The sequence below is a fragment of the Urocitellus parryii genome, chromosome 14 (genome assembly GCF_045843805.1).
Source record: "Urocitellus parryii isolate mUroPar1 chromosome 14, mUroPar1.hap1, whole genome shotgun sequence".
Taxonomy (NCBI): domain Eukaryota; kingdom Metazoa; phylum Chordata; class Mammalia; order Rodentia; family Sciuridae; genus Urocitellus; species Urocitellus parryii.
Window position 1 is genome coordinate 66772046 of NC_135544.1, and position 60948 is coordinate 66832993.

General features: G+C 45.5%; 1 non-coding gene across 1 annotated transcript; it reads right to left on the minus strand.

The window, feature by feature from the left end:
• Window positions 1-47837: 47837 nt before the first annotated feature.
• Window positions 47838-47943, minus strand: LOC113175887 (U6 spliceosomal RNA). The gene has a single exon (XR_003300012.1). It is a non-coding gene; the product is annotated as a U6 spliceosomal RNA (small nuclear RNA).
• Window positions 47944-60948: the final 13005 nt, after the last annotated feature.

Sequence of the window (60948 nt, forward strand, 5' to 3'; positions counted from 1 at the left end):
CTGCTGGTACTGGAGCCCTCTGTGTTCCCAGGAGCACCCAGGACTTGGGTACGCTCAGATGAGCAGGGCCTGCTGGTACTGGAGCCCTCTGTGTTCCCAGGAGCACCCAGGACTTGGGTACGCTCAGATGAGCAGGGCCTGCTGGTGCTGCAGCCCCCTGTCCTCCCAGGAGCACCCAGGACTTGGGTACACTCAGATGAGCAGGGCCTGCTGGTGCTGCAGCCCCCTGTGTTCCCAGGAGCACCCAGGACTTGGGTACACTCAGATGAGCAGGGCCTGCTGGTGCTGCAGCCCCCTGTCCTCCCAGGAGCACCCAGGACTTGGGTACACTCAGATGAGCTGGGCCTGCTGGTGCTGCAGCCCCCTGTGTTCCCAGGAGGGCCTGAGGATTTGGATGCTTCCATGGTGGTATCAGGGAAGAGAACGGGGAAAGGTCTGCACAGTGAAGCTTGTATCCTACTCACCATATCTCACCAGGTCTCAGCTCTGTGGGTGCATATTTCCCCCCCTGCACCTAACAGTGGAGCCACAGCATCCAGATTCCACGAGACAGCTTTGATATCACATCAACAGCCAGCCCACCACCAGGAAAGCTCAGCTGTGAGGCTGGGCACTTAGCTCAGTCACATCCTCATGCCTGGGTGGGCTCCGCTGGGCACACTCCACAGCCAGCCAACACCTCAGGTGGACCTCAATCACCATGATGCCTTCATTGCTTCTCAGCTACATAGAAAAACAGACGCCGCATTTCCAAGTTTATACCCGCCTCTATCTGACTGGAAAAGTATCTGCCTACAGCCCTGGATGGCCTTCATGCATGGGTGGCCTGCTCATTAGAGCAGTTGCCTCCTCACATCAACGTTCAGCCCACTGACCCCTCTCCAGCCACCCATGGGCCCTCTGGCGGCTGAACTGTGGGCATTGTCCCAGTACCCCCACCTGGGGCAGAGAGCCCCATCACATGAGGAAATGCTTGAGCATGAGCACCCCAAAGAACAAATACAGGGAGCAAGAGCAGCTGGATCACACAGTACCTGAGCCGTCCCCATCGTGCTGGGCTGGGTGCAGCAGAGGGAGTCACCGTTGGAATGGGATGCGCAGTGCTACGGCTGAGCCTCGGGTGGCAGGAAAGCCTATGGTGAGGATGGATAGAAATGGGGAAAATGTGATAAAAAGGGTCAACAACCTCCCCCATGGAGAAAAAACATGGATTGTACAAAGAACACATGAGACTAAGCAATAGTTAGATCACCTGAGAACAGCAATATAGCAGGAACTAGACAGGCACAGAGAACCCCGCATAAAAGTAACATCAGGCATTTTTAAGTACAACCTCAGAATTGTGCACTAAGTGCTTATAATATGCATATTATGAAAAGTACTATCTCAATTTTAAAGCGGGGTTTGACACAATGATAAACAGGGTTAGCAACTCCAAAATTTTAAATCAGAGAGAAACAGTGAAACCATACTTTAAATCAGGAGTTATAATTCCTTACACAACCCGATGATAAAACAGTGTTTGTGTGCGTAGGCTGGCTCAGCAAAGAAACAGGCCAACTCTGAAAAACAGGAGCCAAGGAATAATGGCTGATTATTTTCTTTACAGGAAAAAGTTGTGGGGAATAGAGTTATAGACCTAGAGTACACTGAGGGTAGCACCGATTTCAAGAGGTGCTAATGCATATCTTTCAATAATTATCAAATTCTCTGCTTAGATTTTCATTTAAGGCTAATATATGAAATTATTATTACTCCAAAACCTGATTAGATAAAATAGGAACACTGGTTCCATGAGGAGATCAGCATGTTGACAACAGCATACTGGAGACACACTGCCCCAGTTCCAAGTTCAGCTCCTATGATCACAAACACTCTCCCACACAGACTTCATGTGGCCCTGAAAAACCACTACCACCCTGTACCAATTTTTACAGAAGTTCATGAGTGCTGGATAGTATACTGTAGCGTGTAATGTCTTATGAAAGTTGTGTTCTGTCACCAAATTCTTTGAACAAGCATCAGTTGGATGTCAGGTTGCCGAATGCTGAGGAGTTACTTTCAAATGTGCAACCACATTTGAAAGAATGCTAGCTTTTTATCTTAGCAAGCACATTTGTGAAGTAATCATCATAAAGTGATATACAAATTAAGAGTCCACCACTTGCTTCTTATAACCAGTCAGCCAGTCTGCTGTAGTCTCCCATCTAAATCACAGACTCAAATCCAATGCAGGTGCCCACAGATAAAGCCGCCTACCCTCCAGATCAGACACTCTGCCACAACCCACTTAGTTCACTTGCTGCATCCACATTTCTCCCATCAGTGTACACAGAACTACTTAAAGGAATCACCATGGACCCTACCAGTCCTGCACTGTTGGGCCCTGGGATGTTTCCAGTTTCCCCAATTTACTTGGCACAGTGAGGACAGTTTTGCAAGCTCCTCGAGTCTATAAGAATATACTTCTAGAAACAGAATTATTGAGTCAGAGAATATGCACATTATTAATCTGATCTGCTGCCAAGGTATCTGTCTCAATTTACACTGTCACATACTACCAATCTGTGCTTTTGCCTCTGGTGGACAAAGGAAGCTTCCTATTGCTTTCACAGAGTCTGAGGATCTTTTCGTGCACTGAGCAACTGTATTTCTGAGTAAGCCGTGCTTCTTAGTTTTTTCTTTTCGGGGCCCATTTTTCATTACTACCTGGGATCTCTTCATAGATGCCAGAGCTCTCCACCATCCATCAGTGGCAAATGTCTTCAGTTTTCCCCTCATCTGCTAAATGCCTGAAGAGTCCCACAACAATTTAGAAGGGTTTAATGTTTATGTTTAAACCTACCAATGACTTCATTAATAATTTTATAGGTTAAAAAGATCTTCCCAATTCTACAATTTAACAACAGTCACTAGTATGGCAATATGTAAAAACGTGGATGTGTAACCGATGTGATTCTGCAATCTGTATACGGGGTAAAAATGGGAGTTCATGACCCACTTGAATCAAATGTATGAAATATGATATGTCAAGAGCTTTGTAATGTTTTGAACAACCAATAATAAAAACAAATTAATTAATTAATTAATTAAAAAGCACAGGAGCCTGTAGTATGTGTGAGGAAAGGCTAATGAAACACGCTGCGAAGATAAAGCTGAATGCAAAATGCAAAATGCACGGTGTTCAAAAGTATCTTGCAAGAGCTCTGAAAACGTTCATATACTTTGACTCAGTAAACCTACTTCAGAGACTCCATCCTGAGAAACTTTTAAGCTCAAAGCTATTCAGTAGTCAAATAGTATGAATAACCTAAATTGAAGATTAATGACTAAATTATGTTCCTTTAATAACTGACTATTATTTAACCATTAAAAATGTTTACCAAAAGTCTTTAATACCATTGGGAAAAGATGATGTCAAAATATCTATAGAAAAAATTACTGTACAAAATTGCCCAAAGTTATCTTATAGATGCTTAAAAAAATAAAGTGAATTACGTGAAAAAAGTAACTTGCACCAAAAGGTTGATAATGATTATTGAAGGTTGTGTATGAAATTGTGGATGTTCTGATTTCTTGTTTCCAATTTCCACATATTTGAAGCTTTCTACAACAAATAAATATAACTCTAATAAAGAATAAAAAAGAATATCATGCTAATTTTTTAAACTTAATATTTTTTAAATGTTGAGTTATGAAATGGAAATTAATTTTATTTTTTTCCAATGGATAACCAGTTATCCCAGATTTACTGGAATCCAGATTTTCCAAACTTGAAAATGCTTCCCATATAAAGCATTTGTGTACACACTGATGAACCTCCTGCAGCACTAGTGTTTCCCAGTATCCCAGCAACCTACAATTCAGAGTCTCTTCAAAACTCTTCCTGGGACAACAGTATGAATTTTATTCTTGCATGTTAACTTTATCACCCTTTAATCAACTCCCCTTTTTCTGCCTTTATGGTTGCTTCAAATAAGAAAGAATTCTTCTGGGAAGTATTCAGTCAACACACACACACATGTGAACACACATATAGAGATACACATGCACAAATACAGGCATTCATATACAAAAACAGGCATGCACAAATACGTACATGTAGACATACAGACACATGCACAAATACCTAAACACAAACACATAGATACACATGAATGAACACATGTACAGAGACACACACAGACACAAATACATGCCCGCACATATATACTTGTATGCACACACACACATGGGCACACACATGCTCCCCTCAGTGGACTTCACATGCCTCACCATACCAAGTGCTGTGTGCCCCTTTTCCAAGGTTTCGCTCATGGCTTTGTTCCTACAAACCTTATGCATTCCAAGGTATTTTGTGGGGCTTGTCTCTGAGAATGGAACTCATTTCTACATGACTTTAGCACACACAATACACTAGTGATTTTGCTGATCTTGTGTTAGGAATGATCTGGTTTATCCAGTAGATTTTGTATAGTCTCTTTCTCTTCCACTGAAAATAAGTCTCTTGATTTCCAATACCCTACCTCACATTTTCCCAAAATAATACCTGAACTGGAATGATGTGGAGTGACAGTTGTTCTGGCATTTCCCAATCACTGCACGTTTGTTGCAGAGCTCCTCACTGTATGCTCGCCCATGTCAAAGGCGCTTCCCACAGAGGCTCTGTCCCCAGAATGATATCAGAAGTGGCTGCTGTTCTGCTTCAAGGTCTGCAGTACCCACCGACACAACCGTGGGTGTCTGTTCCACCCTGACATGCTCCCTGCACACACTGCCGCAACAGGGACACTACTGTTGAAATGACATTGCACCGATGGAGCAAACCCACAGGCTCATATTTCACATCTGCCTGGATTCAGTTTGCTCATATTTCATTAGGAAATTCATATCTAAATTCTTAAGATGAGCCTTTTTCTGCTATTTTTACCAAGTCTGGGAATCAATCATTAAAAGAGAGTGATGTTCATCCATTCTGGGATGGTTTGGATTAACATAAAACTATCAGCTCCTGCCTTTGAAATATCTGGCCAGTGCCTTTTGTCAAGACAGATCTATGATCACTTTTATCCACAGTTACTGGTCCATTCAAGTTTTCCACCTTCAGTTTTAAATCAGCTTGTATTGTTTGTATTCATCAAGAAAACCCATCATTTCATCTTGATTTTCAAATATCTTGCAAAAACTCCAACAGATTATTTAAGGTTTTGATAGAATTCTTCTAATTCTTATTCCCTGGGGTTCCTGCAGTCTGAAGGCATTTGCCTGAATATTGGGCATCTGTGTACACAGAAGAACTGAGACAGTGATTCTAGTTTCCCAGGAACCACATTAGAGGTCCTTGTTTCACAGGAGCACCTACATTTTGAGAAAAAGAAATTCCCTGATATAGGTATAAGCATACAGACAGGCTTTCAGAAGCACTAGTACCCTGCATCGACACATTCAGGATGGGAGCTGCCACAGCTGTATCAGTATGCTACTAGTGGGCCTTCAATTCACTTTTCCCTGAACTCCAAAACTGAACATCATAATTTTAATCTGATTTTTCAATGACTTTTAAAAACTTAGCTTCTTCAAACTTCTGATTGCTAATCTGTCATCCCCTCCTTATCAAAGCTCCTAAGCACACCAAGGCTAGGACCTGTGGTCGATTTAATTCCCTGGTTTCTATCTGATTAGTTTACAACATGCTACTCTATAATTAGAGTCAATTGAAGTGTCACAGGCATCGATCTCACTCTCAGCAACATCAATCATCCCACAAACCACCCTCTCTAATGACACAGCATCTTCTCTGCCCCTCACACCTGGTTTCTCCACACTGAGTGGGTCACTCTCCTCAACCTCTGAGAGTGGAACTCATTTTTACATGAGTTCTTCCCCGTGGGAAGAACCGCTGGCTGATCGCTGACCCACTGGAGCAGCAGATGTGGTGCAGGATCCCAGAAGGCAGAGGCTTCCGTGGACCACGGCCACCAAAGCCAGTCCTCTCCCCTCCTCCTGGGCGTTCAAATGGCATATCCCGGAGGAGCACACACCTTCCTCTGGCGTGAGGCCACATGGAAGGCTGGGGTTTTCACCTACAAGTGGCTTTCAGACGCCAACATCAACTTTTCCCTGGGTCTCCTGGGCACCCACCCTGCAGATTTCAGACTTCTGGCATGTGGGATCACAGTAACCATTTCTTCATAAAAAATTTCTCAACAGAGATACAGGAATAGATACGCATCCTGCTGGCCCCTGGCCCCCCTTCTCCAGAGACTCTTGACTGGTGCAGATTTGGGTAGACATCTGGAAGCCACCACCTTGTGACCCTCAGGAACCCCAGTGCAATTACATTACACTAGCTGATAAGTAATGAAAAAATCAACTCTCCTGCTGAACATTAGGCCATTCACAGGCTCACAGGTCTACTAAGTCCAGAACCCCATGGTCAGTTTCTTCTGTGACTCAGGGATCTGCCTGGTTTGTTTCCACCTCCCCCCTCAGACTGAGGCTTCATCCAAATTTTTATTTCAACTCACAATGGCATAAGGGCTGGCTGGGACTCACATTCCTGAAGAGGAGACCTCTTTCCCAGAGGTACTTCCAGTTTCAAGGCATGGACTAGGTCACATGCCCCACCACAGATCACGCAGACATCTTCCTCCACCTGCAGGGGACATGGTGGCACAGCTGTGGACCATCCATGGAAACTGAGAAGCTGCACCAAACCACGAAGCCTGGGAGGCCACCACAGGGTCTACCAGGTAGTGTCATGTCCACCTGCTCTGCAAAGCTCTTCTATTCCACAGATGTTTCAGCCGGAGACCTCACTCACGGCTGCCTCTGGATGTCAGCTTTGGCAAAGGTGACCTCACCTGTTACTTCCAACACAGGGTCCTAGGGGCCCTAGGACGCACAGCTACACCACTGACAGGGAAGCACCTAGACGGGAACTGGGCTCCGCACACAACCTGGTGGGAAGAACACCACAATAATACAAAGGAATTAAGCCACAAACCACTAGGAGCTGCTGTTCTTACTTTTTATAGTTGATTATCCTATTGAAAAATAGCAATAGAACTTAATAAAAGTTAGGAGAACTTGCACTGTGGCATAAGCAAGGATCATAAAAAAACAATTTTCAGGGCAATAAAGTTTCATTTACAGAATGTACTTCAAAAAGTGGTGATGGGCTATATGTGAAACCCAATTACCAGAGGATCCGGCATTTACAGCTTCCTATCTGCAATTGTTTCATAATTCTGGTATTGCCATTAGCACAGATGTGTAATGATGTGTACCAGATAAACTTCTCCATATTTTGCTTAATATTTTAACTAATGACTAAAAAGATAATAAATAGCATTTCCATATAAAATGCATTTGAGCAATATTAAATTGTCAAATGTTGTGAAGAATCAGTAAAACTGGAGGAATTAAAAGCCAGAGGAGGCCTGCAAAGATTGGAAATGCAGACAGTCACCAGCCTGCGAGTTCTGGGGTGAGGTGCACGTTCCCAAGACTACAAGGGGACCTGACACACACATGGAGCCCTCTTGCAGGTCATGAAAGGTCGCTAAAAAGGGCCTGGAAGTAAATCAAGCTCAAGCTCCAGTTCAATGACAGACTGACCCATGGGGAGGAAGTTTCTGCACAAATTGTCAGCAGCAGTCTCAGTCCCAGGTACAAGGACCTCACCTAGACCTCATGAGCCACACACCTGGAAAGGCAGATGCACAAACAACCACACCCAAAGAGACCAGCAGGCCCGGTGCCGCCGTTACACACAGCACTCCCGCCTCACCTGCAGAATCAGGGGAGAGTGAACAGCCAGTCCTCACACTTCTCTCACTGAGGGGAAAAGTTCACTCCATTCCTATTAATTCCAGCCAAGTTGACGCCTATCAACAGCTTTTCACTTATTAAAAAAAGACATTTCAGCTATAATTTTGCTTTTTCACCAATGCTACACGGTCAAGTAACTACTTTAAGCTAGGTAGCAATGTATAAAAAGGCAAAGAGAGCACCTAAGATATCACAACTACAAGAAAGAGCACTCAAAAGCTGAGAGGGAGAGAGGGAGGGAGAGCAAGCCCTTAGTTCAGGGGAAAATGGCCAACAGAGAATACACAGAGATGGAGACCGTGTCGGTAATCTACTGCTTGAGCTTCTAATGGGGTAGGGGTGAGGGTGGCAGAGATTTAAATGGATGAATGGAGACAAGAGTCTTCCTTAGCCCTGGCCAGAGAAGAGCAAAGCCCTTAGCAGAGAAGGACACTGCACATCCCTGCTCCCAGGGGCGCCCAGGCCACCAGAGATCCTCACGAGGGAAGCAAAGCTCAAACAAGAAGCCTGTGGGGGCTCTGCCCTCCAAACAAGCTGGAAGTTCTTTGAGCCAGAACTCCTGAGTCTCCATCTACAGGAGGTGACCCGAGGTTCTCTGTACACGCCCTGGGATTCGAGGCCTCCACCCCAGGGAAAAACCAGAGTTTACACATCTCAACCATCAGCTGTGTTCCTGTCTTCTCTTCCAGTCCATTCATTCCTGTCTCTGTCATCTTCAGTGACAATAGTGTAATATTTATTCTTTATGTATTATTTTCTAACTTGTAGAACCTCTTAACTAAGAAGATTGAGCTATATTTTAAATTGTGACTGAGCAGGAAAGTCTGCTGTTTCTCTCCACATAGTCATGGGAAATAAAGCTGTTCAATCAATCGTCCTAAAGAATCAAGCCAGGTATGATTCTATCATGGTGACTGCTACCAGGCACCTGAGAGTTCTAAGGCTCCACCATGCTCAATCATGATTTCTGTGAACTGTGTAAAAAGCAAGTAAGGGAAAGAAGGCAGAGGTCTGACTTGCAGACATGTGCTCCAAAAATTGTAGCATGAACCTTAGGACACAACTATGCAGCTAAAGTAATATTACACAAGCCCATGCACCCTGCCTCAGAGCATGGAGGCCTTAGGACACAACTATGCAGCTAAAGTAATATTACACAAGCCCATGCACCCTGCCTCAGAGCATGGAGGCCTCTTCCTCAGTCGCCCTTTGGGGACTGCCTCCCTCTGCACCCTTGGGAACTGCAGAGATCCTCACTGGGCCTCAATGCAGACTGCCCTCGGGCCCTGGAGACCAGTTCAGTGATGGGTCACTTCTCCTCCAAGAACAGTGGTCAGCATGGCTCTTGCTAGAAGGACTAGAGTGACTGTGCGGGCAGCATGGGCTGCAGCTGCCACAGGTACCACCCTCACCCCCACCCCATTAGAAACCTAGCAGCAGATCACCAGAGAGGCAGCCTCAACATCCCAGAGCAGGAAACAAGATGGAGCCGGAGACCCCAGCCCCAGGACATCATTTGAGCCTCAGGCCCTGCTTCCAACTATAAGATCCTACAAGCCCCCTCTATGTTTGTGAACCACAATGAGTAGAGTGTCTGCCACCAGAACCAAGTACGTCCTAAAGAATCAAGCCAGGTACGATTCTATCATGGGGACGTTACCAGGCACCTGAGAGTCCTAAGGCTCCACCATGCCCAACCTTCAGGGGGTTTCCAAATGGTCTTGGCACACAGAGGACTAGCAGGGAACACTAACAACCAAGCTGAATTCCCTATTGGTCTCATCTTCCCTAGAAGCAAAATTGTAAGTGTTGGTTATGTTCCAGCCTGACCCACATTTGAACAAACTTAGCCTGTGGTCCATAGAACACTAGGCACTACAGCTGTGTAGCACAGCACAGTTCTTCTAAAGGCTTAAAAACCACAGGCCACTTGACGCTCAAAACAGCTAACACTAAGGACATTCCCAAACACAATCCATGGCAAGTGGGCACCACCTGGGCTAGTGTGCGCTGGAGGTCCCCAGAGAGGTGAAAGTCTGGGAGACACTCGGTGTAACAGCCACAGCTGTGAGCAGTTCCGGGAAGAGGCCACTTAGGAATGGCCTCCCAGGACAAAAACCTGCCCTGCCGGAAGAGAAGAAATGTAAGAGCTTGGGGAAGAGCAGGGAGGCCAGAGGAGTTGCCCTTTCTCAAATCCCCCCTGCTTATGGAACCCGCCTTTACTCTTCCTGGCACGATGAAAGGGAGAAAAGCAACTCCCCTTAACACCAACAGCTTGCTTGGGGGAGCAAGCCAGGTACAATTCTATCACGGTGACTGTTACCAGGCACCTGAGAGTCCTGAGGCTCCACCATACAAACAAAGATGTTGTGTCCGCCGAAAACTAAAAATTAAATATTAAAAAATTCTCATTCTCTCTCCCCCCTCCCTCCCTCCCCCCCCTCTCTCTCCTCTCTCTCTCTTTAAAAAAAAAAAGAAAGAAAGAAAAAGGAGGATGAGCTGGTAGAACCAGGGCTCTTTTGGTGGCATAAGCAGAATTGGAATGAAAAAAAAAAACCTAAGTAAGTTTCAAATATCTTGGGAGAAAGAGAATGATTAACTTTCTCCACATGTTCTCATGCAGTCAGGCCAGTGCTCATTTCCTCGAATGAGCACAATTTGGAAATGACAGCACGAACTGTGGTATGCTACTGTTTCTTCTGCCACCTGGCAAGACCTGGAGACAGAGCAGTAACATCGGGGTCAGCTACTGCCACGAGCAGTTGGGCTTGCCAGGAGAGCCAGCTCACTGGAGGCTGATCACGGAGTAACTCACGAGAGTCTCAACCCTAGTAAGACGAAGAGGAAGCACAGCCTTTAAAATCTCAGAACTGCTAAACTGAAACAGGCTTCCAGGAACTGCTCCCGACAGGCAGCCCCAGGGTATGATGATCCACGGCCAAATACATCTGGGACATCCCCTTTGGTGGCCACAGACCTGGGCAAGAACCCCTTGCACTCACAGGGGTAACACACAGGCATGTTGTCACCTAGCACACAGGACGCTCGGTCTGGTCCTGTTGCTGTCATTTAAGTTGACGACACATGCCTCATCCTAACCTATAGGAACAAAGCCGATACTCAAGCTGGGCCGAGGCCGAATACCCAGTCTGAAAGCCCTGAGTGCCAGCAATGCATGCCTACTGGTGTTAGTTACATGTTAATTTCTAACCAATAGTGCAGCACAAATGAAATGTGCTTACTCCTTATGCTTATAACTTCAGCATAAGTATCGTAAAATCAAGGACCGTGTATTTCTCTAGCTCAGACAGAAAGCAGCCCCATGGCCCGAGCATTTCTTCCAGGGAAGGCTACATATTGAACAGCTCTTAACGCCAGTTGGGACTCCTGGTTTCCGTTTAATGAAACACACAGTCCTCCAGAGCACCTTCCCCATGGAGCCTGCACCCAACTCCCCCGACCCCAGGGGCCACTGAAACGGGGATGTCTGGGAGATCACTTCACTGTCAATTGGCAACACTGCACGGCATGAGAGACTTTTGTTAAATATGCAATTCTCAGCTGCACTTGTCACAAAAAAAGTAAACATGTGAGATGACGAATGTGAGTGTGCTTCTCTATAGTAACCATTTCCCTCTGTTCCCATAACATAATGTAAACGTCAATATACAAAATCAAATGTGTTCAGAAAATTAAATACTGGATAAAAGACTATATATACGGCAGTTAACAGAAGTGAATCAGGGCTGGGGAGTAGTTTCATGGTAGAGCGTATACTGGGACTGAGTTCAATCTCCAGCTCCACACACACCACGAAAAATGATCAAATTAATCAGACAAAGGATTTACATACAAGGGAAAAAACCATGAGTACAAACAACAGAATAAGAAAAATATAGTAATTCTAGGAAGAAAGGCAGAGGTCATATATGAGAGCTCCAGGCTGGGAGAGGAGAAATGACAGGCTGACAAGGAAGAGGGGGCATCGAAACAGCTCTAGGATGACTACCCAGGGCACATTCCCAGTGTGAGCCCCCGTCAGGAACAGCAAGTGCTGGGCAAAAGCCAGAAGAGAAAAGAAGACCACTTTGGCTCAGGACAGCAGACTGAGCTCAGTGCACTGGGACCCTGGAAGGCTTCTTGACGTTGAGGTCAGACCAGAGCCACACAATGGAGGTCCCCTGAGGCCCTTGCACAGGACAGAACACGGTCACTGTCAGCAAGGCAGTGAATGAAAGCCTGATCCAGGTAGATCAATAAGGAAAATGGGCAGGTTTAGAAGACAATGCACAGAGGGAGGGCTGGGCCAAGGAACCGAGCAGATCTGGGATGTTCTGGTCCATGTGACATCAGAGAGTGCAGATGCCAGCACTTGCCATACTCCTTCCTGTTATCGAGATCACGATGAGGGACAAAGGCCAGGCCAAGCCCAACCCAGCCATTACAGGCAGAGCACCTGCACCCCACTCGTGCATAGTAACACAGCTCAGAACACACACCTCCAGCCTTGACAGGATACAGGAGGGTGAACGCAAGCCATGCACTCATACTGTGAGCATGGAGCTAGAAACCAGAGATCCAAAGGTCAGGGGATGTCCACAGGCCACCAAAGCCATGCTTCACTCTGACTGCCCTGCCCAAAAGCCTCCTGGGAGCTCCTCTCACCTCCACATTCTCTCCAGCCTCCCCCTGCCTCCTCTCACCTTACTTACACCCCACCAAATACTAAAAAGCCCAATAATGCCCACCTTCTCTGTTATCACTCTAACTCCTCGGCCCCACACATTTCTCTTTGTTCTGGACTACATGTGTTAAGTGACAGCACATCCAGACACAATAAACCAGAAGGCCGCACACCCAGATGCAGCACACTGAGATGATGCAGCACACCTGGACAGTACAGAACACCCAGACAATGCAGCACACCCGGATAGTGCTGCACATCTGAAAAACACAGCACACCTGGACAATGCATCACACTCAGATGCAGCACACCTGGACAACGCAGCATACCTGAACAACACAGCATACCAGACAATGCAACACATCTGAATAATGCAGCACACCTGGATAATGCAACACATGGGATAATGCAGCACACCCAGATGCAGCACATCCAGACAACACAGCACACCTGGGACAATTCAGCACAGCCGGATAATGCAGCACACCCAGATGTAGCAAACCTGGATAATGCAGCATACCTGGATAATGTAACACATGGGATAATGCAGCACACCCAGATGCAGCATACCTGGACAACACTGCACAGCTGGACAATGCAGCATATCTGGACAACACTGCACACCTGGACAATGCCACACATTTGGAAAACACAGAACACCTGGACAATGCAACACTTCTGATAATGTGGCATACCTGGACAATTCATCACACCCAGATGCAGCATACCCAGACAATGTGGCACACCTGGACAATACATCACAACTGGATGATGGAGCACACCCAGATGATGCTGCATAGCTGGACAACGCTGCAAACCTGGATAATGCATCATACCCAAATGCAGTGCATCTGGCTATAGCAACCTGGACAATGCAGCATACCTGAACAACACTGCACACCCAGATACAGCACATCTGGACAATGCAGTACACCTGGAGAAACACAGTGCCTGTTGCTGCCACAGCATCTCCTCTGCACTGTTGCATGTGGCTCCCTGCTCGTGTGTCTCGGGGTGAAGGCTGGAAAGATCTTAGATATCATGATGGTCTGTGCCCTTCCAAATGGCCAAAGACATAAAACAGACATCCTCCATCTCTGGTAGTAAAATACCATGGAAGGGACAGTGACTCTGGGAAATGTCCAACAACTCTTGCCAGGCACATAACAGCAAGGTGGAAGGGAACCCTTAGGAGCTAAGCTCTGAGGCTGGCTGAGTTCGGTCCTTCCATAGTCTTCATCACAGAGTTAAACATGACATCAGTGCCAAAGAAACTGCACATGTGTCAGTGCTGGTATCTGAGTTGCCACCACACAACCAAGCCAGGAAGGGCATTAAAGAGGCCAGCTGTCTGGCTGACCTCAGTTTCCAAGGCTGCAGGGTGCAAGACACACCCAGCTGGGGGTGAAGGCCTCCATCTTCACAGGCAAGATTGCCCCATGGCTTGGGTCTGTGTCTGGGTCCCTGGACAGTGTCCACATGCCACCTGCTTGTATGATCATCTAAACACACACTATACACACAGTCCATGCCCTAACTCCCCACGCAGGGTACACTGAATCCTCAGCTCTGCAACGTACTGCCTTCTCATTGTTAAGAACACCACCATCTCTGGGTATCTTTAAAACATACTCAAGGCAGGTATATTTATTTCTTTTAAAAAATCTGGTACTGAGAATTGAACCAAGGGGCACTTTACCACTGAGCTACATCCTCAGTCCTTTTTATTTTCTATTTGAGACAGAGTGTCACTAAGTTGCTGAAGGCCTTGCAAAGATGTGGCCTCAAACTTGGGATCCTCCTGCTCAGTCTTCCAAGTCACTGGAATTACAGTTGTGCACCACCATGTCCAGCTCGATACAGGAAGTTGAAAAACTTTGCCATGAAAGTGCTCATGGGTTTGGAAGCTCTGAGTTGTCTCCGACCTGAGCACACAGAACTGCATCTCCAAGACTTGGTTTGGCCATCGTGCAGATGTGACTAGAGCAGGGGACACAAGCAGCGGTTGACAGTAGTTTACTTTAGAATGTGTGCCGTTTTAAAGGGTCAAGAATGACACCCAGAAGTGCAAGTTTTCAGTGTGCTTGGTCTGAGCCGAGTCTTGGCGCATGTGAGGTGTCCCTCAACAGCTCACGTGTGAGACCATGCGAGAGGGTTCAGAGGAAAAATGACTGGGTTTTGAGGGTCTTAGCCTAGTCAGTGAATTAATCTTCTGGCAGGGATTAATTGAGTGGTAGCTGAAGTGTAGGGTGCGGCTGGAGGAGGTGGGAATCAGGGCAGGGCTTTGAGACTCACTCTCTCTGCTTTCTGATCACCATGTAAGCCACTTTCCTCTGCCACCCTCTTCCGTTCTGTATCACTTAGAGCCCTGAAGAATGGAGCTGGCTGTCTATGGATAGAAACCTTTGAAAACTGTGAGCCCTCAAATCACTCTTTCTCCTCTACAATTATGCAGGTTGGATTCTTCAGTCACAGAAGCAAAGAAAGCTGACTAGACACAGCAGCTTTCATCAAGGCTGGTACACACTCACACAATTGCTCTAAGCAGCCAGTGCTCACCATACTCCAGCCCTTTCCACGTGCACAGTGAGTCCACAGTGAACACTGACTGCTTGGTGTGCTTTACTGGCAAAGGAGAGCACATTATTAGTTGCATGCTGCCAGTCCCCAAACAAATCGAAACAGGCTAAACTCGCCCACTCCCACTCCTTTTTTCAGCTCTTAGCTAATGTCAGATGTACCTGACTCTTCTTCACAGTCACCCCTAATGCCAGGATCATCTGTCCCCCTCCTCAGCCCCTGCAAGTCGAGCACACACGGTAAACATGTCAAACTTCAAACACACACTCACTCGGTGGACTGAGAGCAAGAACGCAAGATGCTTAGTAGGGCTGAGGCGGAGAGAGGGACAGAGGTTTCCCATACCCACACCCTTTTTTTATTACTCCTTAATAAAACCCCAGAGGACTCTGGCATTCTTGGGAAGAAACCTTGTAGCTCAGAACAAGTTATTACTTAACCTTAGCACATGGGGGTGAGACACAGGGAGTGAAGAGGTATAGCCTCCAGGAAGCTCTTCACCCCGGCTCACATCAATCTGCCTCCAGATACCTGAATTCCAAGGCATAACTCAAAATAACCCTCCAGGGAAACATCAATCAACATTTGCTTTCAGGGTCCCAGGATACAGCATCTGTCACCTGTTCAGCATTCCCTGCACACTTGGTCAGTCCACTAACACAAGGGTAGTGATGGAGACCACAGAAAAGCAAGAATCAATCCTTATTTGTGAGGTCTAGGAGCTAAGAGCAAGAGGCCAACATACAAACAACCTTATAAAAACACAAAGCACCCTCCAGAATGGTAAAATAGAGAAGACTAACATCCCTAAGTGTTGGTGAGCGTTTAGAGCTCCCGTTCCTCTCTACACCATTGGTGGGGATACAAAAGAGCACCCCCACAACCCAGGGCCACTTGCCAAATTCTTAAAGAAGTGAAACTTTTTACATCCATTCCTAGGTATTTACCCAAGAGAAATAAAACATATGTCCACAGAAAGACTCACACTAGTCCTTTTCACAAGGGCCACAAAACGTCCAAGCGTCCATCAAATGCAAGAGGGACAAACCATGGCACCTTCCAAATTCATTCCCTGGAACGCTAGTCACAATAAAAGTGATCACGGATACAGGCAACAATATGAAAAAATTTCAAAAACATTATACTGGATGAAAGAAGCGATCAAAAATACATACTATGTGAGTCCTGTGGGTTATTTTCAAGACAAATAAAACTATTCTTGGGTGACAAAAGTCAGAAAGTCGAGGGTTCTGAGGTGTGGGTAGGTTGCCAGGATGGTTCTGTGAAGCTCACTGGGAACGAGGGTTTCTTCACCTTGCTCTGGGTGCTAGTTACAAGGTCACATGCTACTGTCAGAACCCACTGAGCTGACATCTACTATCTATTCATTTTAAAAATTACTCCTTAACAAAATCGGAGGAAAGGGGATGTTGGATGTTCCAGTCAGCCTCTGCAGAGAGAACTGGGGTTTGAGTTGGGAGAGTCACAGCCACAGTGAGCCTCCACTGCTGCCCTGAAAGACAGGCCAAGCAGGCGGTGGGTGAGGAGCAGCATGCTCACCGTGAGCTCTAAGGGAGGGAGCAGCCCCCATCAAGGGCAGCGGGTGGAACCATGGAAAGCCTTCTGTGTCCAGCAGGAGTCACACCGTCCTCCTGGAGGTGATCGGCAGAGGAAACAGGACCAGGCTTGCAGTGCTGAGGGGCACTCTGGCTGACCTTCAGGGGCTCTGCAGTTGAGGAGAGGGCTCTCCTGGACTGAAGGATCCGTCTGATCGGGAGCACCCCACCCAGGTAGTGACAGGGTAGTGTCTTTAGCTCTGTTGCCCCAAATCTCAAAAATGTTTTAAAGAAAAGTACAAAAATCAAGAAAGCACCCAATCAGCAGTTTGGGAGTTTCAAGGTTCCTGAGAGCAGAGACCAATAAGGACGCTGGAGGGCCACGATGCCCTCTCCCAGGAGGGGCAGTGAGGAAGACGAGGCCAGCAGCAGCTGTGAAGTTCCCAGAGGCTTGGGGACAAGGCTTGTCCTCTACACCAGCCAGGTCCATGAACCCACCTCCTTGATAAAGCTTGTCAGTAACCCCAAATCAGGGCTCATGCCACCTGCACGGGCACAGAGTGACCCTGGGTCCACTCCCACAGCTCACCTTCTCTTCTGGGACCCCGAACGCTCCATCACTGCAAACAGATGTCCTTTCGGCACCACTTCACCTGCACCCCACACTCCCTGCCCTTCTCCCGGGTGACCTCCCCAGGCTCAACCCCAAGGTGTGCCTGGGATGCTTGGTGCCAGGCTGGAGAAGCCCTGAGCAGCAGAGTGTGGTGCTTCCGGCCCTGGCTGATGAGCATCCACAGGCCCTGGAGGCATCTCTGAACAAACAGAGCTACCTACTGACCACGGGCTCCCAGGCCCCAGCCCTGTCCTTCTCCCAAGCACAGAGGTTCACCACCCACATATGAACCACCGCAGTACCGCAACCTGACTGCAGAGGTGTGGCCAAAACACCTGACAAAAACAATACAGAGGAGGGAAAGTTTATTCCGGGCTCATGGTTCCAGAGGTTTGTTCAGTCCCTGGTTGGCTCACCCCATATCTCTGGGCCCAGATGAGGTAGCACATCATGGTGGAAGGGTGTGCAGCAGCAAAGCTGCTCAGGACATGACAATAGGACACAGAGAGAGAGCTCCCCTGACCCCAAAGACATTTGTCCAGGGACCCACCTCCACCAGCCTACCTGCCTATGGCCACCACCCAGGTGAGCCATATCAGCAGATTAATCCACTGACTGGGTTACAATCCTCATAACTTAATCATTTAACCTCTGAACACTCTTGCATCGTCCCTTACATGTGGTTTAGGGGGACACCTCATATCTAAATCATAACACTCCATCACAGATCAATAGGACGTCAGAAGCCAGGGCCACCCAGCAGATCCTTCAGCACCTGAGGGAACAGCACGGGGAGGAAGGGCTCCAGTCCACAGCAGAACACAAGAGAGACACAAAAGGAGCTCCGAGGATAGCTGTGCCCGTGCAGCCCTGGATTCACGGAAGGAGCAAAGCAGAGGTGGGGGCACAGGTGGAGTCCCCCAGTGCACAGCAGCAAGCCTAGGGGAGGCCCAGCCAGGTATGCTTCCGGAACCCCAGAGTGTGAAGCTCTGACAAGCAGAAAGGTTGAGAGACATGAAGAAGGGATCCTAGAAGTGCATGCTCCACCCCGCAGGAGTCCAGAAGGAAAGCCAGAGAGAACAGAGGAGAGAAAAGGAGAGCAATAGAAGAAATGCTCTCAGGACCCAAGAGGGAGGGACAGGCTGAGGTTGAGGCGCCTCGGGACCAAGCAGCATGAAGGAGCGCAGACAAGAGCCCACCAACCCTGGCCCAGGTGAAGCTCTGCAAAGTCAGGTCTGGTAGGGAAAGGAGGGGACGGGCACTCCCAGAGAAAGACCAAAGAACTGGACTGGGCCCCTTGGCCCGGCTGACTGCAGGTGGCCAAGGCTTCAAGGGAAATGGCCATGAATTGAGACTCAAGCACTCAGTAAAATTCGGTTTCATGTGGGAATAACATATTTTTAGACATCCAAGGATTCTGAAAGCTTGCCCACCCACAGATGTTAACAAAAGATTCTCCAGAAGACAGACATCAGCCAAATGAAAAGCAGCGAAGAGAGTAACAAGGAAGTTACAGAAGAGCTGGTGGTGAGAATGAAAGGAAAAATAGCAACAGGGACCTCAGCCTAATCCACCCTTGGCACAGAAGAAGTGAACCAGAATGACCATGGGGACCGCTCACGCTCAGCACAAGAGGCAGCTCTCCAGGCAGGCAGCCAAGGGAAGCAGAACCAGGCTCCCATCAACAGGAAGGCCACACCTTCAGTAAGACATGGGCAAGCAGGACCCGGCCTCAGTCCACACTACAACAGGGAGCCCCCTAGGAGAGCAGCCGCTCCATTCAAAATCACAGGAGGAGGGGAGACCTGTGCAAACAGGTGCTGGAGGAGCCACTGATCAATCCAACACTGGTCCTGATACTTCAAATAATTTGTAAACTAACCTGAAAGGGTGATTAATTTGAGAAAAGCACGTTCCCTTTAACACTATGGCAAACAATCAAGCTGTGATGAAATGTCAGAACGGTTTTCACGAGTCAAAGGAAAGGACACCATGGTTAATTTTAGTACTCAACACTGTGCTGCAGGTTCTAAACCAGGAAGTAAGATAAAAAATAGAACGTAAGTATTAGAAAGGAAAAATAAAATTGGCACACTGATTTAGCTACTAAGAAAATTCAAGGGTATCAGTGAATAGCCAAAGAGAGATCCTTCAGTAAGAAAAAATAAATATCAGCACAATAAAAATGGGAAAAGAATATTAAAAGGTGATTTATGAAATAATGCCTATTATGTACCTAGCAATACCTAACAAAATCACACGGTGTGTTTGACCCCCAGAGATCTTGGAGTTGGAATCAGAACAACAGCATGACAGTTTTCCAGCAGAATGGAAAACACAAAAGGTGGGTAAATCCAAACGGGGAAGGAAGCGTGTTACCCACCGACAGCCTGCAGGTGTGCCCACCCATCCAAGCCCGCCAAGCACTGTGAAGAGGAGCTCTCCCACTCAAAGGCAAGGATGTAAAAGGTCCGTCTCCACACAGCCTGCTCTAGGGGCACAAAGCAGAAACCAACTCATGTCCGTCACAGGAGAATGGAGAAAAGTCCAGGCAGGGCCACACCACAAAGTCTCACGGGAACAGACACTGTGGCACCATGGGCTGAGGACACAGGGAGCCAAGCGAGAGGTCTGACCCCGAGCCGGCTTCCACAGGAGGGAGAACACGCCAGAGACCTCTGCTGGGCCAACTGGCTGACGGCTTCCAGTGGTGGACTCAAAGTCCCATTGACGGTGACAGTTCTGAGTGTCCTGAGGCAGCGAGAGGCGAAGTCCAGTGACCACACAGCTTCCTCCCGGGGTTCAGAACGAGGCAGTGTGTGCCCAGCACCTGGGAGTCCACAGCACCGCCGGCCACACAGCACCTGGGCTCAGGAGAGGAGAAAGGGAGTCCTGCTGCTGCTCTTCTCTTATCTCCTGCTGGAAACTGTCTTTATGAAGTAGGTATTTTATGTGTATGTGTAACAACAAAAAGACCTGTTTGGCATATCAAGGGCAAAAACAACTAGTTTCAGAGTACAATGCAAAGCAGGAGCTTATTTATAATAGAAATCTACATTCACTCATTTAAACACGTTCACATTTATTCAGCTACTCATATAGGTATGGGAAACACCAAAACCTTACCTACAGGTGTAGCTAAGGAGAAGAGGGATTTTGAGGTTAAAGAAATTTAGCATTTGGCTATAAATCATCTTTTTATTTTATTTAATTTGTAAATTTGCCTATAAATTATCTGGAATATTTAAATATCCTTTTAAAAACATACTCCCTGTTTAATGTTTTTCCAGTTGTTCTTTCTAGATATACATGACAACTTATTTTGACATATATACATACAGAGAATAACTTATTCCAACTAGGATACCATTATTGTGGTTGTATATGATGTGGGTTACACTGGACATGAATTCATATATAAGGATAGAAAACTTGTGTCCGATTCATTCTACCGTCTTCCTACTTCCATCCTGCATCCCTTCCCTTCATTCCTTTGTCTAGTCCATTGAACATCTCATCTTCCCCTCCCTTGTAGTGGGTTAGCATCCACATATCAGAGAACATTCTGCCTTTGTTTTTTTGGAACTGGCTTATTTCACGTAGCATAAAACATTCTCTTGCTCCATCCATTTACCAGCAAATGCTATCATTTCATTCTTCTTTATGGCTAAGTAATATTTCATTGTGTATATATACCACATTTTCTTTATCCATTTATCTGTTGTACAGCACCTGGGTTTGTTCCATAGCTTGGCTATTGTGAATTGAGTGCTATAGACACTGATGTGGCTGTGTCACTGTAGTATGCTGATCTTAAGTCCTTTGGGTATAAACGAGGAGTGAGATAACTGGGTTAAATTGTGGTTCCATTCCAAATTTTCTAAGGAATCTGCATACTGCTTTCCAGAGTGTTCGCACCAATTTGCAGGGAACCAATCCAGATCTCAGTTGATTTCTTAACCCAGATTCTTAAAGCTAGGAGCTCATGGAATACCACATACAAGCTCTGCAAGAAAACGGATGCCAACCAAGAACACTATGCTCTGCAAAATCAACCTTCAGACTTGATGATGAAATAAAAACCTTCCATGATAACAAAGTTACAAGAATTTGAAACTAGAAAGTCTGAACTACAGAACATTCTCAGCAAATATTTCATGAAGAATAAATGAAAAATAAAAGAAAAAAACAGCAAAGGGAGGAACTACACTAAAGGAACAGTCAAAGGAGAAACTAATTCAAATTAAAAACCAGAAACAAAATGACAGGGCATAAAGACCATTTCTCAGTAATATACTGAATGTAAATGACTGAACTCGTCAATCAAAAGACATAGATTGGCAGACTGGGATGAAAAACAAGACCCAACAATTTGCTGTCTCCAAGAGACTCACCCCATAAGCAAATACATCCACAGACCCAAAGTAAAAGGATGGGAAAAAACTAATTCTCACAGATCTCATAAACAAGCAGGGGTTTCTATCCTCATATCAGATAGACTTCAAGCCAAAATAATCAGAAGGGACAAAGAAGGACATCTCGTACTGCTGAAGAGAATTGCACATCAACAAGACAACAATCTTAAACATTTAAATTGTTTTCAATTGGAAACATGGGACAGTGGACAGTAACATGAAGACTGGAGGGCAGCTGGGCACCAGGAAAACTGTTAAGTAGTTAGTAGTCAAGCAAGTCACAGGGAGAGGGAGCAGAAGGCTGTTCACTCGGGAAACAGCCACGGACCAGCAGTGGTATGTTTGTTTACCTGGTTGCACCCGACAGAGCCCAACTTCTTCCCTTTACCTTCCAGGACATCCAGATCGTCTACAACTTGCTTAGAGTCTTTTGAAAATTGAAGAATAAGACAATTAGAAGTCCAATGTTATCACTATCAAAAAAATGGTTCAAGCTGGGTTTGGCGGAACACACCTGTAATCCCAGCGGCTCAGGAGGCTGAGGCAAGAGGATTGTGAGTTCAAAGACCGCCTCAGCAACAGTGAGGTGCTAAACAACTCTGTGAGACCCTGTCTCTAAAGAAAATACAAAATAGGGGGCTGGGGATGTGGCTCAGTGGTTGAGTGCCCCTGAGTTCAATCCCTGGTACCAAAAAAAAAAAAAAGAAAAAGAAAATTCAAAATACCTGTCAAGTGAAGGTGAAAATGAGAACTAGCAGATGGAGTTTTATTTCCCCCCAAAGACAGAGAAATGAGGAGATTTCTTCATGGAATACAAGCTCCTGTCAGTGTAGACACATACTACTTCTTTGCAATTCGAAGCCTATTCCACTTTAAACAGGGTGTCAGATAAGTCCACCACCAAAGCCAATTATTTTTACCTCTCTTCTGATTTCATGACTCAAAGGTTTTCATGCATTTTGATCCTTATGCTTCAGCATTTGTGAAATATCTTCCATAAATTAGAAAGCATGAGAAATGTATTTCTACCTACAAGGACTAGAGAATAGGAAACAATCTCAAAATATGGAGACCTAACTAATTTCTTTTCATCCTGGTTACATCACCCCAACCACTGCTGCCACCTACTCTGTCCCCACAGCCCAGGCTGACGTTCTATTCCTCCCAGACACCTGGCACTTCCAGCCCCAGTGTTCCCTCCCCTTCCTCCTCCTCTAAAAACCTCCTCGTTCTCCAGGAAGTCCTAACTCCTCCAAGGGGTGGTCTCTCTCCATCCTGGGGGTGATCTTTTCTCCTTCACATTCCTACTCTCTGCTGGCTCTGGGAAGGGAAGAGAGGAGGAAGCAGGCTTCACTTTATACCTGACGTATTAACCTGTTCTGCAGACCCCTCGACCTTCCTACTCACTTCCCACAGGAAAACAGAAAGCAAAGAAATTAAGACTGCAAGTACACAATGAGGCTAGGATGCTGCCCTCGACTCCTGTCCCCACCCAGGGACCTGTGATCATACTTTGGTGCCCCAATACTGGGACATACTGGCTTTGGAGAGAGACTGCAGGTCTGTAGTCCGCACTGCCAAGCCTCCATGTAGCACTGCATGTGGTTCTGTTCCATGTGCCCATGGCACACTTTCCAAAGGACTGGAACATTCTAGAAGCATAATAAACATTTGCTGAGCAAAGTGATATTTTTCCACTTGGGGCGACATATAGAAGACTTAGATATTACCTAAAAGAGAAGAATTTTTTACTGGAGATTTGGGCATCTGGGCTCGGGTTGTGGCTCAGTAGTAGAGTGCTTGCCTAGCATGTGTGAAGCACTGGGTCCAATTCTCAGCCCCGCATGTAAATAAATAAAATAAAGGTCCATTGACAACTAAAAAATATTCAAAAAAAATGGGGGCATCCACAATCTAGAATCGCTCTCTGAGTGAAGGGAAGAAACAGCCACAAAACACATATCCAGGGACAGGCGTCTCCAGTGGGAGCACCTTCAAGGGGAAAGAGGAAAACAAGTGGCCAGTTCTCAAACATGGGCAAACTCGTGAACAATCACATCTCCAAAGAAGGGACAGGGGTACAAAATACGGCCTCCTGCAGAGGGGAGGAATTGCTGGTGTTCTTACCCAAAGACATTCACAAGGAAGAGTCAGATACTAATCCACAGAGAGGGCCCAATAAACACCGAGGGTGTGAAGTCAGCTTCGGGAGGCTGAAGGAGGAGAATCAAAGTACAAGGCTTCCCTGGGAAAATTAGTGAGACCACTCATCAAACCCAGAAAGGACTTGGGGGTATGGAAAGAGTGTGCCCCTTGGTGCAATTCCCAGTACCATACATATACACACAAGTACTGGGAAAAGAGGCGCAGACGATCCAACACTACTCAGATAGAAAATTCCATTCACTTCTGAGAAGCTATGCCCAGGGACTTCTTTGGCTACCACTGCCCTCCAGAGCAGAAACCCACTCCTCCATTCTGGATAAACTGTGAATGAGGATCTGTTGGACACCTCTGCCCTCCAGAGCAGAACCCTATAATCATCCACCTCTGATAAGATGTGACAAGGACCTATTGGACCACCTCTGCCCACCAGAGCAGAACCCTATAATCATCCACCTCTGATAAGATGTGACAAGGACCTCTGGGACCACCTCTGTCCTCCAGAGCAGGACCCCACACTCATCCCCCTCAGATGTGACAAGGATCTCTTGGACCATCTCCACTTTCCAGAACAGATCCCTTTACTCGTCCACTTGAGAAAGTTATGAACAAGGATCTCCTTTTCCATCCAACCACAGCAGTGACTTGTCTTGCATCTTTCACATGCATTATTGAGATGCCACGCGTTTGCAGAATTGTTGGCAGGGCACATCCATTTTTGGATGAATGCTGCCCCATGGGGCAAGGGTGGCACTCACCTGCTATGGCCTTGCACTCACAATTACACGTGCAGAACCTCCACATGTGCGTACCAGGCTGCTGCTCTTTTCCCATTTATATTGCATGAGGAGAAAAAGCTTCCACAAAGCATCCTGGTCTCTAAATCTAAGCTAGCTCTTTCCCAAGATCCTTCCTTCAAGAGTGGAGGAGAACCACAGCTCTCCTGGAGAACGCAGGTCTGAGGGGAGGCAGTGGTGGGGAAGCAGGCGCTGGCAGGGCACCTGCTGCTGGCAGTACTCCACCTAAGCCAGCTCAGGCACCAAATGGAACTACCTCCAGAGCAGAAGGAACCAGGGGGCACTCCTCCAGGCCAAGGATGAACAGAGAAGCTGAAGGAGCAGGGAGCTAAAAGAGGACTAGCAAGTGGGAGGATGTCCCTGGCCACCACCCACCAGGCAACAAAGCTCAAGAGCAGGTTCGTCTCCCAGAACAGGAGCCAGCAAGCTCTGGTTAGGGCCATTTCTCTTGACACTCTCCTCAAAGGAGGATTACAGCAAGATGTTCAGGGCCACCAGACTCCCATCATCCCGTGCACTCACTGCTGGATTAGTGAGGCCTGCAGGGAGGAGGTGGGTACATGCAGGAGAGAGGGTCCCGAGGCTGCTGCAGAGGCAGGCTGCAGGGGACGGACGTGGGATCACTGCAAGGCAAGTGACTGACCCACACCAAGGACGCCAAGGTAATCAGGAGACCCACTTCAACTCCCCACTGATGCCAACAGGTCAAGTTTCCAAACCCCAGGTTTAGTGTTCCTTCCCCACATGGACCATCACCTCGTGTTTAGAAAAGGAAATATACAGACAGAACTGGTCTTCAAAGACGATTATCCATGTGTTTTTATAGGATTTAGGAAAACTACTACATGTGTCTTTGCATGATTTCAGTTGAAATCTAATATTCTCCATGAGTTCAGCAGCTGCAAGGACATGAAATATCACAGGAGATTCATTTGATAGTTTTGAGATAAAACCGCTATGCCTTTCTTTTGAATATTCCAGCTGGAATATAAACACCATAGCAATTGGATACCAACCATCACCCATTTAAAAAACATGAATGTGTATATATCTTAAATACCCCAAAATATTGAATTATTCATTTTTGTCATGAAACTCTTATTTTCTTTCCATCTCTCCCTATAGAGCAGTATTCTAAGGCTGAAGGGACCTCTCCCTCTTCTTATACACACACATGGCCATACAATAAAAGTAAAAATGTGGTGCTAGGGCTATAGTTCGGCTGTGGAGTGCTTGCCTAGCACATGTGCAGCACTGGGTTTGATCCTCAGCACCATAGATAGATAGATAGATAGATAGATAGATAGATAGATAGATAGATAGATAGATAAAGGCAGTGTGTCCATCTACAATTTAAAAATAAATGGCCATTAGTGAACCTAATTCTTATAAAAAGTAAAAATGCGTTTCTTGATTTTCTGTGACAACGGTTCTAATACAGAAAATTTCTCCTTGACTAAATCATGGTTAATCTTAGAGGTGACCCTAAAACTAAAATGTATGATAAATTTTGATGAATATTAACTATTACCATTAAAGGTAAATTAAAAAGACCTGCCTTAGTGAGGTGGAAAAGGACTTCTCTGGATCATGTAGGCACTCATGGATAAACACTGCAGTGGAAGGAAACAGGGCTGAGGGTCTGGGATGGCCTCTATTATCCTGTGAGACTTGGCTGTGTTAGCACACGGCTGGCAATACAAGGTTCTGTCTTGGTGATGTCCCTCAACTCCTGGAACCCCTTCAGGAATCGCCCAGTAATTTCCACCAAGAACTACTTATACTGATTAGCTGGTAACTCTATGATATTCTCTTTCAAGTATATGGAAAGCAAGAAATTTAAAGCCAAAAGTAAGCTTTGGCTTTTCATCATATAGACTCTGAAGAGCAAGGCCCACTTCAGACTGCCCTCCAGGGCTGTGCCCAGCAAGACTCTGGTGGTGAGACAGGTGCAGTGCCCCAGGGAGGGGCAGGGAGCAGGGCACAGAAGAAATGCAGTGCTCAGCCCCACTGAGTCACCCATGAACACACCTAGGAAGAAGCACATGTGAAATCAAGATCCAGAGACCGCAGTCCTCGTAACACCTGGTGTGGACTGCAAACCCTGTGAACACTGAAGTGTGAGCATCTCCACCCCAAGACTGCTGTATGAAGACAGATAGGGAATAAGTCCTTTGCATATCCACAACCACAGGAAAACTACAACTGCCCTTTTGCAAACTCAGAAACTTTGAAAATTTGAAAAACCGTCAATATTGACATTTTCCCCTGTATGTAATATTCTGGGATTACTTCTAAAACATGGAAAAAACAGGCTAAACCAAGACAAGTGAAAGAAATATGGGCATGTTTTTAATTCTCCTAACCTAGTTTCTCTTGCCCCAGGCCGGGTGTGTGCAATGACGTCTGCGTGGGCACCTGATTCCTGGTCACCTGGCGGCACAGTAGACACTGCAGAAGACTGACAGAGACAGGGCCTCTGCCACCATCCTGTATCTTAAAGTGCTCTGAGGCAGGAATGGGATTGGCAGACAATAAATTCCTGTGAATTAGAACAATGCAAACACCACCACAAGGCAGAGTCGTCCACTGAGACTGACTCCCGTGAAACTGGCTTTGGAGGACGGGAGGTGGGATCCTCCATCACCCTGACACACACACTGTACTTCAATGCCTTCGGCACATGCCCATCAGAATTTTCCACCAGGCTAATTTAACCTACATTTGTTTCTCTATTCTTAATAACCTATCAAGAAATTTTAAAAATCAAATATTAAAATTAATTGGTAATACAGATTGACAAATAATTGAGGGTGTTTAAAAATATTGGCTTTTATGAAATGACACAGTATCCTACCATTATAGAATTTAGGTGTTCAAGAATAATTGAGAGTTTAGTGCAGCCGAATACTTACCATCAACTCCACCCACAGTTTGAAGTACATGGCTTGAAAGGGAAATCTGAGCTAGAGCCCTACCAAGACACACCAGTTATTAGATCTGTGCGTCCCCAAAAGCAGGACCCAGACCTTCCTGTGTCCTTGAATGATACCATTTTGTCTACTAAAGGCGTTCAATTTTCCCTTTTAACAAGAGAAGCAGAAATTATAGCAAAAATCTTAAGTTAAATCACTGTTGTTGCAGAAAATTCTAACAAACTTATGTCAAGAAATGCAATTGTGATCCCCATAGCAACAGTCCCGTGGGCCTTTAGACAGACTATGTATGTGTGTGTGCTTTCTTTTTTTGTACTGGGAATTGAATCCAGGGGTACACTACCCCTAGCCACATTCCCAACCCTTTTTACTGTTTGAGACAGGGTCTTTCTAAGTAGCTGAGGCTGGCCTAGAAATTGCACTCCTCCAGGCCTGGCTTCAGCTTCCCGAGCAGCTCGGATCACAGGCGTGCACTGCACCAGGCCTGAGTGATGGTCTTGTGTGGCTCCAAGTGGGCTGACTCCTGTGCCAGGTGAGTGTCAGGCCATGACAGAGTCACATGATGACCCTTCCCTGGGTGCTCTCCCCAGCAGCTCTGCAATCTTCAGTCCCTGGTGACCTCATGTTGCAGTTGGCAACAATTCCTAAGAAGGCTGGGAACACTAGACCCCCAGCAGAGGTCTCAGTCACAGCTGCAATGCACCTGTGAATGCTTTTGCATTTTCATTCTTTGTTCTCATTGTTCAGCAATTAAGATATTTTTAAAACCCAAGGTGATATCAATTGTTTTCATTGAAGTTCTCTACCCTTCTAAGAGAATCATTAAGAATCAAGCCTTGTTATTAATTAGCATTCAAGAAATACTTTAAAAAAACATTAACAATACATAATAGAAAAAACATAAGCAAAAAAATGTGAACACATAATTTTAATATCTAATTCAATGTGCTTATAAACTTGGTGTTATCAGATCCACTGGACCAAGCGACATAGCACTTAATAATAACAACTGTGGAAAATTGAAATAGAACAGATGCAGGGTAAGGTACCCAAAGCTCTAGGCCAAAAGGGTCTGGGTGCATGGCATTTTCCCCAAGAACACTGACTCTGCAAAGCTGTGCATACTTCCCCAGCACATCCTGAACCCCAGTGGGCCCACACCCACCTCACCCTGTGGCTCCCATGTGAGAGCTATGGTTTCTGTTGAGAGGAACACCCAGTCCTACAGACAGTCCCTGGGCATCTGGCCCTGGATTCCTCTTTCCCCCAGAACGTCTTGTACCTTCTTTCCTGAAGGACAGCTTGATACCCTGCCTGCTCTGCTCTAACTCCTGACAGCTGAAGCAATCCCCTCCCAGCTGGCGGTTTTTGCCTGTAAGCTGGTCTGAGTCTGTAAACCCAAAGTAACTTTAACCTGCATGAAACTGTGACTCCAAGGTGCAGCTCTGATCAGCCCAAACTAACTTTGGTTTCTTGATCAGGCTGTGCCTCAGTTTCCCTTAGGGTTGACAATATGAAGTATTAATACATAGAAATTCTTAAAAGATACATGATTTATTCTTATGTATATAAAGACCATTCAGTGAAAGCAAATAAAATCATTATCTGTACATATTTTCATGCCTAGACTAAAAGAGAGCTATGAAACTTTTTTAAATCACAAAAAAATAAAAATAAAAAAATCACAAAACACTCTACAACCTCATAGAAATGTGATTTACCTTCAAATGCTCATTACCTTACACCAAACTGTAACACAGGTAAATGTATCTTGGCATGCTCTTTTGACATCTTCACTCATTTCCATTGTGGTACAAGAGAGATTTCTTTGGCTCCTTGGAAGAGGAATAAGCAAAGGAGGGGATGGGAATGAGAGATGTTGCCAAGGAAGCAAAGTCTTGGGCTGAGAGGTAAGTGTTACAGACCTACTACACTAGGTGGCGACTAGTCAATAATGTGCTAAAAGAGCAAGTTCTTAACATTTTACCATAAAAACATGGTGAGTAGCTGAGGTGATGGGTATCTTAACCACCTCAATTGACCCTTTCTGCAATTTACACAGAACTGAAGCATTGCACTGGGCCCTGTAAGCACCTACCGTTACTACCTGTCAATCAGAAACACAACCAAATTGCTAAAAGACTAGATTTTAAATATTCTCACCATGGAGAAGTAAGTATGTGAGGTGATGGAAATGTTAATCAGCCTGATTTGATCATTCCACAGGTTATGAAACATTGTACCCATAAATGTGTACAATCACTGTCAATTAAAAATAAAACATAAACAAGAAAAACAGAGAGAACCAGAAGGTTGTGCAATGAACTTGCAAGAGACAAGAAGAAAAAAGTGGTCCTGGTTCAAATATTTCCCTCAGCAACCATGAATAACCCAGGGGGTGAGAGTACAGAGAGGGACAGATGACACATGTGGTAGAAAGAAGGCTCTGGAAACTAGAGAACATAGCCAGTCTCTTAGAAAATAATCCGATAGGTTTAGGGTCCCTGTAGGAGACAGCAGAGAGACCCTACACTTTCTCCACCACTAGACCCAATGGAAGACAGTATCTGCCAGCTGGAAAGAAAGCCCTCCTCAGAAACCAACCTGCCTCCAGGACAGTGAGAAACCCATCTGCACTATTCAACCCACCTGTCGATGTTATGGCAGCCAAACGGACCGGGGCAACAAACAGCAGATCCACCAAGATATCTAATGCTCCCTTTCAACCAGTCTATATGATGACACTCAAGGCTGTGCTACTGCCATGGGGAACAGTCAGAAGCATCCTAACAACATGCACAGAGGGGCACAGACAACAGTGCAGTGCATTTGAGTTGCCCAGGGTGTTCTCCAGCTCTTTGAAACCATTAAAGGGAATAAGGAAAATCTTCATGAACTTACATAGAAACCCTCCAATACATGTTGTGAGATAAAAGAAGTTATTCATACCATTCCACCCGTGCTCCAAAAAGCCACTTTGTACCAAGGCTCAGATCTGTCACTATGCTGTTTGACACACAATCTGCTCATCCGGTGTCTCCTGCATGCCTGGAACATGATTGTCCAAATGAGAAGCACCATAAATGTAAAACACACAAAACGCACATCACATTTTGAAGATTTAGGACAAAAAAAATGATTTAATATTTTTATAATGATTACAAGATTAGAAGAGATTTTAGATATGATGATTTAATCCACATCACTGGATGAAGAAAAACTGAAAGCATTTCCTTTAACATCAGGAAGAAGTCAAGAAGGTCCACTTTCACCACTCCTTTTCAATACAGTACCTGAAACACTAGCCAGAGCAATTAGGCAAGAGAAAAAAAAGGGGGATACAAACAGGAAAGGCAAAATCCAAACTATCCCTTCTAGCAGATAATATGATTCTATACTAAGACAACCCTAAAGGTTCCGCCAGAAAACTTTCTTGGGCTGATAAACAAATTCAGCAGAGTAGCAGGATACAAAATCACTTGCTTTTCCATTCACCAATAATGAGTCCACTGAGAAAAAAATGAGGAAAACGATTCCATGTACAATAGCCTAAAAAATAAGTAAATAAAATATCTAGGAACAGGGGCTGGGGATGTGGCTCAAGCGGTAGCGCGCTCGCCTGGTATGCGTGCGACCCGGGTTCGATCCTCAGCACCACATACCAACAAAGATGTTGTGTCTGCCGAGAACTAAAAAATAAATATTAAAAAAAAAAAAAAAAATTCAAAAAAAAATATCTAGGAACAAACCTAACCAAGGAGGTAAAAAAAACCTATAAAATGAAAACCACAGAATACTGAAGAAAGGAAGTAAGGAAGACCTTAGAAAATGGAAAGACCTCCCCTCCCATGTTCATGGATGGACAGAATTAATATCGTCAAAATGGCCATACTACTAATAGCATTATACAGACTCAATGCAATTCCCATCAAAATATCAATGATATTATTCAAAGAACTAGAAAAAGTAATTCTAAAATTCATTTGGAAGAATAAGAGACCCAGAATAGCCAAAGCAATCCTGAGAAAAAAGAGGCATCACAATACTGGACCTCAACTTACACTATAAAGCTATAGTAACAAAAACAACATGGTACTGGCATAAAAGCAAACATGAAGACCATGGAATAAAAGACACAGAGTCAAACCCATACAGCTACAGTTATTTGATTCTGAACAAAGGCTCCAAAAACATACACTGAGGAAAAGGTAGCCTTTTGAACAGATGGTGCTGGGAAAACAGGATATTCATATGCAGAAGAATGAAACTAGATCCCTCTCTCTCATTCTGCACAAAAGCTAATTCAAAGTGGATCAAAGACTTAAATATAAGACCTGAAACTCAAGCTGAGATTGTAGTTCAGCTCAGTAATAGAGCACTTGCCTAGCATGTATGAGGCACTGGGTTTGATCCTCAGCACCACATAAAAAATAAATAAATAAAATAAAGTATGGTGTCCATCTACAACTAAAAATATTTTTAAAAATCAATCAGAAACTTAACAATTTCCAGAAGAAAAATCGGGAAAACCTCTGATGCACAAGCATAGGCAAAGACTTCCTGAATAGAACCCCCACAGCTCAGGAAATAACAGCAAGAACCAATAAATGTGATGGCATCAAATTTAAAATTTCTGCATAGTAAAGGAATAACTAACAGAATGAAGAGACAATCTACAGGAAAAAATCTTTGCAGCTACTCTTGTGACAGAGGAGTAACATCCACAATATATAAAGAACTCAAAAAATTCAACACCAAAAACACAAATAACCCAATCAATAAATGGGGAAAGGAAGATACAAAAGTACAAATGGCCAATAATTATAAGAAAACCCGTTTAATGTCTTTGGCAATAAAGGAGATGCAAATCAAAACTACCGTGAAATTCCATCTCTCCAGTCAGAATGGCAACCATCAAGAACACAAACTATGATAAAGGCAGGTAAGTATGGTAAAGAAAAGGAATTCTTATACACTTTTGGGAAAGTTCATTAGTACAGCCACCGCAGAAATCAACATGAAGACTCTCAAAAATTTAAAAACACAGCTACTCTATTACCTAGCCATACCACTCCTGGGTATCTGTCCAAAAGAACTAGAGTCGAAGTCAGCACACGTTAGAGACACATGCATGCTCATGTTTACCACAGTACAATTCACAGAAGCCAAGCTATGGAACCAGCCTAGGGGCCCCTCAACAAAAGAATGGATAAGGAAAATGTGGTGTCCACATGATAGAGATTTATTCAACCATAAAAATGAAACCATATCATTTGCAGGAAAATGGATGGAACTGGAGACCACAATTTTTAGTGAAAAGAAGTCAGACTGAAAAACGGGGGGAAAAGTGGATGCCATGGAAGTAGAGGGGAGACCATCAGGGTCAAGGAAAAGGACTGAGGGGAGGGCATCAGGGAGTGAAATCAGTCACATGATGTTTCCATGTATCTACAAACGTGCCGCCACAATGAGACCCATCATTCTGCACAGTTAATACGCACCCATAAAAAATAAAAAGGGGTGGAAATATAGCTCAGTGGTAGCTCAATTCCCAGTACCACAAAAACAAATAAATAGGATACATTGGTAAATGTAATTTCACCTATTTATTTTTACTTTTTGAAATTTTTCTTGGCAACTAGTAACCTTAATTACACATGTACCTCAAACCATTTCTGTTGGACCCATTGTCAAGGGTACTTGCCAAGCTACTATCAGCAGCCTCAACTGAGTGGACCTCAAATGGACAGGGAGGTGCTCTTTTTGCTTTTATTCTAGGTGTGAATCACTTCCTTGGGGGGGGGGATGGGGATTTGAGCCCAAAACTTACACATAACAAGAGCTCACTCAACCACTGAGTTGAGCTTCCTGCTGACTACACTTCCACCATTTTTAAGCCAAGTGACTTTCAAAAGGAAGGAGCTTCTCATAATTTTATCAATTAACACTGGGCAGATGTGCACAGGAGCAGACACTGTGCTGCCTCTGGGTGACAGGGTCAGATGTCTTGTCATACATCAGGTATCTGAACCACCCAGGTCAGCTGCCTTGACAGCCTTTAGACTGACATCAATCTGGGTATGAAGTAGCTCTCAAGCCTGGTGCAAACCCAGCTCCTACAGGCTTTGGATAGTAAAAACTACAAGGGTTTCTGGAGGTGTTTTTCCTATTTCACAAGGGGATCCACCTAATTATTCTACATAATTTACACTAATTTAGGTGTTAACGGAGGTATCTGAAAGCCTTTTATAAAAAGCATCTACACAGCATGTTTGCATTGAAAGCCTAACCTTTGAGTTTTGAGCATTTGGTACAAAAATTTTAATGGCATTTTGCAAACAGATGAGGCCTGAAAAATAGAAACATCCATGATGCGATGCTTAGAGTGTGTGAAAATCTAAGCAATCACCCACTTAGATTAAGTGACTGTGCCACTTTTGAATCCTGACCCCTGCACAGGAGGACACAGGGACCAGTGCAAGTTCACCTGGAGAAGAGTAGCATCTGCAGATGACATGCTCCAGAGCAGCAATCACACTGGCCTCGCCTGCATGCTGGGTAGGGGTCACAGAGCGTCCCATGTCACCTGTCTACTTCATGCAGTCCCACAGCAAACCTTCGACCATCAGCACTGTCCACACAGTTTGGCCCAAAGAGCCAGAACAATGCACCTCACTGAAAAGTGAGGCATCTCTCCATAGTTGGACCTGACATCCCTTCTACCTGTGAAAAAAGTACAATTTCTAAATCAAACAAAATTGTATGCCCCATCCTGGACAAGAGAAATGAGTCATCACATGGGCCTCTGACCCCTGATTCCAGCCAGCGGCTCTCTCAGAACTCACCCAACAAGTCACTGAAGCTCTCACCAATTCCTGCACTTGACACCACGCACAGCAACCAAACCTCATGGCTGAGGAAAGGAGGTGCACAAGATGTCACCAAATCTTCACAGCCAAACTGAAGTGCACCCCCTTTCTCCACAGAAAGTCTTAACTGGGATTCTCCAGAAATCTTCACCACGGCTGATTTTAGGACTGTCAGCAAGAGAGTCTCTGCAAAATAGTTCAATGTAGATAGACTTCCTATTTCCGTGTTGCCCTGTGTTACTTGGCCACTGGCCAAGAAGATACCAGCACTCCAGGTGCTGGACAGCCCCTTACTAGTTTTTCACAAACATATCCACTATAGTAGTTTGTAGAAATGTGCAAACCAGGCCTCTGGCCTTGAGCTGGGCTTCACAGGGATGTCTACATTTTTAAGATAAGTTACCAATTGGGCTCCATGGTAACAGCTGACAGGGGGAGGAAAGAGAGGGGAGAAGAAGCTCTCCCCTTCTCAGGTGCTGTCCTTGAAGGGTTAACTTGCCCAGAACAATGAAAGAAAAGCTGCTTTTATGTGAACTTCTGCAGACTGTGAACTTCTGAGCCCCTTCCCTTACACGCTGGGTATAAAACTCTGAAACCACCTAAACTGGGGGTTCAGGGATTGATTACAGCAAAAGCTGTGCCCTCTGAACCTGGCTGCAGCCAAATAAAACTATTTCCTGCTATCTTCGGTGCCTGGCCTCGTCGGTCCCAACAACAAAACAGGACAGAGGTTCCAAAATCTGCAGAGCTGCCACAGCAGACCCCAAGAGGAGGGTAGGTGCTGGCTGGGCAGCCCCAAGACCCTGAGGAGCATCTGGCTCTTGGCAGTGAACAACAGTCCCCAAATGCAATTCTGTGAGGAAAGAGCCCTTTGGTCTTCAGTCAAGAGCCTTAAGTCACAGAGCCTGTGATCAAAGGAATCAGAAATGGGACTCTCCTGAGAGGGGGACACTTCGGGAGGGGCCAGTTCTTTCCCTCAGGAGCCAGGGGCCTTGGCCCAGCTCTCGGGCCCTGAGCCAGGCCTCCCCTCACACCTTCCATGGCTCCAGGCAAGGTGTGACAGTTCTCCACAACCAGTCCCAGCTGGTTGGGCCTTCAGGAGGCAGAACTGTCCCCAGTCCCAGGTCTGCTGTGTCTAGGGCATGCAGTGTCAGTATCTGTGGGAAACCTGAGAGAATGGGTTAAATCCCTACCTGGGAAGTCTGCTCTGGATGCTGGAATCTAACATGAACCTTCACCCCGGAACACAGGGTGGGTTCTCCAGAGCCTCACTCCAGCCAGCCGCCCAGTGGCATCCTCCCCTGCCCTGCAGGCTGGAAGCAGGAACCCAACTCCATGGCGAAACCCAAGCAGTTCCCGCAGGACCCCAGGGCGCCAGCTCTCCTGCCACAGCTCGTGTTCTCTAGATATTTCCTCTTACCAGGGACAGGGTCACACTTGCTGTTTCATTTCTCAGGTCTTCTGCTGTCAGCCTCCCTAGTGAGCAGGGTGACTTCTGAATTCCCCTAGAAGGAGACCTTCATTGGAATCCTCCTCTCCTGACCAGGTCCAGAAACAATCACTGCCCTGGGCTTTCTTGGAACTCGCTCACTTCCAAATGTGTTCACTGGGTTCAGTGCTGATTTCTCATGTCCCCAGAGCCTCCTGCAGCAGGCAGGGAGCCAGCTGCTCTGCAGATGCGCCTGGGGTGGCAGCACTGGGCTCTGCCACGGGCTAGGATGACTCCCCTCCCAGTAAGGGATTACTCAGTGTGTTTGTTCCCTCAGATCCACTTCCGAAAAGCAATAACAGTTCCTTCCCATTCCCTCCTTACAGGGATCCAGCTGCCAGTTTTAATGAACCTCAAAACCCATATTCCCCCAGAGTCATGAGAGCCTTCTGCATATCCCATAACTAGTCTGGATCCTAAGACTAGCTGCTCTCCAGCTCTCCAGCTTGCCACACCCTGATTCAGGGACCCATGCCCCCCAGGTGGGCTTGGCTTCACAGCTAGGTGCCTGCAAATGCCGTGCACCGATTTCTGTGCATGAACATGAGCGCGATAGCCAGTGCTGCTTAGGCCTCCTAGAGACAGACTTGAGACCTGAGTTGGCACCCGAGCAAACGTACTGCCTGAGAGGAAACAGAAAACCCAGAAGCAGACCCAAGTGTGGGACAGCTGCTGAACAACTGGGAGCCACCAGATTATCAGATCAGACGCCAGGTGGAGTGAAAGGGCAGTGGGGAGAGTCACACACAAGAGAGGAAGCCTCAGAGAAGGGGAAACAGCGAAATCTGAACCTGCTGCAGACGTGGAGGCAGGTGACTCAGAAAAGGGACCAAGTCCACAGTGAGCCACACCCCCAACCCTCACACGTGACTACAGACAAAGAGTTTGTAATTTTTCTACAGTCAATTCTTAACACTAAGACTTACTGAGAACTGGATGGTGTTACCTTTGGGATCATGAATCCATTCTTATCAAGGACTGAATAAATAAACCTTCCTGATGGGGCTGCACAGTCATGATGCGAGGTTCTCTGTGTGGAACAGCATGTCCAGCCTGTCCATGGTTGTGCCCTTGAGACGTTTTCTAGGAATCCTTAGCAGCACCCAGAGCAAACTATGTGATCACACCTGGTCTCCATGGAAACCAATGGCTGGCTAAGCCTCCCTTTAGTGGTGAACCCTGCAGCACCGTTGGCTCAATGCTCAGCACCAAGGTAGACAGAGCCACAAGGAAAATCAGAGGGGACACATCATAAGAGAGGCACATCACAGGTGACAAGGACTCACCTTCAGCACAAACTTAGGATCTAAAATTGAGTATCACACCAACAAATTTTAAAACATACCCATGTTTAAATAATGTCACCGCTACAGTGTGATCTTGGATGAGAGAGAGCTCCTGTAAACACCGGGTTCCTCTTCTATAAAGAGGGGAAATGCCCCACTCCCAACACTCCTGTTCTGGAGGTGCTGTGACAAAGCCAGTTGTCCACTGGGTGGTCTCTGCCTTACAAACATGGGGTTTGGATTTAGGACCAGAAACTGGGCTTGCGGTTCTGAAATGTTTCTTCATGGAAATGAACTGACCCTTTTGCAACTGGACTGCTAACCTTTCAACATTTGCACCATCCTCAGAACAATGGGAATAACTCCTCTAGAGAACACCTACACCTGTGAGAAAATCTCAATGATGCCTCCACCTGTTTTTAACAAGAGTATAGTTAATATGCCCTGATGTTATGGATAATTCCACTAAAGCACCAGAATCTGCCAAGACAACCATGATGGATGCACCTGTTTCTCCACTGCTGAACTAATAACCATTCTGTTTGTGGAAAGAAGATTCTCATATTGTGTGTGTTTTAACCAGTGTTCTGGAATAAATTGTGTCCTCCAAAAATTCACGTATTAAAGCCCTGACCCCTGAAGTGACTGTTTGAACATGGAGCCTGAAGGGAGTTAATGAAGTGAAGTCATAAGGGGTGTTCTGCCCCAACATGCCTCTGGTCCCTACAAGAAGAAATCAGGACACAGACACAGGGACACCCACCACACAGTGGATGACACCACAGGCAAGCCCAGGAGGGAGGCCTCCAAGAAGCCAGCCCCACACGCCTTGGTCTTGAACCTCCAGCCTCCAGGCCACTGTCTAAGAGGCCTGGTCTGAGGCATCTAGTGATAGCAACCTGAGAGAGAGAGAGATCCAGACAAAGAACCATAAACAGATGCTTGTCTTCATAGCATTGCTCTGTGGGCAAATCTGCCTGCTTCAACCAGTGTGTACAAGTAAGAAGGATGAACTAATATTTTAATTTGGGAAAAAATTATTTTGTCCTCATTTTCTAAATTACTAATTTTTCAAATTGTGCCCAAATTGCTAAACAAACAGAAAATATTGAAAAAGAAACCTACCTTCCCTTTGCCAACAAAAGGCAGCTCTACTTAAAGAATTAGGAACAGTATTTTTATATTCCAATGGAATTGCAAACCTCGTTGCCAAGTGCCAGTGTCTGCACAACCCCTGCCCTGTGCTGATGGCTCAGGGGAGAGGACACTTTCTTATGGCAGAGGGCGACAGCCAATGCACTGCTCACCCTGCCGCAGGGGTCTCCCTATCTCTGCCCCGGTACAGCTCTCTTCCTCAAAAACTCCCAGCAGCCTCAGTGGCAGCCTATGACAGAATAACAACAAGACAGTCAGCAAAGGGAAAGTCCTCCTTTTTCTGTATCTGCAAGGTTACTACAGAGCACAAATTACTATGCACCAAACTTGAAGACACTAGATTTGTATGTAAACAAATTAATAGTGTATTAAAAATGAAAAGGCGGGTGCTGGGGTTGTGGCTCAGCGGTAAAGAACTCACCTAGCACGTGTGAGGCCCTGGGTTTGATCCTCAGCACCACATAACAATAAATAAAATAAAGGCATTGTGTCCAACTGCAACTAAAAAAAAATATTTTAAAAAATGAAAAGGCAAAATCAGAATCTGAAAAAGGTGGTTTTTAGGGCAAGTGGCATGCATGAATGCCTGTCTTGTTTTCACTGTGACAAAAACACAGGTGAGGACTCTCCTCCTCCAGGGGCAGCAGGCCTCACAGTGGACCACAGGTGCAGTGCCACAACCTGCACAGCTGGCCTGACTGAAACTTCACGCCTCTCTCCTCCCAGCTCTGGGGCACCACCATTCCACTCTGATCTGTGTCTGTGGACAACTCCCATGGACGGAATCACGCAGTGCTTGTCTTTACGTGCCAGCTCAGCTTGCTCTGCTGAGCACAGAGCCACTTCAGAGACCCCTTGATGGTCAGGCTTCCTTTATTGCTCAGCATCCTGTACTAGCTGGAACTGGCTCTCAACCAGCCACAGCAGGACCCCCAAAAGAGACCCTAGGAGGCACCCAAACTGCAGGGGTCCACAACATCACCTCGTCAAGCCAGCTTCTCGGGGCCTGGTGGGGCACAGAAACACTTTCCATGTGCTTTGCCAGTTCATACTCTGCTCCTGCAAGGGCTAAGAGCCCAGCACAGACACATGGAAAGCAAGTAGGGCAGAGGCAGCTGCCACGCCTGGACTGAGGCACCTCCTTCCTCAGCGTTGCCTGGAGGGAACAGAGTGGAGGAGTACAGAAGAATCACCTAATCAAACCTGTTTCCTATGGTTACGATCCGATAAACAGCAGCCACCAATTAAAGAGTTCAGAAAATGTGTCTTCATTTAGTTGGAATAAATGAGTTTTTTTTCAAAGTTCTTAGTACCATATGTCTAGAACAATGTAACAGGCTGTTTGTTAATATATTATAAATATAATAGTGATAGTAGGCCTTTATATGACAGTGGTTCCATAGTTTATAATGGATCTGGAACAGGGGTACAGAGCTGAAGAAGAGAGAAAAGCACACTGCAGAAGAAAAAGAAAAAGCCCCAAGGAAAATTAAGGGGACGAGTTCAGCAGGAGTTTTGCAGACCTCAGCAAGTCTTTAAAACGTTGGAAGATGTGGACCCCAACACCAAAGGTCCTCGTGAATTGAGAGGAATGCTCGTGGTGCACTGCTGTTACCAGCAAGCCTGTGACAAGCACCACACAGCTAGCCACTGAGTATGTTGCTGGAGAGAGGACCCCTCCAGGGGAGCCTCGGGCAAGGCCATGGGAGCTTCCAGAAGAAGCACTGTCACTACAGGGGGTACAGCTTTGTGGTGTCATTGTCCTGAAACCCTGCCAGCAGGAGGAGGCAGCAGTGGAGGATGGCACTATCCAAGGTCCTGACCCGGAAGGCCCAGGCTAGTGTATGTGTTTCTTTTAACAAAAAATTTAAAAGGTAAAAAACAAACAATTAAATAGAAAAAAATTTCAGAATAAGAATGTAAAGAAAAAATATTTTTTTACAGCTGTCCAATGTGTGTGTAAAGCTAAGTGTTATCTTGACTCAATTTTTTTCAATTAACAAGCTTATAAATTGAACAAGTTACAGTAATCCAAGGTTAATTTATTATTAAAATAAAAACATTTCAGTAAATTTAGTGCAGCCTCGATGTACCACATTCATAAAGCCTGCAGCCGCACACAGTCACATGCAGGCTTCACATTCACTCCACGCTCACCCACTGACTCACAGGAGCCACGTCTGTTCCACAGGCTCCATTCACAGTGTGCCACTCTGATCTCTCGGGCTGCATGCTTACCACACTTTCCACACTAGGATGTGCTTAGGTACACAAATGCCTACCCCTGTGGCACCGCTGGCCATGGCACCCAGCACAGGGGCAGGGTGCACAGTGTGCGGCCGTGGGCGCAGCAGGCTGCACCATCCAGTGTGCGTGAGTAACTCTGAGGCTTGTACACAGTGAAAACCATAGTGTCACGTTTCTCAGAGCATGTCCCCTGGTTATGAAATCATGATTACAAGTTGAACTTAAGAAGCTTAAATTATGAGGAAACAAAACAGGAAACTTGGCCCAGAGCAGAGCTTGTCAAGCACACTCAGAGTGTGGGTGTTCTCAGAGCAAAGGGCCAGGATTCACCTGGTTTTGTCCCAAACTGCAGTCAATGTGCCTGATTACTCAGGGCTCCTTCAGGAAGAGCTCCCTCTATCTGCCTTCCCTCCAGCCTCAGCAGACACAGTCCAGGCTATACTTGGACACACAGAACTTCCCATCAGTCCACAAAATGTTTAAAAATCACATGAACAAGCTGCCGATGGTAAAACCCCCCCCCCCGTGATCTCAGACGCCAGTTTTATCTCAGACACCAGAGATACTACTTTATAGCTTCCCTTTAAACAGGGAAAGAAAGAGGCCCAGGCTTGCAGCTCCCAGCAGCACCAGCAGAGCCAGAGCAGCTGCTGCAGCCTGTCCCTGGAGCCAGCAGATGGTACTCCGGCCCATGACCACTGTCTCTCTGGATACCGGGAAGCCCCCTCTGCACCACCACCAGCAGCGTCCTTCTTCACCTCACGCCTCCCTCCACAGCAAGTTCTAGAAACACGAAGGACATGGTCACATTTAGTGCTCTGGAGACATTTTAAGGGTGGAGAAAGGCAAGGAGCATGGCAAATAAGCAGAGCTCCTAAGTTCAGCCTGGATGTCAGTTCCTGCCTGCCACATAGGCCTCGGCCAGGGGCCCTGGGACCCTGACCTTCGTGTAGCCAAGAGAATGTCGCCTGATGGTGGCTGCTGTGGGTGCAGCTGCGGCCACATCTACTGGAGCTGGCACATGATCAAGGGACATAGACTGGGCAAGGAGATGCAAAGGAGAAACACAGTAGCCCTCCCCCGGTGATCTCACTTTCCACAGTCTCCATTACCCACAGTCCACGCAGCCTGAAAATATCAAGTGGAAATCTCAGTACTGAATTCAAAAGTTTTAAATTGCCATTCTGAGTAGCATGGGGAAATCTCACACTGTCCTGCTTCACCCACCCAGGACACAAATCACCCCTTTGTCCAGAGAATCCACAGGGATTCACCTTGGTCACCTAGCAGTCTTCTCCATTATCAAATGGAATGCCACAGCCTTGCTGTGATTGTTTGGTAGCCCCTCCATAGTGTCCGAACACCATGTCACAATGCCTGTGTTCCCTTCATCTCGTCACACACCACAGGAGGGAGGGTGAGAACAGAACGGTGGGATGTTTTGAGAGAGACAGGGACGGTGTCCATACAGCTTGTACTCCAGCATAGTATCATAGCTGTTGTCATCCATTATTAGTTATGTTCATCTCTCACTGTGCCTAATTTACAAACTAAACGTAATAATAGGCATGTGTGATGAAAAGTCACAGTAGATCCAGGGCTTTGCACTGCCCATGACTTCAGGCATCCACTGGGGTCCTGGAAGGTATCCCCCTCAGTAATGGGGGATGACTACAACAACCCAGGACCAGTCACTGTCACTCAGTCTAAGGATGCTGGGGCTGTGGGGACAGAGCAAGCCTTTTCCTCCTACCTCTGTCCTGTTTAACACAGTGACCCCAAACCACCAGGAACAGTCCACACTGCTGAAGCACTGACTCTGTGCTCTGACCACAGATGAACTGCCTTTTCTTAGTCATCAGGAAAATAGGTCTTAGGAGGCCAAGGGAAGACATTCCTTGGGAGCGCATGAGCCTCCAGCCAACATGGCCAGGCTCCAGACAGCCCAGGCAAGGAAGGCCACTGCGTTCTCAGAGACAGGCAGCAGGGTCTTGCGGAGAAGCAGCAGAGGAGAGAAACTTGCAGAGGAGGCAGTGGTGAGGGGCATGAGAAGCTTCAGAGATCACACACGAGTGCTTGATTTCCACCCTCCAGCAACCGTGAGCCATGCTCAGTTGATAGGCGAGGACAGGGCAAAAACAAAATCGACCCAGGTCTTAAGTAAAGCACCTGGAAAAGGGACTCAAAAAAATGAGAGTCACAGGGAGTGGTCCTACAGCCACTCCTGCAGAATGGCCCGCACTGCCACAACCCTCAACACTGCACCCACCTTGAAATCACAGTGCTGTCACCATCTTCTTGTCCCCACTGGGTACAGGGTGCATCCCCTAGGCAGGGCCTGATGGAAGCTGCAGGGCTAGTGATGGGTGCCAGCAAGTGAGCAGTCCCCTGACATCAGAAAGTCTGAGTGACCAATGCGACAAGAACCCACTGTCTGCCTGACCAACAGGTATCACACAACAGCCTCACAGATGGCCACTGCTTTCCAGAAGAAAGAAGAGAGCTTAGGATCTCCCAGAGAAGCCAGAGCTCTGCGATATCTGGCAAGGACACAGAGAAACGTCACAGCAAGGTGAGGATCACAGTGCTGCCTTGGAGAAAAAACAAAGAAGGAAAAAGCCATAGTTTGAACCACAGAGTTACTCCTAATACCACTGCTGGTCCCACAACGTTCACAGCCACAGGAGCAATACATCAGTAACGGAAAGCACACACAGCCACCCACGCACGACATTTGGGTCACCAACACAGCATGCTCCAGTAAGACCACTGTGCCTAGGGGCAGGGCAGGTGGACTGCTTTCTGTGAGCACACTCTACGGGGCTCACACAGTGGCACCTCTCAGGGCATACCCCACAGCCAAGCAGCACAGGCTGGTTTCATTGCATAAGAGAATCCAAAGGCACTGTGTGCTCAGCAGGGGCCATGGTATGCTGACCCGCTTCTGCAGAAGCAGCTCCCACAGTGGTGACTGGAGCCCGAGGCAGGTCTAAGCAGCACCTGGTCACGCGGAAGGCATTCTTAGGTCAGCAGCCAACTGCCCATGTCCCATGTCACACATTGTCATCATCATGGTGGGCCACAACTATGTACTGGATCTCCAGGCAGGAAGGGTCTTTAAACCCTTTTGTGATGACACAAACTTAATACATCTGATGGTGTACAATAATGTATTTTATACACAAAACCACTTAGAGTTGGGTACAAAGGGTAGACATGATTGTTTTTAATTAGAGATAGACTTGTGGTCTTCAAGATAGGTATGTGTGATCAAACTACAGAAACAGATAAGAAACTCTGCAGTAGGATGGCTAGTAAGTCAGCACTTTCATCATTTAACACTTATGGCATAAAAGTAGCCATGGAATGCTCCAATCCACACACTCAACAACCCACATCTGCCCTCAGACGTTATCACCTGGCTACCACAATCGCCATGCACAAGTTGTGCCTGGAGAGGGGAATCCTCACTACATCAGCTCTCACAAAACTACATTTATTCACCAGATCCAGGACTCAAAACCTTCTTTTTCATAGAGGTAAAATGTATGACATAAAATTTGCCACTTTAACCACTTTGAAGTGCACAATTCTGTGGCTTTGAGCACACTCGAAAAGCAGTGAAGGAGTAAGTAGAAGCTGGTGAAAACAGCACACAGAATGATTCAAAAACCCACTTTTAGGCCCCAGCCCTCCACCAACTGACTGATGGGGGCCGACTGCACCACTCAGCCTGGCTTTGCAGCCTCCCTCCCGCAGTGGTGTGGGAAGGCCACCACAGGAGCCAGCACAGAGGCACAGGCTGTCGTCAGAGTGGCTCCAGTCGGCACCTACAGGGAACCAGGCTTCCCAGCACCCCCAGGGCCACTCCAGGGGGTGCCCCACACCCACTTCACCGGCACCTCTGCCTTTCTGAGCTGTGCGCTGGCACTCTTCAGCTGAACAGGAGGTTTTGCGGCTATGACAGGCACATCTGGAAACAACTGCAGTTCACGTGCACTCCCTGGCTTTCCGTTCCCACTCCTGTCGTCTGTTCTGGGACATTTATCTAGGCCATCTTGCTCAAAGACCTTGTAAACATTTTCTCATCCCATAAAGTAATAAACTGCACCAACATAATGAGTATTAATGTGTTAATAATAGGGGCCAGTGAAGAACAGTGTTACCTGGAGGGGCCCTACCTGTGGGCAAAGGAGCCCTGGGAACCAGAGTAACTGCAGGAAAAGAGAACACTGTTGAGAGGGATGAGTGGGTGGGTGGATACCAAAATGATAGATGACCAGATAACATTTAGATAAATGAGTGAATAGATGATGGAGAGGTGAATGATAGATGATGTACATAAAAATAAATAGATGATGTGGATGGGTAGATAGATGATAGAAAAACATTATAGATGGAAAGAAAAATGAATAATAAATAGATGATGGATAGATAAGTGGGTAGATTGATGAATAAATAGAAAAATAGATGATAGATGGATAGATGATAGGAAGATGAACAGATGGGAGAGACAAGTGATTAATGATTGATAGGTGATTGATAAATTGATTATTGATGATGGATAGATTATTAATAGAGAAGTTGATAAATGAATGATAGATGATGGGGATAGAAAAATAGGTGATAGATAAGACAGATGGATGATAGATAGCTAGACAATAGAGATGGGGAGAGAAATAGGAGATAGATGATAATAGATAAATGACAGAGATAGTGGAGAGAGAAATAGGTTATAGATTGATAGATGTGATAGATGATTGATAGGTGATAGTGGTAGGCAAGAGAGAAATAGGTAATAGGATAGATGATAGAGATAGGTGACAGAATAGAGAAAGGTGACAGAGTTGAAAGAGGACATAGATGAATATAGTCTTTTTTTTCAAGAATGCATATGGATGCCAATATATAGGGGGAACCTCACTCAAAAGCCCTGGCAGATTAATTATTTAGGTCTTCTTACTAACAAATACTAAAAGCATCCCTATTATTCGGCATCTAAGTTTTTAACATTAAGCTTACAGCTTGTTATTTTCAAAGCTCCCACTCCTCTTTTTAGCCCAAACACTTGCAGGTGAGACATATCAATGGATCGCTGAGTAAAGGCAGCACGAGAAACCGAAACCTGTCCCGGAATCTGCTCCCTGACTGATCCTTAGTAATAGGAACTTTTCTGTGCTAGAGACAAACATAAATAGCAAATTTTGCCATTTTAATTGGATTAACAATATTGTGCAATCTCAATGATATCTATTTCTAAGACTGTCCAACACCCCAACAGTAACTCTGTACCCCAAAAGTGTTGACTCCCCCTTTCTGCTTCCCCCCGCCCTGGCCACTTCTACCATGCTCTCGTTAATCTTTCTCTTCCGTGTCATCAGGGACATTCAGTGCTATCCTTTTGCATCTGGCTTATTACCTCCAGCATGCCATCTTCAAAGTTCATGCCTGTAGATCAGGCATGGTGGTACATGCCTGTAATTCCAGCAGCTTGGGAGGCTGGGGATCATGAGTTCAAAGCCAGCCTCAGCAATTCAGCAAGACCCTGTCTCTTAATAAAATACAAAATAGGGCTAGGGATGTGGCTCAGTGGTCAAGTGCCCCTGAGTTCAATCCCCAGTACCCTCCACCCGCCAAAAAAAAATAAATAAAATGAAAGTTCATGCCTGTGGCAGCGGGTGTCAGAGCCTCATTCTCCTCATGGAAGATGCACATCACAGGGTGCTGTTCTGTTCATGCACTGATGGTCACAGGCCTGTTTCCACATTATGGACACAGTGCGTAGGACTGCCATGAGCTGTTGAAGCCTGTTATCTAATGCTCTGGGCTTACACCAAGGTGGAACTGCTGGGTCACAGGAAGGAATGGAAATGTTTGTTCCATGAACTTTGTGAGAAACTACTGAACCTTTTTACTCTCCCCCAGCCATCTGTGAGGGCACTACTCTCCACATCCCACCCAGGACTTGTGATCTCCCTTTGTCGCTGTGATTATTTTCCTTTGTTGTGTGGAGGAGCATCTTACTGTGGTTTTGATTGCATTTTCCAGTCAGTAACGGTGCTGAGCCTCTTTTCAGGCACATGTCAGCCACTTGCATATCACATTTGCAGAAATGTCGATCCATGTCCTTTGCCTGTTTTTAATTGGGCTGTTTGTCCTTTTGATGTGAGTTGGAGGGGTGATTTATATATTCTTAGAATTAAACCTTATAACATACGATTTACAAATGGTTTCTTCTATGAATGAATTGACTTACTCTCTTATAGTGTCCTTTACATACAAGTTTTCCCCAATATGAAGTCCAATTTATCTTCTTTTTTTCCCTTTTGTTACCTGTGCTTCTGGTGTCATATTTTTTTTAAAAAAAATGCCAAACTCAGGATCATGAAGATGTGCCCTGCTTAATTCTTCTAAGAACTTTACTGTTTAGCTCTTACACTTAGGCGTTGCTTCTGACTACTTTCAATTTATGTATATGGCATGAGGCAGGAGTCAGACTTCATTGTTTGCAGGTGGATGTCCAGTTCTCCCAGCACTCTCCCAGCACCTTTAAGAGGCTACTTTTTCCCCACTGGAGGGATTGGACACCCTTGCCCAAAACAAATTCCACTATAATGGTGGATGCACGATACCACTGTCACTAGTGCTTATGATTGTCACACTAGTGCTGGCCTCACAAGAGACAGGAAGTTCTTTCCTCTCCATTTTTTTAAGAGCTTGAGAAAAACTGGATTATTCAAGTGTTTGGTAAGAACTCACCAGTGATGCCCTCTAGTCCTGGGCTTTTCTTTGCTGGGAGGTTTGGTTACTGCTTCAGTTTCCTTACTACTTACAGGTCTGTTCAGGGTTCACATTTGGTCTTTATAGGTCGTATGTTCCTAGGAATCTATTCACTTCATTCAGGTGATATAGTTCGTTGGTATACAGGTCTGCACAATACTCTCTTATAATCCTTTTTATTCCTATTGTCAATAAGCAATGCTGTCGTTTCTGATTTTAGTAATGTGAGTCTTCTCTTTTTTTAGTCCATCTTTGTAAAGGTTTGTCAATTTTGTTGATCTTTTCACAAAATAATTTTGTTTTACTGATTTTCTTTATCATTTTTCTAATCTATCTCCATTCGAATCTTTTTCTTTCCCTAGACTTGTTTGCAATGCCCTTTCTAATTCTTCAAGGTGTGCAATTAGCTTACGGATTTAAGATTGCTCCTTTTTTCTCACCTGGGACACTTCATGAATTGCATGTTACCCATGTGCAGAGACCATGCTAATCTTCTCTGTATTATTCCAATTTTAGTATATGTGCTGCTGAAGCGAGCAATGACTCTTCTTTTTAATGTGGTGTAGACAGCTATGAATTTCCTCTGACTGAAGCTTTAGCTGCATCCCTTAGGGCTTGGTATTCTGTGCTTTTGCTTTCATTTCTCCACAGGTAGTTTATTTCCCTTGTGATTTTTTTTTTCTTTAAGCCATTGGCTATTTAAGAGTGCACTGTTTAATTTCTGGATATTTGTCATCTTTCCAGTTTTCCTTCTGTTATTGATTTCTACTTTCATTTCTCTGATGTAAAAAAAAGAGACTTTGCATTATTTAAATTTTTTATAAATTTATTAAATGTTTGTTTTATAGTTGAACATATTCCTAGGGAATGTTCCATAGGCCCATGAGAATAATGTGTAGTTGCTTTATTGGGCATTGTGTTATACATCTGTTAGGTCTAATTGGCTTATGCATTTACTCAATTCCTCTATTTCCTCGTTGATCTTCTTTGTGGTGGTTCGGTTATTGAAAATGGGTTGTTAAAGTCTCCAACTATTATTGTAGAACTTTTCACTTCTCCCTTCAATTCTGTCAATTTTGCTTCATATATTTGGGGGCCCTGTTATTAGATGCCTATGTGCTTATGATTGTCACTTTTTATGGACTGAACTTCTTATCAAGAGATGATGTCCTTTCTGAAATGCATGAGCTTTAACCAGACTTATAGCAGTACAGAATAGGAATTGGCAAATTCCCACCAGTAAACCAAATGTCACTGCCTGTTTTTATAAGGGCTACAAGCTAAAATTTTTTGCATTGTTAACTGACTTAAAATCAAAATAATAATATTCTATGGTGTGGAAATTACATGGAGCACAAATTTCAGTGTTCATAAAGTTTTACTGGGATATAATGATGTGTGCTCATATATCCTGCCTAGGGCTGCTTCCAAACCACGATGGCAGACATGTGTGGCTGCAATAGACACTCTATGGCCCGCAAACCTGGAATAGTTTCTGTCTGACCGTCTACATAAAAGTTTTCATATTCCATTTCTAAGTTAAAGACCCTCTTCTTGCTCTCTGTGAAGCTCATAATGGCCATGTGACCAAGTTCTAGACGGTAAGACATTAGCAGAAATGTGGTGTGCGACTCCTGAAACATAGGTTTTGCAGCACCGAGTATGCCCTTTTCCATTGTCCTCCTCGGCTCCTGGATAGAAAGCAGAAGAGATGGTAGGCTCCCAGCATCCCTATTGGTCCACGAGATAGAAGATATGAGCTAAGGATAGGAGAATGCCAAGTGAAGGAGCCTGTATCCCTAGTTACACAAAGGTGTCATCCTTTGTGGATGACAAAGGAACATCCACGGCCTTGATGCCCTAATTTTGGCCCTTCTTTATGCTATAGAAAAGTTAATTTCTCTCTTTAAGTCACTGTTATTTCAGGGTTTGTTTTAAAATGTTGTATTCCATGCAATCCAGACTGATCTCTACCTGCCTCCGGAAATTGGGAGATATTAATGTCATTTCAGTTAAACCAAATGCCACATATTTAGCAAATAACCGCTTTGTTTCTAGCAATAACAAATCAACAGAAACTGCTTATGCCAGCACGTGGCACCCACACTCTTGGTCTCACTCAGTGAGGGACTTCTGTTGCTCTTCCTTTCATGCTACTGTTGCCCAGTGAATGTTACCAATAAGCCATGTGCACATGTACAGCCAGAGGAATGAGAAGTTGTGCTCCATTTGTGTACAATATGTCAAAATGCATTCTATTGTGAAATTAATTTAAAAATAACATGTGCATACCAAAGGAAAATAAGTGTTTTCCAAGCACAGTATTTAATATTTACAGATTATGAAATCACTTTATTTATAGTAGGGCCCTAGAAAAACATATAGCTCCTGTTACCTTTTTTCCCCAATGGAATTATATTTCAAACAAACTCATAAGCTAAACCCCAACATGGAAGACAGATAAAAGCAGAGAAGCCCAGGCCGAGACCTAAATGAGAAGAGGGTGCCCTGGTGGCAGCTCCTCCAATTTTCAAGCTTCTCCCTGCCACCCACAAACCCACTAAGCATCCTAAATGCTACCACCAGCCACTGTGAATCATGGCAATGGTGGTTCAACCCCCACTGGACCAGCTTTGTTACTGAGGATGCTTCCCCCTGAGCCTTCACTTGCTGCACCTGGATTTCAGGTGAATTCATACACTTTTTTTTCTTTTGAGTTCTGTGGTATATGGGTCAGAACTGTTGCATCTTGTCCAGGACATACTGGGACTATGAAGGAATACAGGGACTGGCATAGCAGGCTAGAAACCTGGTCAGCAGCAGGTGGGCAGCTTTGCCTACTACCAGAGAAACCAAAGAACTCCAACTCACAACTGTGAGGTTGACACAGTTGCCTGCTAGCTGTTCCTCTGTCTGAAGACATACTAACCGGCTTCAGAAATAAAAATGGTAGCTCTTTGAACACTGGAGGAGAAAAGTGTGCAATGGGTATTTAGGTAAGTTTTGATCTCCTTCTCCTGAACGGATGGAATAATTCACAGGAAAATCACTAGGGGTTTAAAAAGATTTGTGATAGAAGTTATTTCCCTGCATTGCAAATAAAATTAAAATGTACTGCTCACTTCCTCTTATTTCTGCAGAAAGAAGTGTTTTGACTCTGAAATCTAAATCCAACCTACGACCACTTGCTGTCACAAAGGTGCTTCATGTAGACCAGTGGCTGTTTTCAATAGGCCACATGTATACCAAAGAAAAACAAGGTGATGAACCCTAGAGCCCCACATGGACACCGCGTCTGAGGAAGGAACAGTGACACAGTTCCTCTCCAGCATGTTTAAACCAAATAAATAAATAAACTTAGTTGAAGATCAGGAGGCTAAAGACATAAATATACTATTGGAACAAACTGGGCTCCTAAATTGAAGCTCTGCAGTTAAACTCCGGAAGTATGGCCACCACGGCAAAGTACCCAGCATTCCAAACACCACTGGATTCACTTATGATATTATCATTTTTTTAAATTCTAAATACTGTTTTAAATAAGAAAGTCACCAGCTAAGATTCAGGGCTGCAGTGGGAAGGGTTTTCTATTTCACCGACTCCCAGATTCTTTTCAGTCTTATCTCTCCAACTAACAGATATGGGGTGCTCCCTGCCAACATGCACACAAGGTGTTGCACCCTGAGAACTATCTGCATGAGCATCAGGTCCTTCTGAGAAGAGTGTGCGGACCCTCTTCACGCAAGCATGCCCTTCCTTAACAAACACCTGACCTGCTGCCATCTGCTCATCTGCCCAAATCATCCTTGCCATTCACTTGTTTCTACAATTACAAACTGCAGCTCCACCCCTCTTATTCTTAAGAAATCTTTCCAGGCAAATTCTTTTACAGGTAGTCTTGGAAAAAGGAACAATATCATGGACCCCCATCTGAGAAGCCACGTCATGCCCCTCCTTCCCGGCATCCTCAGCTCCTTTATGGACAGGTGCACAGCCCATGCCAATGACAGCCAGAAGGTCATGCGGCTCCCCACACCAACCTGAGCCCAAATCATCACTGGAAATAGGAATTCTGCTTATCGTGTGAATATAACTGACTCCTCAAAGATGGACATCCTCAGAAGCCTGAAAACACAGTGCCAGGTGCTGACATCCATCCTGCTAATCTCACACACTTCCATGACACTATTTCCCCTGGGAAAGGAAGTCTGGCAGGGGTTTCCAACATTCCCTTAAATGCTTCTCCCATGCTCCCAAAGTTCCCAGGTTTCTGGATTTCTGCTTCCCTAAACCAGTGGTCTTCACACTGTTTATAGTCAAATACCCACCCCTTGGAAGAATTCTGAACAACCAGTAAACACTGCAGATGACTTAAGTCCCAATATGCCATACTTACTGACATTTCAAATAAAGCTGCTACTTTGTTCTTTCACATGCATCCAGTGAGCTCTAAATGACATCTCCACCTGATGGCTGTCCAGTGAAACTGCATGGAGTGTGCCCTACAAAGTGAACTGTGACCCTGAGACTTGGCAAAGTGGCAATTCTGATTACCTCTACTTAAAATGCACGGACTAAGTGATTGGGCATTCTATGCTGTTCCCCTTCCTGCTTTACATCCACTCCAAAGACTGTCATCCCAAAATAAAACATTTTAAATGTTTAAAAGTTCTTACTGTTCATGGTTTTATTCTTCTCTGTAATAAAGATATACATGTGAAAGCATTCTGGGCCCATTCCTAGTGTCTTACACACACATTTCACATTTGTGCTACTCTGCTACCTGAGAGGACAAGTTTGCTGACCATATGTCTTGTCTGATATCACTTCCTGTTGGACTGAAACACTACTCACAGGGCCACATGGTATTTTCTAGATGCAAGCATAAGAAACACTTTCACACAGTGGAGACGAATAGAGTTCTGTTACAGTATCTGCTCAGGCCCTCAGCTCCCTATCCGTTGTGGGACAACTCACAGTGCTCAATCACTGTAGATATCACTAACAGTCCACCCAATGACAATTTGACTAGTTCCTCCAGTTGAGAGAGTGTGCATCCGATCCTGGGGCCTCTGCTCTCCTACGCATAGCACCAATATTCAATTCCCAGTGGGCACCTCCTCTGGGGTGTTCACAGCCAGGCAGGGTGGCACCATAAGAAACAAGGCCTGGGGAAGGCTGACCTCAGACACCTCCTCAAGCATGAATTTTATGGAAAAGAGGAAACCTGTGCATGATATGGGTTTCACTCCGGCCTGCCCTCTAGATGCCCTCCAACACCTGACACAGGAATAATTCTCTCTCCACTTTGGCTACAGATATGTCTGCTCTCAAATGTCACTAACATAAGATGCTCTCAAACGTAAGCAAACACACCACGTGCCTATTGCCCTTGCCAGTTGAAATCATTATACACTGATTTTTCAGGGTTTCTTTGTCCACTTGTGCAATATTAAAACCCATAGTTTTTTGAGGAGAGGGGTTAATGCCAGGTAGAGACAGAAAAGACTATAATCTTACAAAATGCCTGGTCATTATCATCTGGATGGTGTTAGAAAATTATATTTCAAACGAAAAGCCACAATACAATACAACTGTACTTCAGACTCAAGGTGGCTGTGTCTTCTCTTCCTTCTCAGACCCCATTAAGTGAGAGTAGAAGAGCTTAAATCCATGAAGATGGAAGGATTAGTTGGGGACCAATAAATTCAACCAATTCACAGGAAATGCAAAAGTGGATGGGCAAGAGGCAACCAAAGGTCACAAGAAAGGAGTGACCACCATGCCAAGTGCCCAGGACACCTGGCCTGGCCACTCCAGGTGGAGACACAGACTCAGGTCTCAGGTGGAAAGCATGCACTAAAGGAAATAATGCACATGGTCAGATCAGGGGCTGGCCCAAACCACCACTCACTAGGCCTCAGCCAGTGCCTTATCAGCCCTCATGGCCTTCTCAGGAAGTGCCAGCGAGGCCACACCACCCACCCAGAGCATTACCTGGGAGGTCCCAGCATTCAGGTCCAAGCAGAGAACTGAAATCTGGGGCTTGCGGGTCTCCAGCAGCACAGCCACCATCTGTCTATCCAACCACCTTAGAAAGCCCACATAACAACAATGGAGACAGAGCCTAAGTGACCAACAAGCCACCCAGGACAGAGGGATGTTGAAGGGAACAAGAAGCGTTCTTGATTTTTTAAAAAAAAAACACAAAACACAAATTGTTTGCACAGAGACAATATTTCTCTCTCTCTCTCTCTCTCTCTCTCTCTCTCTCTCTCTCTCTCTATCTATCTATCTCAAGGATAAAGGGAACAGAGGGGAAAAAAGGGGAACAGAGAACAAAAAAAGAGAGGTACTGGGAATTAAAAATAAAACAGTTGAGACAAATTTTTAATAGAAGTATTGGAAGATAAAATATTGAGAAATTTTGCCAGAAGTATAATAAAATATAAAAAACTCAAAGTATAAAACAGAAAAGACACATGGCTAAGAATCAATGTAGGAGAAAGTCCTATAGCAGAATTAAAATTTAAGAAAAGAAACAAACAAAAACAGAAAAAAGTAATAATAATGGTGAGAATTTGCCACAGTGGAAAACTGTGCACACAATTACAAACGGAAGCCCACACCCCGTGCTATGAATGAGGGACTTCATGCCATGCCCAAGTTCCCTAGTTTCATAACACAAAGATAAAGAAAGGCCAGAAGTACCCAGAAAGAAGAAATTAGCTACAGCAGAGGAAGAGCAGCCAGACTCCCCAGCAACAACACTGAAGTAAGACATTTCCTAGGAAAATCGTTTCAATCTTAAACTGTATATCCAGCCAAACTTTCTTATACAAGAGGGAATTTTTGACAGGTAAGATTAGAAAACTTAGCCTTTCACTCTCAGTTCCCTAGGGACTACTAGAAAGCATCCACCAACAGGGTTAGGGGGAAATCGAGACAAAAAAAAAACAAAACTTGAGAAGCAGGGGCTCTGACCAGGAGAAAACCAAGGCACCAACAGAGCAGAGGTCCCAAGGAGACCTCGTGGGATCAGTCCAGCTGGCAGTGAAGGAGAAAGACAAGGAGTCACATCTGAGAAATGAACACAATCCCTGGAGCCCATGAAGCAACAACAACAGGCAATGAAGAAATACATAAAACGCCATTAGAAACTCCATAAAGAACAAGAAGCTATTTAGGAAATAAAACAAAGTACACCAGTCCATGCTGTCAATAATATGAGCATAATGTAAACACATACATGTATTTCCAATTTCCAGCCTACAGCAAAAGCACCAAATTAGCTATGATGGCTAAACAGAATCCAAATGCATCAACCTTGACAAATGCAGAAGTAAAATGAGAAATTGAGCAAGAAGAGAGGTGCAAACATCGCCACCAGAAAACAGGCCATAAAGGACACGGCCCAGAGTTCATGGAACAAGGAATTAAAAGGTGGAATTCATTATTTAAAGCCAATGAGTTAGCAAAGGCATGAACTAAATGCAACAGATCAGTTATACAGAAGGAAGGGAAGCCATGGTCAGTGACTAATGTCTAAGGTAGATCCACCAGGTGACCACAGCTGCCCTGTGAAGACCTGCACACAGAAGCAGCTGCAAGTGAGCTGGGCTGTGGAGCCACCTGCAGCAGCCTATAATAGTGGAAACTGGTCCCTCTGTCTGTGTCCAGACCCACTGACGCTCAGCACCAGAACGAACCCTCACGTGAGCTGCAGAACCTGGGTGTGATGGCCTGTCAGTGTGGCCCATCCACTGTGACCACAGACTCCCTGGGGGGATGTTGACACAGGGAAGACTGTTTCAAGCAGGAGCCATATGCAAAATCTCCATAATTTCTGCTCAGTTTTGCTGAGAAACTAAAACTGCTTTTAAAGATAAAGTGTTTTAAAAAGTGGCACCAGCCCTCCTTGGGGTGGGAGAGGCAGAGCAAGATGCTATTGCTTTTCACTGAAATTCCTCTGCATCACTGGACTTTTTTAAAACTATGTGCAAATGGTTAAAACTCTATTACCATGTATGTTAATAAATCATTTTAACTTTTTACATAAAATAATACTGCAAAGCAATAATAGGGAAATAAGAGCTGAGCCTTATCCTACACCTAGAGAAGAATGATCATTATTACTGTCTCAAAGTTTATGCAGTAAGTACAAATGTGGCACAGCTGAGTGTTCTGGAAGGAAACACTAGGGAGCACACCACAGGACTCCCGGTGCCAGCACCCTTCTTCATCACCCTTCCCAGCCCAAGCAGTTCCCAGCAGGGGAGCAGAGCGCCTGATCCCCATAACTCAGAACCCTTTGCCTGGGGCTTTGGGGCCTCATCTGTGAACCAGGTGGGTAACAGAGCATTTCTGACAGCTCAAGGAACAGGGAGATGACACCTAGGCAGCCTTTAGCAACATGCCCTGTACTCTTTGGTACATGACATGGAGTTTACAGGGAAGTCTGAAGATAACTCCTCACAGGGTCAGTAAACCAGAGACAATCTTCCTGAACAACTAAGACCAAAGAAATACAGAAGAGAAGCTGATGTTCAGAACAGAATAACTGTAGACACCATCTAATCCAATTCTGCCCACTTACGGACTGGGAGCCAGAGCCCAGAAATGAGGCTGATTTTCACGAAAAACACAGCTCTTCAGGGGAAGAGGCCATCTTAAGAGGAAATGGGAATCAGTGTGTAAATCCAATCATCCATCTGCAAAGCAATTGATGGGTGTATGTTAGTAAAACAACCTCTACTTGGAAAACACAAGGGAACATACCATCAGGAGAAAAGCTGATTGACTTTCAGCACTGGGAAGGCACAGGGAGGGACATTCCTGAGGCCCAGAGAGACAACAAAAGGGCCACAGTCATGTGCGATGGAGCACAGGGAGGAAGAGGGAGATCTGGCAGAGGATGCACTGGGAAAAGGAAAATGCCAGGACAACAGACACGCAGAGACCAGACCAGCCTGCAGCTACACTCAGGCAGAGAAGCTGAGCCGCCCAGTCTGCTGTGTCCCTGAACCTGGATGAAGTTCTGCAGTGCACATGTGCAGTGTTTGGGAGCCTTACAGAGGTATCAGGACAAAAAACAAGAGAATCACACAAGCATACATTATGTGAAAGTTCTGAAGAAAACCTGTGCATAGGTTGAACATCTATAATCTGAAAACGCTCAACCTCAAGTGGAAAATCCACATTAAAAACACTGAATAAATCATCTGTGAGCCATGTGAGGAATAAGTGAAGCAAGAATGCATTTCATGTTTAGACATGGGTCCCATCCCCAAGGTACCTCTTCATGCATATGCAAATATCCCAAAATCTTGGGGAAAATATCTGAAATTCAAGACCCTTTATCTCCAGCATGTCAGAAAAGGGCGCACAGCTTGCAGTGATGTCTCTATGCATCAGACAGTAAGATTCTTGGCTATTTCTGATTTCTAATAACAGAAATACTTAAGAATCAACAAAATAATAACCTGTCTGTCATAGAGGTTGCTAAGAACAACTGGAAAGTGAATGATACTTGCTCTTTGATGCAGAGGGGTCTGCAAGATTACCTTGTAAATAGTTCCTCTAGCTTGCAAAGCTTCCACAGTGTCTGTAAACCAGATGCACAAGGAAGCAGTGCTGGGAAACAGAGGGGCCTTAGACAAGCACCGCCCCCTTCAGCAGGAGACCCTGTGCGTCCTGACCTCCGTGGCTCCCTGCTCGCCAGTCTCCCTAGGCCTCAAGAACCTGGGTTTCACATTGATCTTCATAACAATCACATGAGAAGCTAGTGAAAGCATCATTGTCCCCATCTCACAGATAAAATAACTGAGGGCTAGAGGCTTCAACGGCATGGCAAGTCCGCCTCCCTGCACTGTGTCAAGTGGCATTACGCAGAACTAGGGATAGCAAGGAAGACTCCCTCGAGGCAGCAGTACCCTCCAACCACATTCGAACACACAAAGGGCAGCCCCGGCCTCGGATCGCTCAGCACCTTTACTGCAGAGCACCAGGATTTGGATCCGGCTTCTGAACAACTCCACCACCACCCAAATTTTGCTAGAATCATGAACTCAAAATAGGAAAATGAAAGACACAACCTTTAAATCAGAGCCATCTGAGCCTGGATGTGGCACTGCGCGGCTCTGAACCGCCTCTCTGCCTGCGGACCTCCTGGCAGTGACTCAGCTCCACTTCCCAACTGCCAGGATGGAACGCGGCCTGAAGGGGACCCTCAAGGAACCAGCAAAGGATCCAGGGGAGACAAGGAGCCATTCCCAGGGACCCCCAGAGTGCCCTACAACCACTCAGATAGGTGTGCAGCTCAGCCCCCAGAGCAGCACCCTCAAAACACAAGTGAAATAGGCCCAACCTCACATAACTGCCTTGACACCAATACATGATGGAAGCCATTGTCCAAAGAAACTTCAGTGACATGTGCTCAGTATGTTTTCAGATGTCTAGTTAATCCTTATTCAACAAGAGGGTCCTCATCTAAGATAGTTTATAGAAGCTTTTACACACTGCATAGATAATTGCTAAAGGGGACCAAAAAGTAAAGGGATGGTAAGAGTTGGAGGGAAGAAAGAATTTATAGAATAAGTTCAGGGAAGAAAGGAGCTCTGAGTTAGACAGGAAAGGGACATAGGTCAGCAACAAAAAACAGCACATGACATGGGTTGACACAGAATATCCCAAAGATGGCACAGCCCATGCAAAGGCCCAGTGGCATGAAATGGTAAAACAGGGCCAGGAAACTCGAGAGAGCAACTCTTTATGGCAAACATCCCATAAAGGCTCTTAATGAACCCCAGGAAAGAGGACATTTGCAGAAAGCCTTGAGAACCAGAAATAAGAAATCTGGATGTGACAAAAGGCAACAGAAAACAGCATGCAGAGAAGTGACATGATAAAAATGGCTTCAGAAAGATGATCCCAGCAGCTGTGTGTAGGATGGTTTCAAGCCGAGAGAGACTGGAGGCGGGGAGATCTGCTAAAAGAATGTTCTCCTAATTCAAGCACAGTGTGGGGAGGCGAGGTTGCACAGAACCTGGGGGGAGGAACAAGGAATTCTGGAGCCCGTCCTCAGTTTCCCCATCTGTGAAATGTGAGGCTTGAGCAGACAGCAGTTCAGCTCCAGAACCCTCTGACTTCACAGACTTCTTTCTTCTCTAAGATTCTGGTAAGCTGGAAGCAAATTCAAGTCAAGGAAAAAAAGAGCGAACCAGTCTTCCATACCCAACACAAGCCCTGCTTTGGCAAATCAAGGTCCATGCACTCCTGTTACATCTTAAATCTTCTCAAATATGTAATATTGCAGTCACAGTCACTAAAAACAGATCAGAGAACATTCCCAAGTCATAGGCCAATAGTTTCCCACATAAGACAACCACATCCCTCCCATTGGTTTGAGCCAGAGTCATGGAGCAACCACTGCTCCTCCTCCCCATCTGAGTGTGGCCATGTCTGGTCCACTTCCCAGACAGCATGAGTGCATCACCATCCCCCACATCTTACCCACCATCACTATCCACTGCAGATACTGGCTTCTCCAGGGGGACCTTGGTGCCCTCAACCACTATTTCTTTGCACACCCATGAGCAAGACTGTCCAAACACACCATCAGGGTTTTCATGGAAGGCATCAGTACACATAAGGAAACAGATGATATCTGCAAAGACCAGGCTCCAGATCTGTGTTCCTAGGTCCATCCCCACTCACCCACCTGGTACCGCATTAAAAACATCATCAGCAGGACCTGAAGCCTCCCTAAGTCTGGTACCTGTCCACCCTAGCCAAATAATGACTAAAATATAGCAATGAACCTGATGTCCCTAGGCACTGTCCCCAAGCCCCAATCATAGTGGGGGCACATGTACATGAACCACAGCATGCTCCACCCACATGGGGCAGAAGCCATTGTCACCTCTCACTCCCCACCACCTCCTCGCTCCCCACAGTCTGCAGTGGGTGCAAAGGGCAGGCCTGGAGACGTGGTTCCTACTACCATCCCCTCACAGGTCCAGAACCACGACTCCCCATGGAAAGCTCTCTAGCCAGGCACAGTGGCACACACCTACAATCCCAGCAGCTCAGGAGGCTGAGGCAGGAGGATCGTGAGTTCAAAGCCAGCCTCAGCAAAAACTGAGGTGCTAAGCAACTCAGTGAGACCCTGTCTCTAAATAAAATACAAAATAGGGCTGGGGGTATGTCTCAATGGTTGAATGCCCTTGAGTTCAATCCCTGGTACCCCCCCCACACCCCCCAAAAAAAAGCTCTCCCAAAACCATCAAAATAAGATGTCTGAGCAGACAGCCATCAAGCATCCTACCAGAGTTCCAACACACAGAGAATCCCACCACCTCCTATCACGTGGCTGCCTGGGGGATCCTCAAACTCCCCAAGATTTGGCATCTTGTGACCCAGGCTCGAATGTTTCCACTTTCCTCAGGCCTGAGATATTCCCCACCACCTGATCCCAATTCCTGTGTATCTGTCAGATCTCACCTCAACACGCTTCTCCTGATGTTCCTGGCTACTTGCACAATCCTCCCTGTAGCCAAACTTTTCCTTCAAAGCTGTTTCAGAGCTGAGTCATTTTGCCTATAAAAAAGCATTTTTAGCAATTTAATTGTATACTTATTATTTATCTCTCTCTATAGACTCTCAACACAGGAAAAAAAAGTCTTTCCTTCTTACTAAAATATACCCAAAGCCAAGCACACTGTTCAGCACAATGGAAAATCATAAATACATATTTTGAGGGAATGAATGACCCATCAGTCACAAATTGTAAATGAGCCTCCCCTTCTGCAGTCACTGAACACACACACAAAAAAGTCTTCTAAAGGACCATGTATCAGCATGTTTCCAGAGATTCAGCCAAAGTTATCCATATTACTATCAATTGCTAGGATGATTTCCCACATGCACTGAAAATATAAACACTGGACACAGCGGCCACACTTTTCACCCTCCTTTGTGGCCTGAATACCTGATTAATAGCTACTGCTTTCTGAAGGGACAGAGAGATTAATATTGCAACCACTATTTCTAGCCAAAGTTCAATCCACCCTAATCAAAGGCGTCAGTGCAGAGGGAGGCAGATGACACCTGAGAAGTCCAGGCTCTGAGCCTGTTCAGGGTGTGCCCCCACTCACCCTAAAGTTTGCCAATCCGCTCCACAGCATCAACATCCTGGTGCAATACAAGGGCATGTCAGTGCAGTCACACGGGCCACAAGTCCCAGACAGGACCTCACCTGTGGCAGGCTGCAACATATGCCCTGCTGTCTGTACAGTTTATATATATATATATATATATATATATATATATATATATATATATATATATAGAGAGAGAGAGAGAGAGAGAGAGAGAGAGAGAGAGAGAGTGTGTGTGTGTGTGTGTGTGTGTGTGTTTAGTTGCCAATGGATCTTTATTTTTATTTATATTGTATGCAGTTCTGAAAATCAAACCCAGTGCCTCATACATGCTAGGCAAGTGCTTTACCACTGAGCCACAGTCCCAGCCCCTCTCTGTACAGTTTTT